The following is a 72,089-nucleotide window of genomic DNA, read 5'->3' as shown; positions in this document are numbered from 1 at the left end:
GTAGAAGTTTTAACAGTTGTGTGACTATAACACTCCAGGGGCTCATTGCCAGCTGGCCAACAGGTGGCCCAGTTCCTAAACCTTCATTTCAAAGCCCCCTTCCTATACTCCTGGTATCACAGACAGACGTGCCCATGAAGCACATAGTGAGACTCTGAGATTTTCATGAAGGAGGTTGAGTGAGGGGTACTCTCTGGAATAATGCCTGTGACCAGTGAGGAAAGCAGGGTTGGGCAGAGGGAGAATTTGAACTATGATGCAGTTGCAAAGGCCTCTGCCCATTAGGAGCTATGGAGCTGGAATGCCCCTGATGGTCTGTCCCTATTCAACAAGAGGATCAGGATTTTGTATCTCTCAGATTGACCAACACTGGATATGAGCTGCTCCCCGGGAGTGGGTGTAAACTTGGGTGAACCAGCCTTCAGCCAAGGGCATTCTGGCAGCAGGAGCCAGTTATAAGCCATCAGAGGCCAACACTTCTGGCATCTGAGTGCCTTGGTCCCAAGGGAGATCTAGTTGGGTAATACATCACAGCATCCTTAATAGGGGTTTTATTAAATATCACCCACTTGGTGTCCATGGAGAAAACATTACCACACACTAAAGACAGTAGAGCAAAAGATGGCTTGAACCTGAGTTGCCAAATCAATCCTTGGATAACTTCTTTCTAAACTTAATAAGATAACCTTTCCATTGAAGGGGCTTCCCAGGTGGCACTAGTGGTAAAGAATCTGCCTACCAATGCAGGAGACATAGAGACACAGGTTTGATCCCTGTCAGGAAGATCCCCTGGAGAAGGAAATAGCAACCCGTCTCCGGTATTCTTACCTCGAGAAATCCATGGACAGAGGAGCCTCCTGGGCTACAGTTCATGGGGTCGCAAAGAGTTGGTCACGACTGAGCAACTAACACTTTCATTTAAGACACTGTAATTTTTTAGTTGTTAACTTTTAATTTATAGAGGATTAATCTTTAGCTACACAGGCTCCTAATCTTTTCAGATCTGGGGATGCCATATGCCCCTTTCCAGTTTGATCACATAGATATATAGAGGATTATATAGAGGATTAATAAACAATGTTGTGAAAGTTTTTGGTGAAACACTGTATTAATTTTCTTGCAACCAAAAGTATTCTAACACATGCATGCATTGTGTTATTTCAGCTAACCCCCAGTTATTCTGAAGTTGATATCAATCCCATTTCAACATTATACAATTAAAGTTTAGGGTAACTTCCCCAAGGTCACACAGTTTAGAAATCAATGAAACTTAGTGTAAAATGTCACACCATCTAAATCCAAACTCCATCCTCTTTTCCATTTGGGAAACATCTATGTGATCAAACTGGGAAGAGGCATGTGGCATCCCCAGATCTGAAAAGAATAGGAGCCTGTGTAGCTAAAGATTCAATATGTACCAGAAGAACTGCTCTTAAGAAGCTCCCTGCTTCCTGAGTGGTGGCTCCCAAATCCTATGTCCACATCTAGTTGCCAGAACCTGTAGGTGTGACCTTATGTAGAAAAAAGGTCTTTTGTAGTGGGCATTAACTCCAGGTTTTGAGATAATGAGAGTCCCTTGGGCTGTCTCTGTGGGCCCTAAATCCAAAGACAAGAGTCCTCATAAGGGACACACAGTGGAGACTGGGCTTGGAGGGAACGCAGCCACAGCCAAGAGTCTCTGCAAGAGCAAGGACAATCCACTCTAGCACAATCCTGCCAATACCTGGATTTTGGACTTCTGGCCTGCAGAACAATAGGGGAATACATTTCTATTGTTATACACACCACCAAGTTTGTGTTACTTTGTTATGGCAGTCTCAGTAAACTAATACATCTGTGATCTTTCTTTCATTCTAAAGACACTTTTCCTTTCTCACATAAAGGTAATCAGTGTGCTTTTCTCTTATGTTTGGTTGAGTATATTCCTTAATGTAGGAAATTTCCAATGGAATCCTTTACACTTTGAAGATAGAGTATAAACAATTTCCTTAGCAGAAGTTGAACATCTGTAGAGATGTGAATGAATGATTTCCCTAGAAGAAGGTCCATAGCCATTGTATTTACAGTACAGTCTCCATAGGATCCAAAGAACTCTAAGGATTTCTGAGAAAGAGTTGGGCAAATGAAAGAATAAGAGGCACCCAACCTCTAGGAGAAGCAACAACAAAGACTATAATAAAGAGATGAAGTTTCCAGTGTTTGAAAAGTGTTTCTGGTTAGAAGACTGGACATCTATGTCTTTAGGAATAAGATTTGGTTTCCTCATGCGTGAGGATGAGGAAGCCAGAGTTACAGAAGTATTATAAAGGAGGATACAAAACACAAAGTCAGACAGCCCCAAGTCCTTTCTGAACAGAGGGTTAGGAGGGTAGAGGGAAATTCATATTTCTATAGTTGAATCTTGTAGGTGACTGAAAAAGGTATATTCTGTTTCAATGACAAACTGTTATCTCAAAAATTATTTCTATTATATTGTGGGGAGGAAAACTGTGAGAAAATCAGTTTACTAAGAGTAAAGAATGGTATGAACTTAAGTCTGACTGTATAAAGGGAGGGAATGGAATATTTTCTGAGCCTGTCTCTGAAAACCTAGCAGATGAGATTTAGAGGATTTGGAATAAGTCATAGCCAGAATCTTGGTTGCCAAAACCTCAAGCCCCACGTGACAGCTACTCCACTGAAGACCATGCAGACTGCCTCCCAGGTAGCAAACGGGCTAGAATCACCTGTTTTATTCCTGTATAGTACCTGACGGGTTGGGCTAAAAACAGGGAGATAAGAGGGAAAAGTGCTGTGAGAGAAGTCTGCTTCCCAGAAGATTGGAAGAGTCTATGTGACCTTCTATAACAAAAGCACAAAGTGTTTTGATACAAATTACCTCCCAGGTGTTTACAGTCCAGGCTGGCCTATTCCTCTGCCAGTGCCAAGAGGAGCAGGTGAAATAGGAAGCCTGGTTTTCAGCATACGGTTCGCAATTCCAACCACAAGGAAACACCTCTTGGGCTGCACCCTGTGACCCACAACCCTTGGAGTTGTGCAACCTGGAGACTGAAAGAGCCCAGAGACAGCAACAGAGACAATAACAGCTTATTGGGAATTCAGTTCAGTCCAGTTCAGTCGCTCAGTAGTGTCTGACTCTTTGCGACCCCATGAACCGCAGCACACCAGGCCTCCCTGTCCATCACCAACTTCTGGAGTTCACCCAAACCTATGTCCATTGAGTCGGTGATGCCATCCAACCATCTCATCCTCTGTCGTCCCCTTCCCCTCCTGCCCTCAATCTTTCCCAGCATCAGAGTCTTTTCAAATGAATCAGCTCTTCCCATCAGGTGGCCAAAGTATTGGAGTTTCAGCTTCAGCATCAGTCCTTCCAATGAACACCCAGGACTGATCTCCTTTAGAATGGACTGGTTGGATCTCTTTGCAGTCCAAGGGACCAAGAGTCTTTTCCAACATGACAGTTCAAAAGTATCAATACTTCGGTTCTCAGCTTTCTTTACGGTCCAACTCTCACATCCATACATGACTACTGGAAAAACCATGGCTTTGACTCAGTTCAGTTCAGTTCAGTTCAGTCGCTCAGTCGTGTCCGACTCTTTGCGACCCCATGAATCGCAGCACGCCAGGCCTCCCTGTCCATCACCAACTCCCGGAGTTTACTCAAACTCACATCCATTGAGTCGGTGATGACATCCAGCCATCTCATCCTCTGTCCCCTCTTCCTCCTGCCCCCAAACCCTCCCAGCATCAGAGTCTTCCAGTGAGTCAACTCTTTGCATGAGGTGGCCAAATTACTGGAGTTTCAGCTTTAGCATCATTCCTTCCAAAGAACACCCAGGACTGATCTCCTTTAGAATGGACTGATTGGATCTCCTTGCAGTCCAAGGGACTCTCAAGAGTCTTCTCCAACACCACAGTTCAAAAGCATCAATTGTTCAGCGCTCAGCTTTCTTCACAGTCCAACTCTCACATCCATACATGACCACTGGAAAAACCATAGCCTTGACTAGACGGACCTTTGTTGGCAAAGTAATGTCTCTGCTTTTGAATATGCTACCTAGGTTGGTCATAACTTTCCTTCCAAGGAGTAAGCGTCTTTTAATTTCATGGCTGCAATCACCATATGCAGTGATTTTGGAGCCCAGAAAAATAAAGTCTACCACTGTTTCCACTGTTTCCCCAACTATTTGCCATGAAGTGATGGGACCAGATGCCATGATCTTAGTTTTCTGAATGTTGAGCTTTAAGCCAAATTTTTCACTCTCCTCTTTCATTTTCATCAAGAGGCTCTTTAGTTCTTCACTTTCTGCCATAAGGGTGGTGTTATCTGCATATCTTAGGTTACTGATATTTTCTCCCGTCAATCTTCCTTCCAATTTGTGCTTCTTCCAGTCCCAACGTTTCTCATGATGTACTGTGCATATAAGTTTAAAAAGCAGGGTGACAATATACAGCCTTGACGTACTCTTTTACCTATTTGGAACCAGTCTGTTGTTCCATGTCCAGTTCTAACTGTTGCTTCCTGACCTGCATACAGGTTTCTCAAGAGGCAGGTCAGGTGGTCTTGTAATCCCATCTCTTTCAGAATTTTCCACAGTTTATTGTGATCCACACAGTCAAAGGCTTTGGCATAGTCAATAAAGCAGAAATAGATGTTTTTCTGGAACTCTCTTGCTTTTTCGATGATCCAGCAGATGTTGGCAATTTGATCTTGGGTTCTTCCGCCTTTTCTAAATGCAGCTTGAACATCTGCAAGTTCACAGTTGACATATTGCTGAAGCCTGGCTTGAAGAATTTTGAGCATTACTTTACTAGCGTGAGAGATAAGTGCAATTGTGCGGTAGTTTCAGCATTTTTTCACATTGCCTTTCTTTGGGATTGGAATGAAAACTGACCTTTTCCAGTTGTGGCCACTGTTGAGTTTTCCAAATTTGCTGACACATTGAGTGCAGCACTTTCACAGCATCATCTTTCCGAATTTGAAATAGCTCAACTGGAATTCCATCACCTCCACTAGCTTTGTTCCTAGTGATGCTTCATCAGGCTCACTTGACTTCACATTCCAGGATGTCTGGCTCTAGATGAGTGATCACACCATCGTGATTATCTGGGTCATGAAGATCTTTTTTGTTCAGTTCTTCTGTGTATTCTTGCCACCTCTTCTTAACATCTTCTGCTTCTGTTAGGTCCATACCATTTCTGTCCTTTATCGAGCCCATCTTTGCCTGAAATGTTCCCTTGGTATTTCTAATTTTCTTGAAGAGATCTCTAGTCTTCCCCATTCTGTTGTTTTCCTCTATTTCTTTGCATTGATCGCTGAGGAAGCCTTTCTTATCTCTCCTTGCTATTCTTTGGAACTCTGCATTCAGATGCTTATATCTTTCCTTTTCTCCTTTGCTTTTCACTTTTCTTTTCACAGCTATCTATAAGGTCTCCTCAGACAACCATTTGTCTTTTTGCATCTGTTTTTCTTGGGGATGGTCTTGAGCCCTGTCTCCTCTACAGTGTCATGCACCTCTGTCCATAGTTCATCAGGCACTCTGTCTATCAGATCTAGTCCCTTAAATCTATTTCTCACTTCCACTGTATAATCATAAGGGATTTGATTTAGATCATACCTGAATGGTCTAGTGGTTTTCCCCACTTTCTTCAATTTCAGTCTGAGTTTGGCAATAAGGAGTTCATGATATGTGCCACAGTTAGCTCCTGGTCTTGTTTTTGCTGACTGTATAGAGCTTCTCCATCTTTGGCTGCAAAGAATATAATCAGTGTGATTTCGGTGTTGGCCATCTGGTGCTGTCCATGTATAGAGTCTTCTCTTGTGTTGTTGGAATAAGGTGTTTGCTATGACTAGTGTGTTCTCTTGGCAAAACTCTATTAGCCTTTGCCCTGCTTCATTCTGTACTCCAAGGCCAAATTTGCCTGTTACTCCAGGTGTTTCTTGACTTCCTACTTTTGCATTCCAGACCCCTATAATGAAAAGGACATCTTTTTAGGGTGTTAGTTCTAAAAGGTCTTGTAGGTCTTCATAGAACCGTTCAGCTTCAGCTTCTTCAGCATTACTTGTCGGGGCATAGACTTGGATTACTGTGATATTGAATGGTTTGCCTTGGAAACGAACAGAGATCATTCTGTCATTTTTGAGATTACATCTAAGTACTGAATTTTGGAATCCTTTGTTGACTATGATGGCTACTCCATTTCTTCTAAGGGATTCCTGCCCACAGTAGTAGATATAATGGTCATCTGAATTAAATTCACCCATTCCAGTCCATCTTAGTTCACTGATTCCTAGAATGTTGATGTTCACTCTTGCCATCTCCTGTTTGACCACTTCCAATTTGCCTTGATTCATGGACCTAACATTCCAGGTTCCTGTGCAATATTGCTCTTTAGAGCATTGGACCTTGCTTCTATCACCCATCCACAACTGGGTATTGTTTTTGCTGTGACTCCATAGCTTCATTGTTTCTGAAGTTATTTCTCCACTATCTTCAGTAGCATATTGGGCACCTACTGACCTGGGGAGTTCATCTTTCAGTGTTTTATCTTTTTGCCTTTTCACACTGTTCTAAGGGTTCTCAAAGCAAGAATACTGAAGTGGTTTTCCATTCCCTCTCCAGTGGACCACATTCTGTCAGACCTCTCCACCATGACCTGTCTGTCGTGGGTGGCCCCACATGGCATGGCTTAGTTTCACTCAGTTAGACAAAGCTGTGGTCCATGTGATAAGATTGGCTAGTTGTCTATGATTGTGGTTTCAGTCTGTCCGCCCTCTGATGCCCTTTCTCAGCGCCTACCGTCTTACTTGGGTTTCTCTTACCTTGGACGTGGGGTATCTCTTCATGGCTGCTCCTTACCTTGTATGCGAGGTATCTCCTCTCAGCCGCTCCTGCACCGCACAGCCTGGTGGCTCAGATGGTAAGGCGTCTGCCTACAACGCAGGAGATCCGGGTTCAATCCCTGAGTCGGGAAGGTCCCCTAGAGAAGGAAATGGCAACCCACTCCAGTACTCTTGCCTGGAAAATCCCATGGATGGAGGAGCCCGGTGGGCTACAGTCCATGGGGTTGCAAAGAGTCAGACACAACTGAGCAACTTCACTTATTGGGGATAAGCACATCCAAAACAAAGGTCCTGGAGCCACACCCCTCTATGTCTGACAGATGGCAGGTAGGAAGGACATGGCAACCTTTGTTACTTGGGGGAGAAAGAGGCTATCATCTATAGGGAGTATTGATGTCAGGCTATCTCATCAGTTACCAGGGAAATCAACAGCTGGGGCAGGGGCAAGCATGTAGGCAGTTACTGATTAAGCCCTATGATTCAGAGGATTGGACAATGACGTGAGTGAAGTGGGGACTGGTCAAGCAGGGGATGAACAGAGAACAAGAAAACAGCCATCTTGAATGGCCTAACCATGCACTCCACTCCTCTATACCCTGCATGTCCCTTGCTGTGTTGGTTCACCCCTCTTCTGAGATATCCCTGAAGTGAGGTGTGTAGAGTACACTGCAACCCAGATACCACAAATGCAGTACAGACACCAGCAGCTGAAGAGTATCAAGAGTAAGCCAGGCATTGATGTCGGTTTTCCACGCAAGTCCAGAGGGCAACAGGAGCATCTCACTGTCGACCCAGCAATCAGACTCATTTTACAGTGTGGCCATCACTGTGCACAGATTCCCTCTGGTCAGACTAGGGATGAAGTGTGAGATGTTTAACAAACACAATAAAGGGAAGATCATGACCATTAAGCAGACTACAAGCAGTAACAGCTTTCTAGGTCATACCACCCCTGCCTATGGGCTTTGTCCTGACCAGCAGCACCATCCCGCCTGTCCACCCTCAGTGCCCACAGCCAGTGGCAAATCCAGGAGAGGTGGCGAAACAACAGACCACAGGGTTAGTATTGGGTTGGCCTAAGATATTTCAGGTTTTTCCATAACATCTTACAGAAAAACCCAAATGAACTCTTTGGCCAACCCAATACAATGGTGCTTGCCTCCAGTAGAGGCCCAGATTAGTCCTTAGGAGTCTTAAGTGGGGCCAGGTAGAAGACAAATGAAACCTGTATGTCCTTTTTTAATCCTGTTCCCCATGATGCAGAAAACCAAAGCACTGGGGACTCACCTGCCAGTCCCACAGCCTTTCTACAGTATGTTCCCCTCAGCATAGACCCTGTGGCCAGGGTAAAAGTGAGCTGTTGTCCTGACCCATAGTTGGCAGTGGTCCTATGGTGGTCAGCAGTTGAACTCAAATGGTGTGGGCTGGTTGCCTCTGGGTTAACATGGCGCAGGCACTGAGACAATTGTTCCTGGGTGTGTCCATGTGTTGGGAACCTCAACTATTGTTGAAGTAGCCCCTGTATTCTTCCCATTGGTTTGGCAGCAGTGGGGTGGTGAGGCAGGTGGAAACACCAGTATATGACTTCTCATCAGCCCAGCCCATGAATGAACTTCATGGCTGGCAAAGTGGGATCCTTGCTCACCATCAGTACCAAGGGGTGCCCTGTGCACAGCAGTCTCGACCCTCAAAAGTCATTCTTCTTGTGGCCTGATGACTCAGGTATGCCTGCTGTAATGTCTTCCACCTGTTGTAAGGCACTGTAGGCCACATATCATTGCTGTTCTATCACACTGCATCCTTCAGAGCTGGGGCCAGGAGTCCAAGGGCGCTCTATTATTTTGTCATTGCCACAGGCCCCAAACAAACCCTTCAAGGTAACTGGCCACATCCAATTCTCAAACCTGTCCCTGAGTTAATATCCCTAAAACCTGTGTCAATGGCTTATTTTTTAAGGATGGTAGGTTGGGAGTATGCTTATTTTACCTGATCAGGTAACACCCAAGTGTTTGATAGATAATCCAAGTCCTGGCATCTGTATTCACCGCCACCCCATGCAGTCAGATAAGCCATGAGCACAGGGCTATTTTTTAACTGGAAAGAGACTGAAGTTTACGGAGTATCATCAGTATAATGGAAGAGGAAGACAGGTCTCATGGTGGTCGAGTGCCACAGGCCCACATGCTAGTCACCGCAGGGTTACCTGCACAATTTTTCACTCCCTGGCCTTATTTCCTGGTATCACAGCACTCCTGGGAGTTTCCTTGGCCTCTTGGCTGGCTTGCCAATTGTTGGGCTGCACCCACAGGCCTGCAAGCCTTGTAGTTGCCCAGGCTCAAGACCGAAGATAGAGCCCAGAGAGTGTCAGAGACATCAATGGTTTGATGTCTTATACATACAAAACAAAGGATCCTGGAGCAACATTCCACCAAGTCTGGCAAATAACAGGCAGGACATGGCTGCAGTCTTCACTATTTAGGGAAGGAGGCTACACTTTACAGGGGGGATTGACATCAAGTTGGCTTATCAGTTACCAGGGAAACCAGCAGCTGGGGCAGGGGACAAGCACATAGGCAATTACTGATTAAGCCCTCTGATTCAGAGGACTGGATAGTCATGTGAGTTAAGCAGTCACATGGTTGAGCAGAAGCTGCACAGAGAACAAGAGAACAGCCATCTTGAATGGCTTGACCACACAAAACAGGAAATTGTTCCTTGAAATTTTCACAGACTACAGACTTTTCCTGCCACACACCTGGGATATAACCTCCAATAGTTCTTTTGCAATTCATTACAATAAATGCATATATGTATAAAGTAAACTACGATTTCTAAGAATTCTGCTCTTCTCTGAAACAAATATAGTGTTTCTAAGATTTATATGACCATTGAGTAAAATGGGACTAATTAAGCTTTTTTTCTTTTCTTTTCTTTCTTTTTAGGAAAAATCATGTTAGAATCTAAATTCCTCTTTGCACAGAATTATCAAATCAGCAGAGGAATAAAATGTACTAGCCATTTGTCCATGCAAGTTACATGATGTAAAAGCACATTTTGTAACAAGAGTAATCAATACATCACAAAACTTTCTATATCACAGTACTTCATCCTTCTTATCTCATGTTCTTCATTAAGCAGCAGCAGCTTGAGAATGACCTGCAGTACCTTCTAGAGTTTGCTGCTCTCAGACCTCCCATCTCTCATCTCACCCACAAAGTTCAATGATAACTTTCCATGTAGGTCTAAAAACAAATGAAAAGAAGGCAGAATTTTTCATTTAACAAACACATACAGGAATTTATGTGTCAGGTGTGAAAACTACCACGTGTTCAGTCACTCAGACATGTCCGACTGTGGTCTCATAGACTGTAGCTCAACAGGTTCCTTTGTCCATGAAATTTTCCAGGCAAGAATACTGGAGTGGGTTGCCATTTCCTCCTCCAGCGGATCTTCCCGACTCAGGAATCAAACTCTTGTCTCTTGCATCTCCTGCTTTGGCAGGTGGACTCTTTACCACTACCTCAGAAGCCCCCTTACTACCATAGTTCTTTACAGACATTAATTCATTTAATCCTCAAAAAAACCTATGAGGTAGGTTCTATATGTTCACCTCCATTTTACAGATGAGGAAACTTGTCACAGAGCTAGTAAGAGACAGAGTCAGGATTTAAACGAGATTCTGCAATCAAACATGGCACCTTAAGTAATAGTATTATAAAAGTGAATGCAGAATTGTCAAATAATACTAAGTACACATGGGTATGTATTTATAAAAAGGGAGACAAACAATTTAAATAAATGGAGATCTTTAATCATTGTTGTTCAGTTGCTCAGTCATGTCCACCTCTTTTCGACCCCATGGACTGCAGCACACTAGGCTTCCCTGTCCTTCACCATTTCCTGGAGATTGCTCAAACTCGTGTCCATTGAGTCGGTGATGCCATCCAACCATCTCATTCTCTATCATCCCCTTCTCCTCCTGCCTTCAATCTTTCCCAGCATCCAGGTCTTTTCCAATGAGTCAGCTCTTCTCATCAGGTGATTAAAGTATTGTAGCTTCAGCTTCAGCATCAGTTTTTCCAATGAATATTCAGGGTTGATTTCTTTAAGGATTGACTTGTTTGAACTCCTTGCTGTCCAAAGGACTCTCAAGAGTCTTCTCTAGCACCACAGTCTGACAGCATCAATTCTTCGGCACAGCTTTCTTTATGGTCCAGCTCTCACATCCATACATGACTACTGGAAAAACCATAGCTTTGACTAGACGGACCTTTGTTGGCAAAGTAATGTCTCTGCTTTTTAATATGCTGTCTAGTTTTGTCATAGGAGAAGGCAATGGCACCCCATTCCAGTACACTTGCCTGGAAAATCCCATGGGCGGAGGAGCCTGGTAGGCTCCAGTCCATGGGGTCGCTAAGAGTCAGGCATGACTGAGCGACTTCATTTTCACTTTTCACTTTCATGCATTGGAGAAGGAAATGGCAACCCACTCCAGTACTCTTGCCTGTAAGATCCCATGGGCAGAGGAGCTTGGTAGGCTGCAGTCCATGTCGGACACGACTGAGCGACTTCACTTTGAGTTTTCACTTTCATGCATTGGAGAAGGAAATGGCAACCCACTCCAGTGTTCTTGCCTGGAGAATCCCAGGGACGGGGGAGCCTGGTGGGCTGCCGTCTATGGGGTCGTGCAGAGTCGGACACGACTGAAGCGACTTAGCAGCAGCAGCAGTTTTGTCATAGCTTTTCTTCTAAGGAGCAAGCATCTTTTAATTTCATGGCTGCAGTCACCATCCACAGTGATTTTAGAGCCCAAGAAAATAAAGGCTGTCACTGTTTCCATTGTTTCCCCATCTGTTTGCCATGAAGTGATGGGAGTAGATGCCATGATCTTAGTTTTCTAAATGTTGAGTTTTAAGTCAGCTTTTTCACTCTACTCTTTCACCTTCATCAAAAGGCTCTTCAATTCCTTTTCACTTTTTGCCATTAGGGTGGTGTCATCTGCATATCTGAGTTTATTGATATTTCTCCTGGCAATCTTTATTCCAGCTTGTGCTTCATCCAGCCTGGTATTTTGTATGATGCATGTAAGTTAAATAAGCAGGGTGATAATATACCTGCATTTCATATGATATACTCTGCCTGTAAGTTAAATAAGCAGGATGACAATTTTGTAATGGAGGAAGGTTATCTAGGATGCTCATGTAAACAACTTTTAGTCATGGGTTTCTAAAATTCCAGTTTATGGAGTTTTATGGTATATGTACAACAGTAGTGTTAGTTTACTGATGTAAAGATTACCACCATTCAAATATGCATATATCTTTAAATCATCAATTATATTTATTTCTCTGATTATAAAAGTAATAAATGTTCATATCTGGAAGATTCAGAAAATCATAAGACAAAATACGAAAATCATTCATAATCCCACCATCCAGAATCATCACTGCTGATTTATTCATACATATAGTCTTTAGTCTTCTTTCTATATGTGTATTCAACCACCTGGGTAATGACTTACCATTTATTAATGTGACTCTTTGTGCCAAAGTGATGCATTATTCAAAGAAAAACAATTTACACTTTTTTTCAATGCCTCAATGTGTACTAAACATTCTTTAAGGACTGTAAAAGTCATAAAACAAATACATTAAAATTTCAAAAGTACTTTTAGAGTAGAAGTAAACTCCCAATAATACATATGCTAAAGCATATTTAAGAACTCAAGTGTTCAGTCTAATTGAAGTCACAATGGTGATATTTTTCAAAATATTACTTAATCATTATATTTTCTGCATTGCCAAGGAGCAAGTTTTAGCATCAGTAGGATGAAAGCAATGCTGGCTTCTTAAATTTGTTCACAAGATTAACTGTTATCACACCTCCATTGATTCATGATTATCTTCCTATTGAATGTATTCTAAAGCTCCTCTAAGATAGGAAGGCCCAAGACCACTAAAATGAAATACTGATTTATGACTATTCTAATACTACTCAGCATTTGTGAAGTAAACTGTATCCACAAAGCATGTTTTTAATTACTAATCCAAAAACACTTTGCTGAGCTAGGTATAGAAGAATTCTTTCATATAGGAGGAAAATGAACACTATAAATCAACATACTAGGTTGAAAATTTGCATGGCTATGCACTACGATTTCCAGCATCACAAGTGGCTTAAGGAATGCCTCAATGGAGCATGGACTCCCACTGGTGGCCACAATGTCACAGCCTTGAAGTCAGCTTCCTCTTGACTGTACCAGTAATTCTGCCATATGGATTGTCTAATGGTAACAAGACCTGTAGAAAAACCACAGGGCAACTTCAGAGACACTGAAGACAGATGAGGTAATTTTCCAGAAAATTAAAGAGTTTTTCAAAAATGTTTAATCATCAGGATATAAATGTTTCTCAGATGCATTACATATCCCTGCTTTTTAAACAGAGTGTAGTGAACACAATTTGGCCTTTGCTTGATGACTCTCTTTGAACATCAATCATTGTCCAATGCTATAATACTGTCATGCCCTCAGGAACATTTGAGGTCCTCAGGACTCTTAGCCTGATACTAACTGGCTCCAGACAGCTCTGCATTTGCAGTTCTTCTGTCCTCCACTCTATCATTAGTCACTTCTCTGCTGTCTTCTTTGTGTCCCCACTCCCTGCTTCTCATATGTTGCCCTCACTTTGTAGGCACTTGCTGAGTAAGGGCCCAAGAGTGACCAGCCATCCTCAAGGTGCAAACACAGACATAGGGACAGTTTGTTCACCCCTTTGGGTGCCTTTACACAGAGCCTGACCCAAAGGATCTCAGGCCTTCCTGCCTGCAGGTCTCCAGGGGAAGTTTTGAGTCTACTTCTTAGAGCAAAAGACACAGTGGCCTCGGTCTACCAGAACACCATCGAGCTAGGATCACTGCAGGCCTGGGGTATCAGGAGCCTTGGGAGACCCTCTTCCTTTTGTTGGGGTTCCTGAGCTAAGCACTGCTCTAGCCATGAGCCTGAGCCTTTCTCTGTTTGGGGCCCATTGGTTTCATTTTTGCTGAACATGTCCCTTTTCTTCCCTTTAGAAAGTAAGCTGTCAAAAAAGTCTTTACATCCAAATTAACAGTGGCATTCTGGGATTCTACATCCTCTCCATCCTCTGAAGTAAACAATGCTGCCTCTCCTTCCAGCTGAATGAACAGTGACTGTCCTCTGCAACTCGGGGCCCTATTTCAGCCACACCAGGCACCTCAGCATGACCTTACTTACCCAGCGCTGCTCCCCAGCCTCCCTCACAGCTGTCGTAGTACAGAGCGTGATGGAGCATAACGTACAGAACAGAAACAGGGTACCTGGCCAGACGGCTGTGACTGATAAGGCTCCTGGGGCAGCAGACCCAGAAGGTAGGACCTTCTGGACACCCTTCACTGACCTTTTTCCATCAAAAGATGATTCTCTGGCTGCGCAGCCATGGTAATAGAGGGTCCCTTCCTATCTCACTTCCCCAACAACACTAGAAGCAGCCAACAGAATGGTGTTTTTTTAGCACACTGGAAGCCCATGGGAAGATGGATCAGAGAAGTCCTGCCAGTATGAGAGTGATCCAAGTGGGGAGGGACAGTTCTGATCTCCCAGGACTGAGCACAGCAAGCTTATCTGTTGGGACTTCAGGCTGGTTAATGAGACACACTAACTTGGCTGAACCTTCTACCATGGCTAAAAGCAAGTCATGGTTAAGTGTTTTTTCTAAGGCCGGGTTTCCTTTTAAAAACTGAACTTCCTCGTCTTGCCTGCTGTAATTGCAGTTAGAAACACAAATATCTTTCATTTTGTGTGTGTTTATTGCATGCTATTCAAACTGACTATCTAAAAGTTAGGGATGATAGAAGAAAATAAAAATATAATCTTCTTCCTTTCTTCTGTGACCTTCTGTGGCACCTTTTGGAGAAGTGGATTTCAGGGCTGTTTCTTTGGGCATACTCTGTTCTTTCTTTGTCTTTTACTCTATGCAACTTTCAAGCCTCCTCTATAAGCTTTCATCCACTTCTAGGGCATTCCAGCCTCAGATATTGAAAGGCCAGCGTCTAAGTGGGCTCTAAACAGTTGCAACTATAAATATCCCAACAGCAACAGCTATTAAAAGTTGTGGCAGTTGTACCACCCCAAGTTTACAAAGAGGGTTAAAAAGTGGGCAAGGCAGGGGAAATGTGCTATAAATATTTTAAAAGTTCTCTTACCTCTTCCTTGTTGATCAGTCCCATTTTGGACATGTCTATGTTAAAGTAGTGAATGTTCGGCAGACTGATTTCCATATCTTCTATCTGGAATCCACAATAATACGTATCACGTTGGAAAACTGGGAATCTGTCTCTATCACTACTCACCCCCAACCTCCAACTAGCTCATTACTCAGATTCCACCTCTGTCTCCGGGCACCCTCTGGTGTTCCTCTACTGCTCGATGCTGTTCTCTCTCGCTAGTGCTATTATTAAATGATGGACTCGTTCCTCCCTCTGTGTATGAAATCCATTTCTCAGAAAAGTAAAATCTCCTGGGGTCAGACACCTGGGAGATATTCAGCATCCAGCTGGCCTCCAGGTGTCAGCCCGTCAACCTCCTCAGTTCCCGCTCAGTCAACACCCTCCTCTCCAGGCCTGTCCTCAACATTTGCAGGCCCTGGAGGGAGCATCTGGAGGTCCCCACACCAGATATTTTGCACTTCCTAGGTGGCGCTAGTGGTAAAGAACCCACAAGCCAATGCAGGAGATGCAGGGGACATGGGTTCAATCCCTGTTGGGAAGATCCCTTGGAGGAGGAAATGACAACACACTCCAGTATTCTTGCCTGGAGAATCCCATGGATAGAGGATCCTGGTGGGCTATGGTCCGTAAGGTTGTAAAGAGTTGGACACAACTGAAGTGACTTAGCACACACTCATACCACATGTTTAAAGATTTAAAGTTATGAATCAAGCTAATATACAGAGATAGAAGTATGTTCTATCTCTGTAACTTAACAGATCATCCTTCACAACTATCTGGAAGGCCAGGACCAAATTTTAAATCTTCTGACTCCTTGCAGCATTGGGCCAGGACCTGGTAGCATGAGAAGAGCCAGCCCCTAACACCTGGCCCACCCTATCCTCTCTCTTGGACTCATGTGGGTGGATATTCCAGCTTGCATGTGAAGTTGCCTGATGGCAAACATCCCAGAGAATAGTCTAGAAGGGGAAGCATGGGCTCCTGAAGTGTTCACTCCCTTGAAGTGCCTCTTCTAGTAGAGAGAAGCATAGCTAGAAGATGGCCTGAGGGGGCCTCAGGGCCATGGTGGGCGTCCCTCTTGCCCAGATCTAAGGACAGCACTATCCTCTCCATCCCATCATGGCCATGGTTCATGACCTCCTTTCCAGCTTTCTGCAACAACCTCCCAATAGGTCTCCTTGTCTATGGCCCATCATCCTTTTAATCTATCACACATCTTTCAGAGTGGTCTTTCTAGAGTGCAAAGCTGGTAGCATGGCACCTTGCTTAGACCCCTTGGTGGCTCCTAAGATTTTTTCAGGATGAAATATAGACTCTACAAAGACCACAAAGCCCTCCAGACCTGCTTCCCACCTCATCTCTAGGCACATGGAAGGGCTTTCACTCCTGGAGCTCCACGTGTGGCAGACCTTCAACAATAAATGCCTGTTCCATGCTGCCTCCCGTTGTCCATACCTACCCCTCCCTCACCCCTGAGTATGAACCCAGAAAACCCCTACTTGTCCCTTAAAGCTCAACTCAAATACCTCTCCTTCCAGAGAGCCTGACAGGCACTTCCCATATACTTGAGTTATGTGCCATCTTCTGAATTTCCATAACATTCTATTGTTTATTTAATTGTTAGCTTACTTATTTTCTTCTTTCACTGAATGATGAACTCATTGAGGGTAGAGTCTATGGGACTCCATGTCTAATTTATCCCTGATTTTCTCATGTGCTGATAGAGACATAGTAACATTCAATAATATCAAATGGACGGATGGATGCAATCTCTCTGCTTCTATCCTTCATTCTCTGGCTCTCCTGAAACATAGACCCTTGGGATAATTACCCCTCCTTCAGGCCATTCGAGTGTCCTAAATATGAGACTCAAATTGTAGCAGATTGAAGAGACTCAGAATCTTCAAGAAAACTAAAGAACTACAGCAGTGGCCTGTGTTTTCAGGTTGCACAGATTTTTCCACTTTTTTTCTCTTTTCTCACTTGCTATAACAAGCTTTTGAGCAACAACAGATGTCATTTTTCATGTGTCTTCCACTTTCTTATTTTAACTCTCAGCTCTTTCTCAGAGCTAACAGGAGACACAGAAAGTTCTCTCAGTCTTCAGAATGGCAAGTGACAAAACGTACCTCAGGAAGCTGGCTCAGGGAGAGCACCTGGATGTCATAGAGGGTCTTCTGGACTGAGGGCGAGTACTCGCCTTTGTCATAGGGTCCAGCGAACTTCTTCAGGACAATGCCCCTGACAGCCTCCCTAGAACACAGAAAGGAGAACTGAGAGCTCCCACAGGGTGGTCTTTGGGAATTCACTGCGAAACTAAGATGTGGAGACCTCTCTGTCCCCTCCTCCCAAAACAATTTTATTGCTGGCTTCAGAGAGGATTATAGGGACTTCCCAGGTGGGGCTAGTGGTAAAGAATGCTCCTGCCAATGCAAGAGACCTAAGAAATGCGGGTTCAATCCCTGGGTTGGGAAGATCCTCTGGAGGAAGGCATGGCAACCCACTCCAGTATTCTCACTTAGAAAATCCCATGGAGAGAGGAGCCAGGTGGACTACAGTCCACTGGAGCGCAAAAAGTCAAACACTACAGAGTGACTTAGCACAGCACAGGAATATATTATAATGCCAAAAAGAAAAAAAAGAAAAAAAAAACCCTAACTTCTAATTTCTTTACACACACACACACACACACACACACACACACACACACACACCAGTCAACAGACATATTGAGCATAACTAGGCTATCTTCATAATCTGGCACCAGGGCTCAGTGGGCATTCCAGGCTAAGTTTCCCTCCGTGCTTGAAGAATTCATGAAGAAGACTTCCTCATATTCTAACCTTTGTACTGCTTGGCTTGGCTGGTTGCTTGAATTGCTGCATTTCTCAGGGGTTTTACCATGCCAGGCTGTAGGCTAAGTGTTTCATGTGATTACTTCATTAAATTTTCTCAATGTACCTGAGGCAGTTCCTATTATTATTGTCCCCAATTTGGAAGGAATATGAGCTTAAAAATTAAATGATCTACTCTCAGTCCTTCTCCTCAGTGGGAGGCCCAACTGGTACCCTGACTATCTCAATTTCATACTCATTTCAACATAAATACATCAGACTGCTGCCCATGGGTAACACTTGAAAAAACAAGGAAAAAAAAAAAAGACTGAGGTGAGGTTCTCTTCAAGCATTTCCAACCTAGCATATAATAAAAGGAGCAGAGCAACACTCTGCCCGTGGGAGGAAGCTACCGGAGGCAGATTCTAGCTCATAACAGGGTACAAGTTTCTAACAATTAGAACTTTGACAAAGGAATGAGATACCTGGTCAAAAGCAAACTGGGAATTCAGAGGCCTAATCACTCCTTGTCTAGGATGTTAAAATAAAAGCCATACCTTTACAATGTTAAAGAACTTATCATTTAGAAAATGCTTCTGTAACTGTCATCTCGTTTTGAGTTTGGCCTATGGTGGCCAATTTGACTGGGACCAAGAGGTTTCCTAGGACATGGGACCTTCAGTGTTAAAATCAGGAAAGCCCTTGATAGACTGGGACGAGTTTGGTCAGCCTGGTTTAGCTCTCCCTGCACCTGCTATGAAGTGACAAGGCCACTATCCTCATTTGATCCAGCGATTCTGGAAGTGTGGCCTCTGCTCCAGCAGCATGGGCAACACCTGGGAGTTTGTTAGCAAATGCAAGTTCTCGGGCCCCATTCCAGGCCACAGAATCAGAACCTCTGGGGATGGGCTCAGTGAGCTACAGTGTAACAAACCCTCCAAGTGGTTCTCATACCCAATCATGTTTGTGTACTACTGATGTAGTCAGTTAGGAAAGAGAGCATCAGAGAAATCAGGCAGTCCACTTAAGGCTGTTATAGCTAAGAGCACCTAAGATTCAAGTGCAGGTTTACTAACTCAGAGTAAGACCAGTGTTCTTTCTGTTATCCATCAGAAGGGATTTCTTACACTGGGGAGGCTGAACTAAATGGCCTCCAAGTTTCTCTTTCAGATTGAAGACTCCTAGGCCCCTGGAAAAGAGGGTGGACACTACCTGTGCCAGTGCCAAACCCTAGCCCTTCTTCGTACCAGGTGGCCTCAAAGTCCACATCTCTGCCCTGGTGGTAGCGCCATTTGCAGTACACTTGGGTAGCAAAGCACCGGTCCTTCACCTCAGGGAGGGTGGTGAACTGATCCTTGAGGAATCCTTCAAATCCAGACTGCGTTGTTTTCAGGACCTTGAGGTCTTTGATTCCAGAATGAATGACTGGAGGTCCTGTTTTAAGTCAAAAGGTAAGAGGGGATGAAGTCATAAAGGAAACAGTGCCTTCTTGCTGCCTAGCCCTGAGGATTCTGGGGTCAGTAAAACATGGCACCCCGTGTCTGTACAGAGAGCAACACCACTCCCTGAGTGTTCTGTCTCTTGGTCCCCTCTGAAGTCCATGTGATGAAGATGGTGTGCCTTTGCCCCATCTGAATTCCACAACTCCCTGCCTTCCCATGCCCTAAGAGAACTGAAGGGCAGAGACTGAACCTCCATGCTGTGTTGCAGCCCACAGGAACCTTTTTCTTAGGTACTTGCAGGTGTGTCTTCTAGGCCAAATTACCTTCCACATTTTGAGCTCCATCTCCCTCAGCAGGCAGTCATGCTGGAAAGAGTTCATAAACTCCTCAAAAGCAGCTCTTCTGTCCAGCACCGTGATGCCTTCAATTGGGGGTGGTTCTCATATGGGTTCTCTGTACTGCCAAATGGCTCCAGACCCCTCAGACCCCACCAGACCCCTCAGTTCCCTGTGGTTATGAACTCAGCAAACCCAGAAAATTTTATGAATGGGTAGCAGCATGGGCCCGAATGAGCCTAAATGGAGACTGGGAAGATGAGACCAGTGATCCATAAGTTATAGATTGCATACATGGACACCCATAAAGGTTTTTAGCTTTTGGCTGAACTGAGAAGGGGCAAAGTTGGTTTGTGGGGACCTGGGGGAGAGAGGGCAGAGTTGAAAATATTGGAGGAGATGATATGTCTCTCTGGAAGTCCCTGACATCACCTCATGAGGTGCATTGGAAAGGTGGTAGGGAGAGAGGCAAAAATCTGAAAACCTCGTTTGCTTGTGCCGGGTAGTTCTAGCTCAGGGCCCAGGTGACAGGCAGGGTACTGAGTTGGTGAGGGGAAGAGTCTTTCTTTTTCCCTGTGGAATGCACTGAAGCTCCAGCAATTTGGTGTAGCCTGAAGAGCACATGGCACCAGCTAACACACTGGGAAGCCCAGGACACAGTGTCTGTGGAGAGCAGCTTTCTTCCCAAGGAGCAGTGGTAACTGGCACAGCAGACACTGGACAGAGCTGTGAGGCAGCAGCTGTCCTCAGTGGGTGCAGACTTCCCTCTGAGCCCCTGTGAGATAGCCCTCCCAGCTGGGAGAAGGTGGGAGAGTTGGGCTGGAGAGGAGCAACAGTTTGATAATAAGAGAACTACAAGACCAGGGAAATGCAGGAATTAACATCATCATGGCCTTATTTTGTATGTGCAGGCTGGTGAGGCCAGTATACTCAGGGAGCAATTGGATGCAAACTCCCAATAGCATAGTCAAAGCAGGATGACTAAGGTCAACCTCTTTTAGATCTTGGAATTAGTCCTGACTAATATCTATCCCTTTTGACCTATAATCTTAAGTCAAAAGCTGGAGGTATATTATCATGCATCACTATGTTGCACATGGCCCTGGCTGAAGAACAGGAATGTAATCCATGATGGTCAGTTAAAATCCTAAACAGCTCTTAATAATCCAGTGGTTTACATCATCCTATGTGATTTCAATTGCTGTGGTTAACTTGGGAACTGTGGAGTTTCACAAGTAGGTAAACAATGATATATTTTTGATATTTTCCCAACCACATGTGTGTACCTACCAGAGAGAGCAGGGGCCATGGTTAGTGGTAGATCTGCTGATTAAATATGTGCTGCTTAAATAAGCATTCTGGCCAGAGTAGTCTAGGATAATGTGGTAAGATAGAAAATGGTATTTGTTTAACATTCCCAAGTTCCCACTGGAAGCTTTATTTGAAGAAGGATCAAGAGAATACCTGGACTTAATACCTTAAGTTGGTTGACTTTATCAGATTCTCTTGATGAAAGTGAAAGAGGAGAGTGAAAAAGTTGGATTAAAGCTCAACATTCAGAAAACGAAGATCATGGCATCTGGTCCCATCATCTCACGGGAAATAGATGGGGAAACAGTGGAAACAGTGTCAGACTTTATTTTTCTGGGCTCCAAAATCACTGCAGATGGTGACTGCAGCCATGAAATTAAAAGACACTTACTCCTTGGAAGAAAAGTTATGACCAACCTAGATAGCATATTCAAAAGCAGAGACATTAATTTGTCAACAAAGGTCCATCTAGTCAAGGCTCTGTTTTTTCCAGTGGTCATGTATGGATGTGAGAGCTGGACTGTGAAGAAGGCTGAGCGCCGAAGAATTGATGCTTTTGAACTGTGGTGTTGGAGAAGACTCTTGAGAGTCCCTTGGACTGCAAGGAGATCCAACCAGTCCATTGTGAAGGAGATCAGCCCTGGGATTTCTTTGGAAGGAATGATGCTAAAGCTGAAACTCCAGTACTCTGGCCACCTCATGTGAAGAGTTGACTCATTGGAAAAGACTCTGATTCTGGGAGGGATTTGGGGGGCAGGAGGAGAAGGGGATGACAGAGGATGAGATGGCTGGATGACATCACTGACTCGATGGACGTGAGTCTGAGTGAACTCCGGGAGTTGGTGATGGACAAGGAGGCCTGGCGTGCTGCGATTCATGGGGTCATAAAGAGTCGGACATGACTGAGTGACTGAACTGAACTGAAGTGTATAAAGACACAATTCTGCAAAATCAGCATTTCAAAATGCAGTGTAGAGCTAATCCAAGTGAGTCTAGTCTCAGACCCAAGAGAATTGCAGAAGCAATCAATAAATATCCATTAAATGAATGAATGAATGAATGAATGCAATGCCATTGATTCACCTTAACAACTCAGCCTCATAACTTAGTGTCTTTTTCTTCTAGACAGTCCTCTTCTATCAGTCTCTAGCATTTCCCTTCCTGATCTGGTCCCTCTTCTCAGCTCTCAGACAGTACGGCAGGGGTAGAAGGGGAGGGCATCAGCACTGACTGAGAAGGTCCTGACTGCCAACATGCATCCTAGTCACATGGCTAGACACTAGCAGAGGTGGAATTTGAACTCACCACCCCATTATGAGATTTTGTGCTTTTCTTCCCCCCTTTTGTATCACTTCCCATCCTCAAAATGTTTCCTCCTTCTTTCAGTTCTCTCTTTCCATTTCTGTAATAAAAGAGGACTTTGCAAGAGACAAGAAAGTTGCCACCACCATTCCACAATGTGCTTTGAGGGCTTCAGTTGAAAAATACCATCCCCATTGGTTTGAAATGAAGCATCACTTTTAGAAATGATCCCTATGTGTTTTGAAAATATTTTATCATTCAAAAATTTCCTATTGAAATACCAAGACCCCTTAAAGGAGTGACTCCTTAATATTTTATAAACTGGTATCATAATTTACTTCTAATAGTAATCCCTCCTAGGAAAAAAATCCTCTAGAAATGAGACTTCAATTTGCAATCAGGAGTGGGGTTAGAACAAGTGGTGGGAACCCTGGAAGGTGGATAAAGAGAAGGCAAGAGAAACCAAAGGCAAACTCTATCCATTTCCACTTTTCCTATATAGATGGCCTTGATCACCAGTATCTCTGTGAGCCAACCAGACTTGGACCCCTCAGCTGTCCCAATCGTAAGAGGATTTCCAGATTCTGTGTTCCATACAGCTGAGTCCACAGTCTTGGGACTCTGATCCTTTGAATTCAATTCCAGTGCTCTTCATGCTTCTTCTCCCCTGTTTATGAGCAGTATTTCCCTGACAGAATTACTTAACCTCTCTCTATCTTGATTTTCTCATTTGCAGAAGATGATAATCATAACTATTTCCTAGAGGTGATCAATGTCTAATATGGTACACATAAAGGACTCAGTAAAATGGCTGCCCCATTGGAAATGCTCTACAGAAGTTACTAAGATGATTTTGCCCTAACTGACTTCAAACCCCTGCAAATACTGCCCATGTTTCACAAAGGATCACTGGGTTCTGAAAACTCCTGACATGCCTTTCCTATCCACCTCTGGCCCTGGGGTGATATTTGTTCATCTTTGGGGATGTCAGTTTGCTAGGAAACTTTGAAATGATCTACTTTCTCGCTAGAATCTGAAAATGGAGAAAGCAGTTGTATTGTCTAATGTATTCTGGCTTCAGCTTCATGCAGTATAAAACATCTTACAGTCTCCTAGACAGTTCACTACCGCCATGGTTTAAGCAGAACGCAAACCGTCTACGCTGGTATGCTCATCATTCTCTGAACAACAACAACAAAAACTTATTCTCTTTGAATGTGAAAAATAAATTCTCTTGGCACACATCAGACACCCTCGATGAAATCTGGGAGCTTATTTTATCTTTTCTGCTGGCAGTGCCTCAGCTTACTGAATGCTAGTAGGAACCTGAGCCTTTCAAATTCATGGGCCCATCAACTAAAAATATGATACTTCACACACTCTAAAAAAGATTCCAATTTAGAAGACAAGAAATAATTCAACCCCAAAGACTGTCCTTTTCTAGGTTACTTCCCATGAAACCACTTAATCAGCTCTTTTTTGCCTTTCTGCCATGTTTATGGAGTAACACAAAAGGAAGATTTCCACATTTTCCTTTGCTAGAACATAATCTTTTCCAGCTTTTAGTGTCCTCCTACACACTTAACAGATTGTGGTTTATCTGTCAGAGAAGCATACATCTTACCCCTTCAGGTCTCTAAAGGAAAGAAACTCACTGCAAATTAATAGAAAATAAGCCCGATTCCTTACCTACGCATCAGGTGTCACAAAGCACAAAGCTTTACTGAGCCAAGAAAAAAAAAAAAAAAAATCCTGTCATGAAAAGGATAATTGCTTCCACGTTTAACACCTCCAAAAAGGACACAAATAGCTAAACGGGGGCTATTTTAAAACTATATTAAGTAATTCTAGTAGAAAACCTCAAACCTGTAAAGTGCTAGAACAAGTGAAGATCAATTAAATATCATTTGCCTCTGAGAGTCCATTTAGCTCATGGAAGGAAGGTGAAAGCTCTCTGTGTGCAATTCTGGATGAGGAGAGATGACGTCACCCCATGGAAGGACATTAACTGGGCTTTCGTACAGCAAAGTGATCCTCAAGACGATTTGTAAAAGATACTGTGCTTGCCAAGAAATTTTCATTTGAAATAACTGATGAGTGCCTTAGTCTTGACATCAGAATGACACAAGCAAACTTCTTGGCAGTGGCCCTCTCTGTCTTGAGTCTCCTATTTTCCTCTCTTCTCGTCCATCTGTCCTGCTTGACACCTCTTAAATCTCTTCTTCTGGACTTCAGTTTCATCTCCCCACTTCCTTAAAACCACCTTCCTACCCCCGCTAGTCCCCATGTCAATAGATTTTTTTCACCACTAGAAGATAGTATCTCTTATTTGAAATATCTTCTTTATATTTCATTCCTTGATTTGGTTACGCTTTAGCTGCATTTTTATAATTAGTGTCAGATTGGGAGAAATTTGATGCTTAAAGAATTATGTATTACAATTCGAATAGCGTGTGTGTGTGTGTGTATGTTGGCAGGGTGTTCTGCTTATTTCAACTAGCTTAAATTAGTGACTTAACCATCCTAGTGACTTCAAGGCTTGTCTAAGCTTGCAGTTCACAGAGACTCATTAGAGAAAGAGTTCGGAAGATTGAGGCTCCATATAAAGCCTACACCACAGCCTGCGCCACACATGTAGAGCCTCGCTCTCCTCTCAGAGCTGAGGAAGTCATAAACATAGCACCCACCCTCATCCCTTTGGTGAAAAAATTTCTCTCTCTTCCAGAGTCCCCCATGGAACTAGCAGACTCTGAAACAGCTAGAAGTACACTTCATGATGTAACTTTAAAAGGTACGGTAGGAAACGATAGAGTGGTCGGAGTTTTACAGCAATTCTCAGGGCCTAAAATGGGTTCCTCAGATTCAGTGTGCTTTCTCTAAATGTTTGTTCAATCAATAAAAATGAATCCACTCCACTAGGAGAAACCCAGTTACATATCCTGCTGGGGAAAGTTGTAGGTTGAATGTGTGATTAAGTATATGTGTTCGAGAGGGCAGAATTCTCACGACTCTAGCCAGCCCCCCACTGAAAGTCTTATTTAGAGGGTTGTAACTTTCATGTATTGGAGAAGGAAATGGCAATCCACTCCAGTGTTCTTGCCTGGAGAATCCCAGGGATGGGGGAGCCTGGTGGGCTGCAGTCCATGGGGTCGCACAGAGTTGGACACGACTGAAGCGACTTAGCAGCAGCAGCAGCAACAATAGCCTTTGGGTTTCCCTGCTGGTGCAGTGACAAAGAATCTGCCTGTCATTGACAGTGCCTGTCATTCTGTATTACAGAAAATGTGAGTTTGATCCCTGGGTTGGGAAGATCCCTGGAGAAGGAAATGGCAACCCATTCCAGTATTCTTGCCTGGAAAATCCCACGGACAGAGAAGCCTGGCAGGCTATAGTCTATAGGGTCACAAAAGATTCAGACATGACTTAGCAACTAAATAACAAAAAACAGTAAATAAATAAATTCCTGGAGTGGCCTTTAGCATGTGAACTGGAATGTGTGTGTGTGTCAGATAATAATTATTTTCTTCAGTTAAGCCTATGTAAGGGCATGTCTTATGACAATGATTGTACACTGAATCACCTCATGATATCTGTGGGTTTAGCTCTTGGAAAATAAGCAAATTAAGAATTAAACTTTGCTACCAAAAATCCAAAGAGGGACAGAGTACAAATATCATCTTCAAATAGACAATGCAGGAAGATACGCACATTCAGGGACTTGTGCACACACATACTGCACACACTCAGGCAGCAGATGCCTCCTCCCTTCAGATCCCTGCCAGCCCCACATGCTATGGGCGGGGGCGCAGGGTTTACTGGGCTCTAGACAGTCAAGCTGGAGCTCTGGGAACATCGCCACAGTGATCGCAACACCCTGAAGTTTTCTGCAGAAAGAAAAAGCATTGGGCCTGATTCTGTTGATAAGTTTTCCCACCCTGCAGCAGCCAGGTGACTAGCATGCAAGCTGATGATAGCTCCTGGTAATTCCTGGAAAGAACAGGGTGTGAAACCTGTCTTCTTTCTTTGATCAGCTGAGCCCTATATTTGGCCACTCCACTTCCACCTCCAGGGCTCTGCTAAATATTCTTGCAGAGGGAGGTCACCAATGTCTAAGTGCCAAACTGCACAATCTCTTCAGCCTCCTTTCAAGCCAAATTTTTTAACCTTCCTGCAGCAGAGATCATGGGCAGCTTCTCTCCTTCCTGGGTCCTTGGCTAGACTACATTCCCCAGCCTTCAGGTGTGGTTGTGTAATTGGGTTCTCTTCGTGTGATGTGCTCTGTGCGACTTTCAGGCTTGGTGCTATGCTTGAGTGGTTTTGTCCCTCCGTTTCCTTCTCCAAGCTCTTTGCTTCCACTTGTCTGGTATGGGATCCACTCTCAAGGTGACCCAGAAAGGAAAGGATTAAAATGTCTGGTTGCATCAACCTGGGTTCCTGAATAAATTCCTGGAGCAGAGCATCCTCCCAACACACTCACATACACAGTGAACTTGACTTTTACACATAGCAGTAAACTTTGTGTAGGAAGCCCCTGCATATAAGCTTACTTGTTATGCATTCTGCTACCCCAATAACTATCCCTCATTTCTTGAAATGTCCTTTTCCTTTTGCTTCCATAATACCGTTGTCTCCAAGTTTCCTCCTGTCTCTCTGACCATTCTTCTGTCTCAGTCTTTAAGCTTTTAACTCTTGAACTGGGGAATTTCCCATGGCCTGTTCATCTTTCCTCTTCTCACTTTATATGTTTTTCTGGATTAGTCCTTCTTCCCATGGCTTCACCAACTATCAGTCTCCACATCTTTTCCTTATTTCCAAACGCACCAGCTTCCTCTGGAAACTTCCTCATTATATGTATTATTCTTAGTCAACACTCCCGGGCTCCTGACTTTAGGGTAACTTTAACCCCTCCTTTTCTCTACCCTTGCATCCCTATGCAATTACACAGACCTATTAAGCACACTTCAAAAATGCCTCACATAATGTCCCTCCCCAGCTTATGCAGTCCCTCCGTCTCTGCCTCTACTGCCCGAGGTCAGCCTACATCATTACTTCATCTCTGCAGCAAGTCTCCAAATGTTTCCCTGTGGCCTATTTCTCTAGCCAGTTCACCATAATCTTGGTCAGAATTACCCAAATGTACACATACATACAAAAAGACCTTCCCTGGATCTCTATAATCATTCAAAATAATAATAATAACAGCTTTCTTTCAAGGAGTGCTTCTTATATGTTAGGGACTATGCTAAATGCTTTCAATTAACATTTATTTCCTTTAATTATCTGGATAATTGCTAAGGTAGACATTTATCCTCATCTTACAAATTAAAAAACACTGAAGTAGTGTATTTAATGTGCTAACAGTCACGAAGTTATTAAGTGGTGGTGGTTTAGTCACTAAGTCGTGTCTGACTTTTGTGACTGCCTGCTAGGTTCCTTTGTCCATGGGATTTCCCAAGCAAGAATACTGGAGTGGGTTGCCAATTCCCTTCTCCAGGGGATCTTGGCAACCCAGGGACTGAAACCAGGTCTCCTGCATTGCAGGCAGATTTATCATCTGAACCACCAGGGAAGCCCATTAAGTAGTGGAGCTCAAGTTCAAAAACACTTCAGTTTTCATAGAATAAAAGTAGGAAATCTAGTAGGGAGAAAAAAATACAAAAGTAATAAATGCTAGTAGGGAGATTAAAAGACAAAAGTAATGAATTAATTCATATCCACAATAAGAAGTTAAGGGATACACAAAATATTTAGATTAGAAAATAATATCAAAAACAGTAATCATGAGGGGAGGAGAATACAAATGCAAAGTATCTATCTATCTATATAGATAGATAGATTGCTATGCAAAAACCTCATGGTAACCACAAAACAAAAATCTATAATAGATATTCACACAGAAAAAGAAAAAGAAATCCAAACTTAATACTAAAGATAGTCATCAAATCACAAAAGAAGAGAACAAAAGAAGTAAAGGGGAAAAACACCTACAAAACAAACCCAAAACAATTGATAAAATGACAATAGGAACAAGCTACTGCTGCTATTGTTTAGTCGCTCAGTCGTGTCTGACTCTTTGTGACCCCATGGACGGTAGCCCACTAGGCTCCGCTGTCTATGGGATATTCCAGGCAAGAATACTGGAGTGGGTTGTCATTTCCTTCCCCAGGAGATCTTCCTGACCCAGAGATCAAACCCACATCTCCTGCTTGGCAGATAAATTCTTTACCACTGAGCCACCTGGGAAACCAATGGGAACATATATACCAATAATTGCTTAAACATAAATGGACTAAATGATCCAACCAAAGGATATAGACTGGCTGAATGGGTAAAGAAACAGCTTCCATATGTGCTGCCTACAAAAGACTCACTTCATATCTAGAGATATACACAGACTGAAAGCGAGGGGATTAGTAAACTGTATTTCATGAAAATGGAAATCAAAAGAAAGCTAGAGGGAATTCCTTGGTGGTCCAGTGGTTAAGAATCCTCCTGACAGCACAGGGGATATGGGTTCAATCCCTGGTCTGGAAAGATGCCACATGCCTTAGTGGGAAAACTAAGCCCATGCACAACTGCCAAGCCAGTGCTCCAGAGCCAGTGTGCCACAACTACTGAAGCACGTGTACCCAGAGCCCGTGCTCTTAAACAAGAGAAACTATCACAATGAGAACTCACTCACTGCACGCACTAAATGAACTCACACACTACAAGAGTGGCCCCCACTCACCACAACTAGAGAAATCCTGTGTATAGTGATGAAGACCCAGCACAGCCAATAAATAAATACAATTTTTAAAAGAGAAAGCTGGAGTAGCCATACTTATATCAGACAAAATAGACTTTAAAATAAAGGCTGTGAGAAAAGATAAGAATTTACAATGGAGAAAAGATAGTCTCTTCAATAAGTGGTGCTGGGAAAACAGGACAGCTATATGTAAATGATTGAAGATAGAACATTCTCTAATATCATATACAAAAAAATAGTCTCAAAATGGATTAAAGACCTAAATGTAAGACCAGATACTATAAAACTCCTAGAGGAAAACATTGGCAGAACACTGAAATAAACTGCAGGAAAATTTTTTTTATATTTATCCCCTGCTGCTGCTGCTAAGTCACTTCAGTTGTGTCCGACTCTGTGCAACCCCAGAGACGGCAGCCCACCAGGCTCCCCCATCCCTGGGATTCTCCAGGCAAGAACACTGGAGTGGGTTGCCATTTCCTTCTCCAATGCATGAAAATGAAAAGTCAAAGTGAAGTTGCTCAGTCGTGTCCAACCCTCAGCGACCCCATGGACACCCCAGGAGCCCACTAGGCTCCTCCATCCATGGGATTTTCCAGGCAAGAGTACATCTCCTAGAGTAATACAAATAGAAAAATAAACAAATAGGGCCAAATTAAACTTAAAAACTTTTGCACAGCAAATAAACCCATAAAAAAAGTGAATAGACAACCTATGGACTGGGAGACGTCAAGGGATTAATTTCCAAAATATATAAATAACTCATACAGCTTAATATAAAAAAGCAAACAATGCAATCAGGAAATGGTCAGAAGACCTAAAGAGAAATTTCTCAGAAAAAGACATACAGACGGCCAATAGGCACATGAAAAATGCACAATATTGCTAATTTGGGGCTTCCCTGGTGGCTCAGACAGTAAAGAATCTGCCTGCAAAGCAGGAGACCCGGTTTCAATCCCTGGGTTGTGAAGATCCCCTGGAGAAGGGAATGGCAACCCATTCCAGTTTTTTTGCCTGGAGAATTCCATAGACAGAGGAGCCTGGCAGGCTACAATTCATGGGGTTGCACAGACTTGGACATGACTGTTCATGCACATATACACACATTGCTAATTTTAGAAAAATACAAAACTACAATGAAGTATCACTCTCAGATCAGAATGGCCATTATTTAAAAAGTCTACTGATAATAAATGCCAGAGAGACTGTGGAGAGAAAGGAATTAATCATATGATCCTGCTATCCCACTCCTGGGCATATATCCAAAGGAAATTCTAATTTGAAAAGATACAGGCATTCCAACATTTATAGCAGCACTGTTTACAATAGTCAAGACATGGAACGGTTTCCCTGGTGGCTCAGTGGTTAAAAAAAAATCCTGCCAGTGCAGAAGATTCAGATTCACTCTCTGGGTCAGGAAGATCCCCTGAGAAGGAAAAAGGAGACCTGCGAATCCCGTGTACAGAGGAGCCTAGTGGGCTGTAGTCCATGGGGTCACAAATGAGTTGGACACGACTTAGCGACCAAACAACAACAACAACAAAAATAGCAACAAGACATAGAAGCAACCTAAATACCCATAGGCAGATGAATGGATAAAGAATATTTATTACTCAGTTATAATAAAGAATGAAATAATGCCATTTGCAGCAACATGGATGAATCTAGAGATTATCATATTGAGTGAAGTAAATCAGACAAAGACAAATATATGATATCACTTACAAGTGGAATCTAAAAAAAAGATACAAATGAATTTATTTACAAAGCAGAAATAGACTCACAGACATAGAACCTGACCTTATGGTTACCAAAAGGGATAGCAGCTATGGGAAGAAGATAAACTGGGAATTTGGGATTAATATATACACATTACTACATATAAAATAGATAAACAAGGACCTAATATATAGCACAAGGAACTGTATTCAATATCTTGCATTTAAATAATCTCTAATGGAAAAGAAGCTGAAAAAGAATATATATATACACATAAATGTATATGTGTGTGTATAACTGAATCATTTTGCTGTGCATCTGAAACTAACACAACACTGTAAGTTAAACTATAATGTAAAAAATGGTTTACATTTAAAAAATTAAAATAGGAAAGCAATAAAGGAAGCAAAATATCTTAGTCTGCAAGAACTGTAGACTTAGCTACCATGCAAAAACTTCCTCATTGCACCAGGGTTTTGTTTTGTTTTCTTTTGTTTTTGGCCATGCTGCTCAGCTTGTAGGATCTTAGCTCCTGAACCAGAGATACAACCAAGGCCCTCAATGGTGAAAGTGTGGTGTCCTAACCACTTGACCACCAGGAATTCCCTAGTTACACCAGTCTTGCTAGTACAGTAGATTAAGGTCCAAACCAACCTCTTCACATTTGGAGGATTTAAAAACTCACTATCTTCTCAACTTATCAACTAGTTATTCAGTCTTCTTTATATAATAATAATTTCATAACTGTTAATCAAACACTGAGAAGGCTCTGGCTGTGCCTAGAATTTAATACAGATAGGGAAAACATTAAATGATTAAAATGTTAAATGACTAGGACGTTCTAAGGGAAGGCAGCACCCAGTAGAACTCAGAATAAGAAGCATTTGTATTTTACTAATCTTTTAAAAGATATTTATGATGTTTACCAGATACCACCTTAAATTCTTAGTGAAGAGAGCTAGAAATGAAAGAAAGATAAAGTAAAAGAAATGAAATGAAAGAAACACGTGGGAAAGAGAAGGAGAGGAGACAAAAGAAAAGAGAGATGAAAAAAGAAAAAATTCAGAGTCCTCACTTTCAGTTTATAATGATCACTAAAGTTTATTTTTCATTAGGATAGGGACATTTCTACCATGGTGGCTTCACAGTTCTTAAAGTTCATCTAGTCCAACTCTTAACCAATTATTGAGCTCTATTCTGACAACCTCAACAAATCAATGGAAGATATACTTTGCTAAGTTTAGTCATCAGTACCAAGAAGGTCTAAATTATAATTATGTTCCACAGTTAATGTTTAGATTTCTTATTAAACAGAAAGAACTATATAATTGTCACTGCTATTTTAAATGAAGCTTATTTTATTATAATTATAATAATATCAATGGTTTTATTATTAGGACAAAATAAGGAAACATGATTGTTATTTTCTAGGTATTTCCTATAAAGTTATTATAATCATAGTTTGGTATAGTACAAAAAGCACTGGTCAGAAATTTCAGAGATTTGAGACTTTTGTCAGCCTGAGTCTTTTTTTCCTCTCACCTCAAGATCATGCAATAAAAATGATTGACCCCACTCAACCCCCAGATTTGTTGCAAAGAGTATTATTTCATCTTTATACTTTTAAGATAAAAAGCAGATAGTTCTTTAATGTAATCCAAGGTCACAACTTTCATTCCCATCTCAGATTTAAAAAAGTTCAAAATTCTCTACAGTTCTCCTTGGTGCTGATAAACAGAGTTGTTTAGAAGAAAAAAAAAAAAACTAAAATTGCTATTACAGAATCAAACATGAAAGACATTTTCTCACCACTCCTCAACTGTTCAACCTCACAGAAATGCGTTCCAGTGGGAGTATAAATAAATGCATGGACGTGCTTAACTCCATTCTGAAAATTAGGAAAAAAAAAAAGATTGTTTCCAGTAAAATTTCAGCATATGTCATAAAGCCAATGTCTTTAATTAAACTGAGAACACAAATAAGTGAGGCAACCTTTTCAAAACGCTTCCAAGGGACTTCTTCCACGTAGACTTGAACTCGAATGACGTGGTTAAAAGAAGAAAGGAAATGCTCACAGATATTCATAGCAAAAGTTTCTATGCTTTTGATCTATAAAGAGAAACAAATGTGAATGAGCAGCAATACTTGCCCCAATTGAAAGTCATTTTTAAATATCCACGGGACTCTCTTTCCTGATCAAGTGTTTTTTGGAATCAGAGAAATGAAGACTTAGAAAGAATCTTAGAGATGATTTTATCTTTTTATCCCAATTTTTCACATGGGCCCCTAAGTGTAGTTAATGGATCACCATCACCAGGTGAGACCACCCTGTTTTTAAAAGAAAACTGTGTGCTGGAGAGGATGTGTCTGTCCATCAGTGGATGAGCAAAAAGGAACTGAATATTTAGATTCTCCTCGAGATGAGCTCAGTCATCACCCATGCCAGCAAAAGTATTGCAGGATACTCCAAAACACTCTGCTCTCTTTATGAGGCTGGCAAACAGACCTCCCAGTTTCCCCAGGAAAAATGTTAAGGAAGGGTCACTTCAGCTTTCTTTCCTTGCAAACATGCCTTCTATAGACCATCTCCAACTCTCCACCCCCATAAAGCAGCTCCCTACTTCCACCCAAATTCTTCATATTAATCTCTATTTTATGGTACTAGCTCAGTCTACAGATTATTTATGGTTTTGAGTATAATTAAGGTAGACTATACAGGTTTCCAGGATAGTTTTGTTTCGTATCTGAGGTTTATAAGCATTCTATTGAACTCTCAAAAGTATCTTGGTTTGGATAAGAAATTATGGTCGCTACATACAATGAATGAATTTTTTTTTAAACATCCAGGTCCATTCCTTCACTTTTCTGTATCTCTCACATAGTACAGGAAATATAAGAATTTTTGGTACCCAACCATCTTCTTAAACACAGTACTAGAAGCTTATTTTCAATTTATTTTTAAAGAAAGCAATGCCTTTTTCCAGAGCACTGTCTATGCTTGCTGGGCCGTTATGATTAGCAAGAGAAAGGTTCACGGTGGAGACAGGCCTTGCAGAAATAATCTTTCAATTAGTTTGTTCATTTCATGCATTATAGGTGTGGATTTCATGCAAAATCATGGAAAAAGAAACTTTCTAGTCTACATTTCTTGTCTTTTTAAACTTCTTGGTAAATAAAAAATCATCCTGAATTGCCCAGAAATCTGGTGGTCACCCAGCACAATTTCACTCACACTTTTTAGAGAAATCTGAGGTAAAGTGCTAAAAAAAAAAAAATCAGATTCTCTTAGTTCCAAGACCCTTTTTAAAAGTACAGTTACCATCAAATATGGACACTAAGTGGTCATAGAGTTGAGAAAATTAGGAAGGCATTAAAAGTTGGACAAATAGATTTCAAACTGTATCTTATACTGAATTTTCTTCTTTAGTAATACCAAGAAGAGAAATGGTACTTTCTTCTATGAATACACACCATTCTTAAAGAAAGAAACAAAACAATAGGACTCAAATAAATGCATGGCAACAATGGGTAAAATTCTAATCTGAAATTGTCTCAGAGCCTTGATTTGCCAATGATCCTAAATAAGTGATAACATGTAAATTTGTCAAATAGGATTCTCTGCCTTCTAAAAGATGTTGTACTGAGTTGAAAACCAAGGAAACAGAACAAAGAGGGAACAGAAAAAGAAAAGCAAATAAAGTGGTAAGTTTTTTTAAAAAGGGAAATTGGGGAACACATATATACCTGTGGCAGATTCATTTTGGTATTTGGCAAAACTAATACAATTTGTAAAGTTTAAAAATAAAATTAAAAAAAAAAAAAGAATTTTAGAATAGAAAAGGGATCTTTTTTCCAATGGCTTAAATGTACAAATAAAGTTAAAACGTACAGGGAACTTGAAATAAGCAAGTACTATCCTCACAGTATTGTGCAGTGAATTCGCCATCCAGATAGGTAGCATCTAAGAAGAAGAATAACACATACGCCTTTGAACTTGGCCAGGACGTGAACTGTGTTCTTGATGGTGTCTGTCGGGATGATGTCTGAATTGTCTCCATGCAGGTACTCTCTTCTGGAGTTCAGAGTAAGTTGCACTGAAGTTGCCACTTCCTTAATGCTGTGATATTTTCCATCCCGCTGAATATGAAGAACTTTTACCATATCCTTACCATAACCAGTTCGGACAAACTCCACTTCATCATTCTGCAATGAAAATAGTCATCTTATTGAAGAAGGCTAGATGAAAACCAGAAGTCAACCGCAATTTCTTTTATTTTTAATTGGAGGATAATTGCTTTACAATATTGTGTTGGTCTCTGCCATACATCAACATGAATCAGCTATAGGTAAAAATATGTCCCCTCTCTCTTGAATGCAATTTCTTTTAGCCTTAATTTTATCATATAATTGCAAATGGTGAGAGTCAAATTAGTCATGAAACCAAGATCATGCCTTACCTTTGAAGAATGAGAACTTGTATGGAGAAAAGAGAATTGCAAGAAATAGACTAAAATATATCAGGTTGGCCTTAAGAGAGACAGGTAGATGACTTTCTTGATAATACTAACCAATGATAATAAAAACAGTACCTTATAAGGCTAACTATTTACTCTGTCTTAATTAATCTCTACTAACTTAATCCTTGGAGAAGGCAATGGCACCCGACTCCAGTGCTCTTGCCTGGAGGATCCCACGGACGGAGGAGCCTGGTAGGCTGCAGTCCATGGGGTTGCTAAGAGTTGGACACGACTGAGCGACTTCACTTTCACTTTTCACTTTCATGCATTGGAGGAGGAAATGGCAACCCACTCCAGTATTCTTGCCTGGAGAATCCCAGGGACGGGGGAGCCTGGTGGGCTGCCGTCTATGGGGTCGCACAGAGTCGGACACGACTGAAGCAACTTAGCAGCAGCAGCAGCAGCAGCAACTTAATCCTTGTATCAGCTCCATGAAGTAATATTATTTCCATTTTCCAGAGAGAAAAACTGAGGTTCAAAGAATTTAAGTGACTTGCCCTATTTAGTAAAGGATAGAGCCAAGAATTCACCCTCAGGGCTGTTGACTCCAAATTGTGTACTTCTAACCCCTGTATAAACTGCCTTCCTCTATAAAAGTGTTTTGACAATGTTATCTGGAAATAATCATACCCTTCTTTTTATAGAGAGTAGTATTCTAGAGAAACAGCCCTATGATCAAAAAAACAACTGGAAAATTGCTTCTTCTACTTGCTACCAGGAAGAAGAGCAATTAGTGACAGGGTCTTGATGACCTTCAGCAGCACAGAGCCAGGGCCATCTGGCTGTAGGGAGAGCTATGCTTTTAGAGAAGAGACACTTAATAAAAGCCAGTGATTGATTCCTTAGTATCCCTGTCTGAAGCTGGAGCCCTCACTGGCGATTACGCCTGTCTCCACTGCTAGGCCCTTTAAGACTTGTGCCTAGGCTTTCTTGGTATTTGAGAAAAGAGGCAGGAGGGGGCAGAGGAACAGGAAAACTTATTTTATTTAGCATGAATATTGTCATAGAAATGGTAATAAGAACAGGTGACAAAAATAAAAGTAAATCAAAAACAACATGCAGTGAGAATCTGGGGAGGTCACAAAGAAGAAACCTCACCTGCTAATCACAAATATGTGATATGCTCAGACAGGTCAGGAACTGCCTGAATACCTACCTACATTTAAAAAAATCAACACACCCCCTAGGAGGAATTTTAAAATACTAAAATTAGAAATTATTGTCATATCCTTTATCAAATTGAGGTAGGGGAGGCTGTCTTAAATCTCGGGGATACAGTCTAGTAGGGCTTGCTGCTATTGTTACTGCACATATCCTGAGGGTCAGAGGTGTTTGCATTCAGTGCTTCCCCTGTAGGAGTGACATGCGGAAGGGACACTCTGAGAGAGTCTCCTCAGAAGCCTCTGACCCAATCTTTGGGGGACTCATCTTCAAGAAAAACATCAATAAGAAAATCTGAAGACAAGACTTAAAGGATCCTAATAAGAACTCTCTCTGGAGAAGGAAATGGCAACCCACTCCAGTACTCTTGCCTGGAAAATCCCATGGGAGGAGGAGCCTGGTAGGCTACAGTCTATGGGGTCTCAAACAGTCGGACACGACTGAACGACTTCACTTTCTATAAGAACTCTAATGCTGACTGGGAAAGAGGCATAGTTGTGTGATTGTTCAGTTCAGTTCAGTTCAGTCGCTCAGTCATGTCTGACTCTTTGCGACCCCATGAATCGCAGCATGCCAGGCCTCCCTGTCCATCACCAACTCCCAGAGTTCACCCAGACTCACATCCATCAAGTCAGTGATGCCATTCAGCCATCTCATCCTCTGTTGTCCCCTTCTCCTCCTGCCTCCAATCCCTCCCAGTATCAGAGTTTTTTCCAATGAGTCAACTCTTCACATGAGGTGGCCAAAGTACTGGAGTTTCAGCTTCAGCATCATTCCCTCCAAAGAAATCCCAGGGCTGATCTCCTTCAGAATGGACTGGTTGGATCTCCTTGCAGTCCAAGGGACTCTCAAGAGTCTTCTCCAACACCACAGTTCAAAGGCATCAATTCTTCGTCGCTCAGCCTTCTTCACAGTCCAACTCTCACATCCATACATGACCACAGGAAAAACCATAGCCTTGACTAGACGAACCTTTGTTGGCAAAGTAATGTCTCTGCTTTTGAATATGCTATCTGGGTTGGTCATAACTTTCCTTCCAAGGAGGAAGCGTCTTTTAATTTCATGGCTGCAGTCACCATCTGCAGTGATTTTGGAGCCCCAAAAAATAAAGTCTGACACTGTTTCCACTGTTTCCCCCATCTATTTGCCACGAAGTGATGGGACCGGATGCCATGATCTTCGTTTTCTGAATGTTGAGCTTTAAGTGGCTTTGAAATCAGACCAGGTCCAAATTCTGCCCTGCCATTTATAGCTCTGTGGCTTGTGACAAATAATTTGATGTCTGTAAGCCCAAGTTTCCCCCTTGTTTGTAAAAATGGAGATAACTACCTCAACAAATGCTGGTGAATGTGAAGGGCTGGGCTCCATCCCTGGTACCCACTGATGCAGTGAGGTCCCCTGTAGCAAGAGAGGCCATGTCAGGTCTGGCTGTGGATGCAGCAGCAGCAGCAGAGACAGCAGAAGGAACCCTGAGCAAGGGCACTAGTTTCTGGAGTGGGAAGCCCTGCTGGTAGCAGCAGAAGGAAGACTCTGGTGTTTTCTAGAACCACTATGAATTCTACCCAGAAGAGGGAGGCGCTTGGCTGGCTTGGGGTCCCTGGGTGATATGGCCTGGGGTCCAGGACCAGAGGTCTCTGAGACCTTCCAGCAACCCGGCACACAGCAAGACTCCATAAATATTACTCCTCAGTCCCATTCCCTGCCACTAAGTACCCATGCTGGTTAGTCTGTTGAAAGCAAGTTCAGTTCAGTTCAGTCGCTCAGTCGTGTCCACCTCTTTGCAACCCCATGAATCGCAGTATGCCAGGCGTCCCTGTCCATCACCAACTCCCGGAGTCTACCCAAACCAATGTCCATCGAGTCGGTGATGCCATCCAGCCATCTCATCCTCTGTCGTCCCCTTCTCCTCCTACCCCCAATCCCTCCCAGCATTAGGGTCTTTTCCAATGAGTCAACTCTTCGCATCAGCTGGCCAAAGTTTTGGAGTTTCAGCTGCAGCATCAGTCCTTCCAATGAACACCCAGGACTGATCTCCTTTAGGATGGACTGGTTGGATCTCCTTGCAGTCCAAGGGACTCTCAAGAGTCTTCTCCAACACCACAGTTTAAAATCATCAATTATTTGGCACTCAGCTTTCTTCACAGTCCAACTCTCACATCCATACACGACCACTGGGAAAACCATAGCCTTGACTAGACGGACCTTTGTCGGCAAAGTAATGTCTCTGCTTTTGAATATGCTATCTAGGTTTGTCATAACTTTCCTTCCAAGGAGGAAGCGTCTTTTAATTTCATGGCTGCAGTCACCATCTGCAGTGATTTTGGAGCCCAGAAAAATAAAGTCTGACACAGTTTCCACTGTTTCCCCATCTATTTGCCATGAAGTGATGGGACCAGATGCCATGATCTTCGTTTTCTGAATGTTGAGCTTTAAACCAACTTTTTCACTCTCCTCTTTCTCTTTCATCAAGAGGCTTTTTAGTTCCTCTTCACTTTCAGCCATAAGGGTGGTGTCATCTGCATATCTGAGGTTATTGATATTTCTCCCGGCAATCTTGATTCCAGCTTGTGCTTCTTCCAGCCCAGCATTTCTCATGATGTACTCTGCATATAAGTTAAACAAGCAGGGTGACAATATACAGCCTTGATGTACTCCTTATCCTATTTGGAACCAGTTTGTTGTTCCATGTCCAGTTCTAACAGTTGCTTCCTGACCTGCATATAGGTTTCTCAAGAGGCAGGTCAGATGGTCTGGTATTCCCATCTCTTTCAGAATTTTCACAGTTTATTGTGATCCACACAGTCAAAGGCTTTGGCATAGTCAACAAAGCAGAAATAGATGTTTTTTCTGGAACTCTCTTGCTTCTTTGATGATCCAGCAGATGTTGGCAATTTGATCTCTGGTTCCTCTGCCCTTTTTAAAATCAGCTTGAACATCTGGAAGTTCACAGTTCATGTATTGCTGAAGCCTGGCTTGGAGAATTTTGAGCTTTACTTTACTAGCATGTGCTGCTGCTGCTGCTGCTGCTAAGTCACTTCAGTCATGTCCGACTTACTAGTGTGTGGGATGAGGCAATTGTGCAGAAGTTGGAGCATTCTTTGGCATTGCCTTTCTCTGGGATTGAAATGAAAACTGACCTTTTCCAGTCCTGTGGCCACTGCTGAGTTTTCCAAATATGCTGGCATATTGAGTGCAGCACTTTCACATCATCATCTCTCAGGATTTGAAATAGCTCAACTGGAATTCCATCACCTCCACTAGTTTTGTTCATAGTGATGCTGTCTAAGGCCCACTTGACTTCACATTCCAGGATGTCTGGCTCTAGATGAGTGATCACACCATGGTGATTCTGGGTCATGAAGATAATTGAGCCAGAGATTATTGAGCCCATCTTTGCATGAAATGTTCCCTTGGTATCTCTAATTTTCTTGAAAAGATCTCTACTCTTTCGCATTCTGTTGTTTTTCTGTATTTCTTTGCACTGATCGCTGAGAAAGGCTTTTTTTAATCTCTCCTTGCTATTCTTTAGAACTCTGCATTCAGATGGCAATATCTTTCCTTTTCTCCTTTGCTTTTCACTTCTCTTCTTTTCACAGCTATTTGTAAGGCCTCCTCAGACAGCCATTTTGCTTTTTTGCATTTCTTTTTCTTGGGGGTGGTCTTGATCCCTGTCTCCTGTACAATGTCAGGAACCTCCGTCCATAGTTCATCAGGCACTCTGTCTATCAGATCTAGTCCCTTAAATCTATTTCTCATTTCCACTGTATAATCATAAAGGATTTGATTTAGGTCATACCCGAATGGTCCAGTGGTTTTCCCTACTTTCTTCAATTTAAGTCTGAATTTGACAATAAGGAGTTCATGATCTGAGCCACAGTCAGCTCCCGGTCTTGTTTTTGCTGACTGTATAGAGCTTCTCCATCCTTGCCTGCAAAGAATATAATCAATCTGATTTCGGTGTTGACCATCTGGTGATGTCTATGTGTAGAGTCTTCTCTTGTGTTGTCAGAATAGGGTGTTTGCTATGACCAGTGCATTCTCTTGGCAAAACTCTATTAGCCTTTGCCCAGAAAGCAAGTAGTTACCATGAGATACCAAGAAAGATGGAATGGAAGCTACCCTTCATATCCCCACTCCTGCTCACCAATCCAGCTTTATATTCTACCACATTCTACTTCAAACTGCACTTTGGCTATCCTGAGCTAATTGTGGTCACCCTGGCTCTGCTTGCTTTTTGCTCTGCCATAGGCCTTTGAATTTACTATTACTTATTTCTTGAACATTCTTCTCTTCCTTGCTATCTGACTACCAATCTCTTCACCTGACTAACTTCTGACTCAGCTTCTTTAAATCTCAGATGTCACTTCCACCGGGTAATCTACCCCAGCCCTTTAAGTCTGAAGTAGGTGCCCGTTCTGTGTGATCTAAAAATGCTCTGTTATTGCCTTATCAAAGACTTTATCAAGTAGAACTATAACTGCCTCTTCATGTGTGTGATTTGTTCAAAAACAGTAAGCCTTGAAAGCAGAAACAATTTCCATCTTGGTCGCCATAGCAACCCCCATGCTCAGCAGAGTTTTGGGAACATAAATAGGTGCCTAATAAATGTATCAGGAATGACTGACTGCTGCCCCATCACCTGCACCTCTTGTGTAATGACACGGACTCACTCGTTCATGAAAATGCCCCTAAGATTTCAATACAGGAAGAGCTGCTTCAGCTCAGAACCCCCATCAGGAAGTTCCTTTTCCTAGAAAAGAGGGGAAGGCAACTTCTGCTCTCTGATCACCATAGCACGGAGATCACAGGAACAGCTGGCTGGAGAATAAGGTCAGGAAGGGCAGAGTTGAGGGTAGACAGAGTCAGTGACACAGCACAAAGCGTTCACAATGCTGACAAGACAGAGCGCTCCAGCACCACACAGCCACCCGGGGTTCGTGGGTGACACATGCAGGAGAGGTCAGCAACCTTAGAAAGCCCCTGCCTACGCCTTGGCGCTCCAGCAAAAGCTGAGTAATTATGTTTACTGAGCAAATGAGTCAGAATAAAGAGGACATAACCATCTGAGGCTGGAGCAAGAAGGAACAGGAACAGTGTGGGACACTCAAGAGTCCCTCAGCAGGACCTGACAGAACAGATAACGGCCCAGGCCAGACTGAGGCTGTTCTCAGTGAAGCCTCCCCAGTTCTGTAGTCTGAGAACCAGAAGTAGGTGCCAGAATCCTATTGTGTACACTGCACAGTGTGGGGCAGAGATCCACATCCAAGATAACCAGATAGGAAAATACCAAGGCTGCTCTCATCTGCAGGGTGGGTGGGGAGCTGAGAGGATGGAATCCGATGGGCCAAGTGTGAGTTCCTGTTCTGCCACCTATTAACTCTCTGAATGGAAGTAAATTTCTTCATTTGTAAAATCAATAATACTAGAACCAATCTATCAGGATTGCTGTGAGGATTATATGACCAAAAAAAAAACCAACATAAAACACTTGGAAAAGTACCTGGCAAATAATAAATGTTCAACAAACATTAGCTATGATTACCATTAATGAACAATGATTGTATGTCGTATTTTGCATCAAAGGGTTCTTCCAGTTACCATTAGAGAGAACTACTCAGGCTGCACGTCAATCCAGAACTAGGGTGGCTAAACTCAAAGACTGCTGCTATGATCCAGCCTGCTTCTGCCTTCATACTTTGATTGTCCTTCCTCAGGCTTATGTGGCTTGGGGGAACACAGTTATAAAAAACTTAATTTCCTAGAGCAGAACTCTCGACAAAGTATCAGTAGGAGTAAATCTATACTTGGCACTGCATGAGAAAAGTTCCCTTTTCTTAGACAAGTCTTGAAATATAAAGGAATAGAGAATCATTGATTGCCTCTAAGTAATGTTGGAGAGAACTCTCAGAGATTTTAAATGACTCGTGCATTTTCACTTCTGCAGTGAGATACTGAGTGTTCTGTTTTTCCCAGGTCACACTGAAAGTGATGTAGATCGTCACTACGGGTCTAGGATTTGCTAGCCTGGGGTCTGTTAAGGTCTATAAGGTCCCGTGGATGGATCTGAGGTCGAAAATATTAGGAAAGACAAGGGAAATTTTTATAAATTTAAATTTTAGAATGACTAGAATTTTCTCTCAAGTATTAGAGGAGCTCTTGTAAGCATATCTCTACCCACCATAATAGAGGGAAATACAGAAGTGCGAGCTATTTTGGACTCATCACTCATGTATAAATACCAATTCAGTTGCAGCGTGCAGTGATAGATGGAAGAACTCGGCCAGGAAACATGCCTCCCTCCTTGTCTTTGGAATGTGTTAGAGAAGTCCTTCCAATTCTCTGCCTGGGTTCTTCCTTTGCCTGGGTATTTTCTTGGGCATTTGTGAACAAGAAGACTTCCAAGAAAAATGCTGAACTAATATGAGAAAAAAAAGAGCATTCATATGAACCATCTTAATATCATTTTGGTGGATCTTAATAATATATAATGATAAAAACAATAATGATAAATAATAACCCTAGAGGCAACTTTTTTTTTTTTTTTGGCTGCTTAGGATCTACTAAATGTCAGATGGAAAAATATTGATATCTCATAGAAAATGTCATGTTGCTTTAGGTTGTATAGTGGCTCATTTTTACTATCAAGGGGGGATATGCCTCAAGTTATGTTCAAAGTGTTTTGACTAACACTAAGGGATTTGTCGAGCAGAGGTTTCAAGAACAATGTAAAAATTCATAAGCATAATTATTGTAGAAAAGGCGACCTGTCACCTAATGAAGACTCCATTTATAAGTGCTCTGTTATTTTCATACTTCTGCCTGTTACAAAGGAAGAGAGACTCATTACTAAATGCAAAGGGAAATGCTAATTTTCTTCTTGCCAGCCTCTCCAAGGTAGCAACAGCCTTAGCTGGAACAGACCTCTGGAGCCTCTAGAATTAGGGGCAAGAAATCTCACAACAAAGAATTGATGGAGGGACTTCCCTGGTGGTCCAGTGGTTAAGACTCTGCTCTCCCAGTGCAGGGGGCCCAGGTTCATTCCCTCGTCAGGGAACTAGATCCTACATGCTGCAACTAAAAATCCCTCTTGCCACAGCTATGACTCAACACAGTCGTATAAATAAATAAATATATATTTTTTAAACTTTGTAAAAAAATAAAATAAAAAGAATTGATGGAGATTTCCAAACATGCAGTTGGAAGGAAATTCTACTGAAATGCATACACTGAAAGATTTCTCTTTCCTAATGTGTAAGACTTACAAGTAAAAATAAGAGTAGCAACCATTTAGTGAGGGTTTGATACATGTTGGGAAATTTGCATGCATGATTTCCTCTAACCCTTTACCAGAACACTGTGAAGCATATATCCTTAATCAAGTTTCACAAAGGAAGACTTTAAGGTTAAGTACTTGTCAAGGTCACACAGTTATTGGGTGACAGAGGCAGGAGGAAAACCCAGCCCATTTGCCCTAAAATGATATGTTCTATCTTACTACATCAAAGTCCCTACACTCATTAGGGAGAGAAAGGAAGTACTCTGATCCCAACAGAGGGAGGGAAGTGGACATGCTATTGTAGAAACTTGCACTTCTATATATTTAAAAATTTTCCATCCATTAAAGACCTACACTATCTAATCTATTCCTCACAAAAACCCTGTGATTTGGTGGGAAGAACATTTATTTTAAAATAAGCCACATCAGTGATGTTAAGCAAGTTTCCCGAAGTCACATAGCTGACAGGCAGATTGTCTGGTCCTCTTCTGATTATTCTCCTTATCTTTTTTTTAAATCACATTTTCATCAACAATTCTTTATGTTACAAATACCTGGGCCATTTTGCTTGTCTCAGCCCATTTCATCAAAATAACAATGCAACAAGCATATCAACTTTTTCTTTCAGTTTGTCACATTCTAGATTTTACTCTGTATATTAATAGTTTTTTTAACAGTTTGAACAAAATTAAAGTTGGACTTAAAATGTTGTAGTATATAGGTGAAAGTAGCACAGTTGTGTCCAACTGTTTGCGACCCTATGGACTGTAGCCTGTCACACTCCTTTGTCCACGGAATTCTCCAGTCAAGTGTACTGGAGTGGGTTGCCATGCCCTTTTCCAGGGGATCTTATCCACTCAGGGATCGAACCCACCTCTCCCACATTGTGGGCAGATTCTTTACCGTCTGAGCCACCAGGGAAGCCATGCCTCAAAGAGTTATTGAGGCTAAAGAAACAAAGCCAGCAGTCTAATACCCAGGAGTCTTTGCAAGATGAATGCACTGTGCTGAAGCCAACATAGACCATGTTGGCTTCATGGACAAACCCAACTGTATCTCATCCTCACATTCTCACATATAAAGCTTTAAGGAACATGAACTCATAATGAAAAATCAAAAGCATACATAGTAACAAGGTATCTTGAGAGAGAGTCACAGAAATAACAGGTAGCAAAGTCTGAGCTGCAAAGAGTTCAGATACTGGAATTATCAGACACAAAATGTAAAATCATGTATTTAATATTTTTACAGAAATAAAAGAGAAAATTAAGATAGCTTGTCTTGAAAAAGAAATTAAAAAACCATAAAAAAAGACCAAGAAAATTTGAAAAAGAATCCAACAGAGCTTCTAGAAATGCACTAATAAGTGGATTAAGAAACAGACTGAAACAGAAAGAATTAGTTATTTGTAAGAGATAGATTAAGTAATGATTTAATCTTGCCAAAGAGATTGATCTGGGAGACTGACCCAAATAAAGAATCAAAGATTGAAGCAGATACACAGGAGATCGAACATATGAAAGAAACATAAAATGTATTTACAAAACAGAAACAGACTCACAAACATAAGAGTTTATTGTTATTTGTTTATCCCCTTATTGTTACCAAAGGGGAAAGGTTGGAGGAAGAGATAAATTAGGAATTTATGAGTAACATATACACTCTACTATATATAAAATAGATAACTAACAAGGACCTACTGTATAGCACAGAGACTCTATACTCAATATTTTGTATCTTAGTCACTTTGTTGTACAACTGAAACTAACAAAACATTGTAAATCAACTATACTTCGATGAAAAAAAATTTTTTTTTAGAAAAAGAATAGTATAAAAATGTACTAGAAAGATATGATAGAGATAATGTGAAAGGGGCAAAATTTGGAGAGATTAAGACTGAGCTTTTTGCAACTAGAGATTATCTTACTAAGTAAGTTAGAAAGAGAAAGGCAAATATCGTATGATATCACTTATATGTGGAATCTAAAATATGACACAAACGAACCTGTCTATGAAACAGAATCAAAGACATGGAGAACAGACATGGGGAGGAGGTGAGCGGAGGGATGGAATAGGAGGTGGGGTTAGCAAATGTAAGCTTTTATACATAGAACAGATAAACAACTAGACTCTACTGTATAGCACAGAGAATTATATTCAATATCCTATGATAAATTATAATGGAAAAGAGTATTTAAAAAAGAATATGTATATACAACAATCATTTTACTGTATGGCAATAATTACCATTGTAAATCAACTACACTCCAATTAAAGAAAGACAGATTTTCTAGAATCACTGGATGAATTAATGCAAACTTTCAACCGTAAAATAAGAAGCCCAATGCCAAGTGAAGAACTCATCTGTGTTCACTATACTTGGCCAAGTTACAATGAAGGGGTTTTCTACTATTCCTTCGATAAAGATTTAATCATTATGACGGAGACGTGGTATTTTCATAATATTGTATTTCTTGGGTTTCAAAAGTGGGTAATGTGAAAAACATTCTGCCCAGTTTGTTTTGTCTATCCATTAAATTCATTGTGCTTCCTCCCATGACATTACTTTGCTGTTTTTAGTAAAAACCCAGGACACACTGGAATTTAGGCTTTAGGGTAATGTTGAAATCCCCGGATCCCCTCAGTGTCTGGGGTGCACTGTTTGACACTTAGTGATTGCATAATGAAGGCTCTTGACGGACAACCAGCATGATCAGGTCAGAAACAAGAGATAAGAAAGCCTATTAAAAATGACATCTCCAAGAAAAGAACCTACCTGTTTTTCTAGACCTTGAAATAAAATTAGCTTTAGCAAAACCATCCTAATACAGGTATCCTAAAGCCCAGTCACAGGAAAGGCTCAGGTTGAAGTAAAAATAAATTTTTTAAAATTTATTTTTAATGATAACTATTTATTTTTAATGATAGCTATTCTTAGCTATCATTTACAGATCACTTACTATTTGCCATGCACTGTGCTAAGTGTGTGGGATGCCCAGGTGGAACAGTTGGTAAAGAATCCGCCTGCTAATGCAGGATAATGCAAGAGATGCAGGTTTGATTCCTGGGTCAGGAAGATCCCCTGGAGGAGGAAATGGCAACCCACTCCAGGATTCTTGCTTGAAAAATGCCAAGGACAGAGGAGCCTGGCGGGCTACATACAGTTCACCATATTGCAAAGAATCAGACACGACTGAGTGACTAAGTATGCATGCATGGGCTAAGTGTGTAATGAGGAGAAAAAATGAATTATTTTATATCTTATTCAACGAAAGTTCTTTAGCTTACGTAACTGAAAACAAGTTCTTTATATTTTCTATGAATTAATGAATCTTAAGTCTAGTGTATTCATCTATTATCATAATACGAAAAGGTATCACAAGATAAATATGAGTAAAATTAAATTTATTTCACTTTAACTTAGAAAAGTAAACTTCATGCTATGAAATTTTTTAAAAATTGATGAAAAGCTTGGGTTTGCTGAGATCATTTTAATCTGAGTGCAGTAAAAACATACATTAAATAATATGATACCCATGGAGAAATAGTCAGAAAAAGGCTTCTCAGTTTACCAATTTGGTAACCAGATACAGCACAGCCTTGATCTCAGGCCAGCGATTCTCAAAGTTTAAAGTACAGCAGATCACCAAAAACATGGTAATTAAGGTAGATTCCTGACCCAACTGGAAGGATTTTTATTTATCAGGTTTGGATCAAGGCCCACAGTTCTGTTCTTCTTGCAGGCACCTCAGGAAAATATGGGCGGGTGGTCCAGAACATTTCACACAAAATTCTGTTATAGGAGAACTACCCCTCTCTTTCCTACGAACTCCTGAGAATCCTGAATAACTCCAGTTCAACCACAAAAGTGATCCAGTTTGCAAGGGTCCAGTTTAGTCTGAATCCTTAAATAACTCTGATCTGGATCTATAATCAAAGAGACAGATCAGAGCCATAATTATTTTCAGGTATAAAGTAAACTTCTATTTATTATGACAGCATCTTTAATAATTGATTAAAAATCAGCAGGCACTTAAAGAATTTTTCACATGCCCATCTACTTCTTCCCTCCTCTAAAAAGAGAATGGGCTCACCTTTTGATAGTCATTATGGTAATGAGCCATTTTCCCTTCGTTTTCAACTTCAGATTCAGTTTCAAGAGAAAGAATAATTTGGGCAAAACCAATGCTTGCAACATTTTTCATTTGATCTGAAGCAAGAGTTGTCAATTTGTTTATCTGATTGCATTGTAACCTATTGGACAGCAAAGCCTCTTTGAAGTAAAGCACCATGCTGAGTGGCTGAAACTAGGAGGTGGAGAGGATATGTAAACATCTTTGCTAAAAGCGATTCTGAATTTGCCCTTTCTCTGAAGCAAGCCTTTGAAGTACTCTTTAGGAAATATTTCCTTAAGATAGAGAGTATCACAAGTGATAGATCCTAAGTATTATTAAGACATAAGATTTTGTCATTTCTGTTTAATGGGTGAACCACAAACATTTACTCTCACTCATAGAGAAACTCACAGAGGACTTCCCTGGTGGCTCAGATGGTAAAGCATCTGCCTACAATGTGGGAGACCTGGGTTCAATCCCTGTGTTGGGAAGATCTCCTGGAGAAGGAAATGGCAACCCACTCCAGTATTCTTGCCTGGAAAATCCCATGGGCAGAGGAGCCTGGTAGGCTACAGCCCATGGTATTGCAAAGAGTCGGACATGATTGAGTGACTTTACTTTACTTTCTTTTCTTTTCATAGAGAAACAATCATAAGGGGAAAACACATGAAATAGATTTAATTCAACATCTGTTTATCAATACAGAGTTCTCCTGTCCGCTGAACTTCCTATCACATGATGTTCACTCCAAAGAGTTACCTGTACATCCCTTTTTTCTCTCAGGACTTTTTGATGACTTTGCAAACCAGTCAACAATTCAGCACAAAGGCATGAGGAATCACGCTGGCATGTTGTGACTGAATCACACAATTACATAGGATGCGTCCCAATCTGAAAATGCCCAGACAGCAAATGACAGAGGTAAATGGAACCAAACGTCAGAGCCAGAACAGTTTGAGGGAGACTTGAAACTCAGACTCCACCGTCCAGGGGGAAGGTTTCCTGCTGTGCCATGGACTAAACGTGACAGAAGATGACAGCAAGACTTCTAGGAACACTGCTGACTGTGCTCTTCCTTGGTCTCTTTGGAATCCTGGAGGCAACAAAAATATCATGCAGAAATGAAGAAGGTGAAGCTGTGGATTGGTAAGTAAATGAAATGTAAGGCTTGGTGCCTGCCAGTGGAAAGCCAAACTACTGGTGGTTACCTGGGTCACTGTGTGTTCTGAAGGAGATCTCTGCTCCACCTCTCCCCATAAAAGGAAAGGAAGTGAAAGTGTGTAAATGGGCCACGTATCCAGGTAGGGATAGGCTCTGAATGAGGGAGTTTTCCCTTGAGAAGGAGCTGAGCAGTGCCTTGTGGGCCTGATTCATGCTCTTAGCAGGGCAAAGCTGGTGGCCACAGAGGTGTGGGAGAGCTGACAGCTTCTCTCATTTGGCAAGTTCCTTCAATTGCTTTGTGGTTTTCCTAACAGAACACTCCCAGCATCCTTTTAAGTTGACAAAGGAGAGAAGATAGATGACTTTTTCCTGATAGTGGAGCATATACTTATGTGAAGGAGAAAGAGGGCTTGATGGTACACAGCACTGTTTGGTTAACCTTGTTTGTTGGGCAGGACAGGCAGTTGTTAAGGGTGGGTGGGAGGCCACTGGTCTCCTGAAGTGTCAAAGGGGTGAAACACAGCTTTGCATTACAGTCGTGGATTCTCCAAAAGCTCTGATCACTTCCTCACTCTTTAATTAGGGTATTTAGGTTTGCCTTTATGGTTGGCATCAAGCTTTGTGTAAAGTTGAGGCTGAAGGACACAGATGCACTCAATCACTCTCTCACCAAACAGTTACTGAGCACACACCAGTCCTGTGCTAAGTTTTGAAAATATAAATATGAATAAAGTATAGTTCTTACCCTTAAGGAGCTCATAGTTGTGTGGTAAGGGTATAGATGGGGCATTAGAGAGGATGGAGCCCAAAAGACTTCTCTAGGAGACATTTGGAGAATAACTTTGAGTTGGTTAGAAAGACAAGGGAGATGTCAAGGCATCTCAGGCCAATGGAGAAGCATTGAGGAGGTCCAGAGGCAATAAACAATGGGGAGAGTCTGGAAGCAGTTGAGTAATGTTTGTGCTTCAGGAGAACATGGGGAAATGGCAAGAGGGGAGCTTAGAGAGATAAGTGAGGGCCAGGTCATGAAGGGCTTTATGGGTTAAACTGCTGAATCTGAACTTGACCTTGAAAGGGAACTACTGAGGGACATCAAGTAGGGACTTGAAAAAGTCAAATTTGCATTTTAGAAAGCCCACTGGCAGTACTGTGAAGGCCAATTGGCCAGGAACCAGTGCAGAGTCATGGAGACCAGCGAGACTTCTGCAGCATAATAGGTGAGAAAAGTATCCAGACAATGTCTGGATACTCAAAGAAGTAGAAGTAAAGCAGAAGAGCAGCTGAGAAGACTTGGTAATGGATGGGCAGAGGGTAGAAGGAGAGAGAAAGATGTTAAGAAAGACTTGCAGGTTGCTAGCTTCTGTGACTGTGTGAATGTATCCCCTAAGAGTAGGGAATGAATAGATTTGTTGCACAATATCATGAACTTGGTTTCAAAAACATGGAGTTGGTCTCTGAACCATCTTTGCATTTGGGTTTATCTACACCTCAGCAAGGCTACGGTTTTTCCAGTAGTCATGTATGGATGTGAGAGTTGGACTGTGAAGAAAGCTGAGCGCTGAAGAACTGACGCTTTTGAACTGTGGTGTTGGAGAAGACTCTTGAGAGTCCCTTGGACTGCAAGAGATCTGGAGATCCAACCAGTCCATTCTAAAGGAGATCAGTCCTGGGTGTTTTTTGGAAGGAATGATGCTAAAGCTGAAACTCCAGTACTTTGGCCACCTCATGTGAAGAGTTGACTCATTGGAAAAGACTCTGATGCTGGGAGGGATTGGGGGCAGGAGGAGAAGGGGACAACAGAGGATGAGATGGCTGTATGGCATCACCGACTTGATGGACATGAGTTTGAGTGAACTCCGGGAGTTGGTGATGGACAGGGAGGCCTGGCGTGCTGCAATTCATGGAGTCACAAAGAGTCGGACACGACTGAGTGACTGAACTGAATTGAGACCTCAGCACAGAGATTTGGGCTAGAAATAGATTCAAGAATCTCCAGATTATAACTGGAGATGGTCACCCAGGAATATTGTTTATAAAAGCACTAGTCTTTAACTGGTGTGCCATGATAGTTCACAAACCTTTCATGGGTGGGCCATCAAATTGTGATCAACACAAAAATTTTATTTTTGCCACAACTGAATGGACATATTATTTAGCAGTATCTGTCAGAGAGAATGCTGAACTGAGCACACAGGGAGGCACAGTCTTGAGTCTACAACTTACTGCGAGAGTTAAAGGCCAGAGGAACATGAGGTCAGCATCAAAGAATAATTTCATGTTTCCTGCCACATGTGAGGACCTGGCCCTGAGAGGCAGAAAGCCTGGACAGGGCAGGAAAGAGCATAAATAGAAGCATAAGACTGATGAGAACCCAGTGAAAAGTGAAGATTTTCTGGGTAAAGTGAGATGCAGCTATGTGGTAATAGTGAATGCATTACAATGTTTGGTTCAGTGTGAGTATTTGAGGGTTAAATGTGTGTTCGTGCTATTAAAGGGTATTTGACTAGACAAAGTCAATTTCACCTTTCAGGTACTTTCGACAATGTCTGTAGACATTTTTGATTGGCACGACTCAGGGAATATGTACTACTGACAGGTAGAAGCCAGGGATATTATAATTCATAGGACAGCCCCCCAGAACAAAGAACAATGAGCCCCAAAATGTGAATAGAGCACACTGAGAAACCCTGGGCCAGATGATTCAAGAATGTCTGAATACCATGCAGGTCCAACCACCTCTCCATCATGTGAGACAACCAAAGGAAACATACAAACAGGAGACAATAGTAAAGAAAGCAAGGCACTTACTTAATTGGTTGGTCTTAGCCCTCAATCCTCAATGCAGAGTATGCCGATAAACTGAGCTGAAGAACATAGCTCAGGCCAGAGGCTCAAAACAGCCTCCACTGACTCTGATGCCCAAACCCAAATCTCAGATTCAGCCAGCCAGCTGCAAAGAGATGTGCATGCCAAGCCCTTCAGGCAGCAGAGACACATCTAAGACTTCTCTAGTTCAGGCCCGGGCCTTGGCATTCTTACCAACCGTGGAAAGAATAGCAGAGCCATGTTCAATGTATATGGACTTTCACCACAGGGATCTCACACACCAGGCCAGTAAATGTTTTTAGAACATGCACAGTCAGATTTGTATTTCCTTCTCTGGGAAGGAGCAACAGTAAGGGTGGAATATAAGAGGCAGAAAGCTTGAGCAAATCCCTCTCCTTAAACTTCAAGACCTTCTGTGAGATATAGGTGAAATGATATAGTTAAGTGCTTGACAGTGGCTACCATCAAGAAAATAGTCCAGCCCTCAGAATGGGAGAAAATAACTGCAAACAAAGCAACTGACAAGGAAATTAATCTCCAAAATACATAAGCAGCTCATACACCTCAATATCAGAAAAACAAATAACCCAATCAAAAAAATGGGCAAAATACTTGGACATTTCTCCAAATAAGACATAAACATATGAAAAAGATGCTCAACATCACTCATTATTAGAGAAGTGAAAATCAAAACTACTATGAGATATCACCTTACCCTAATCAGAATGGCCATCAAAAAATCTACAAACAACAAATGCTGAAAAGGCTATGGAAAAAAGGGAACCCTCCTGCACTATTGGTGGGAATGTAAACTGATACAGCCATTATGGAGAACAGTATGGAGAGTCCTTAAAAAGCTAGGAATAAATCTAGGAATAAATCTACCATATGATCCCACAGTCCCACTACTGGGCATATACCCTGAGAAAACCACAATTCAAAAAGACACATTTACCCCAATGTTCATTGCAGCACTATTTACAACAGCCAGGACATGGAAGCAATAGATGTCCATTGACAGATAAATGGATAAAGAAGATGTGGTACGTATATGCGATGGAATATTTCTCAATCATAAAAAGGAACAAACTTGAGTCATTTGTAGTGAGGTGGATGAACCTACAGCCTGTTATGCAGAGTGAAGTAAGTCAAAAAAAGAAAAATGTATCAAGGTACATATGTGGAATCTAGGAAAATGGTACTGAGGAACCTATTTGCAGGGAAGGAATGGAGACACAGACAGAGAGAACAGACTTGTGCACACACCAGGGGAAGGAGAGGGTGGGATGGATTGAGAAAGTAGCACTGACATATATACACTACCAGTGTAAAATAGATAGCTACTGGGAAACAGCTATATAACACAGGGAGCCCAGCCTGGCACTCTGTAATGACCTAGAGGGATGAGATAGCAGAAGGGGAGGGGAGCTCAAGAGGAAGGTGTGATGAATGTATGTGTGTGTACACACACACTCATGCCTGATTCACATTGTTGTATGGCAGAAATCAATGCAACATTGTAAAGCAATTTTCCTCCAAATAAATAAATAATTTAAAAAAATGTAACACTCAGTAAATGTTAGTAATTCATAATTATTTCCTTTGTTAGGTTTACCTTTTATAAGTTGCCCAAAAAACAAAACGAGGAAAGCAGAGAGACTGGGTTAGAGTACCTGTACCTAGACTCTACAACCAGAAGCTGGAGTAGGAGTAAGCAACTGATGAATGCCACCAAGAGTGTTTTGGGAAGGACATTACAACAACTGTATGAAGCATCTGCCTCTGAGGTATGTTATAGTTAATCATTCATTTGAATCACATAAAATGCATTATACAGACTCCAAAGCTTCCAAAAAGTTATAACTGCTCACCCCCCAATCCTAGCAGCTGGAAGTAAGTTAGCTCAGAATCTGAATCAACCCAACCAAGACCTTAGGGGATATGTCAACAGACTCTACAGCAATGCCAAATTGTTGATACATTTAGCATTATGTCCAATGGCATCACTGAACTAATTACATATTGAAATCTTCTGGCTGCCAAACTCTGCCAATTTTCTCAGTACTGGCTATCTTAGCCCTTTAAAGGGAACTAGAGAGAAGAGCACTTTCCTATTACAATGCAATATAGATCTATGGTCAATATGCCATGAGTTATGGGTTGTTCATGCCATAGCGTGATGAGTTTGATGGGAAAAGTAAGGGTTCCACTTGGTCTTCCTTTTAATTAATCATCTTCAAAATAGTAGGTTAAGAGCTAGGACTGGGTTAGAGTATCTGTACCTAGGTTACTAGGTTAAGAACTAGTTCAAGGCCCTGGAACTAACTTGCCTGTATGGAGATTAAATCTGCTATCTGGACTTCATCGGGCTTTCCCGATGGCTCAGTGGTAAAGAATCAGCCTGCGAATGCAGGAGATGCAGGAGATGTGGGTTTGAACCCTGGATTGGGAAGATCCCCTGGAGGAGGAAATGGCAACCCACTCCAGTATGCTTGCCTGAAAAATTCCATGGACAGAGGAGTCTGGCAGGTTACAGTCCAAAGTGTCACAAAGAGTAAGACATGACTGAGCGACTGAGCACATACACTGGACTTCATCAGGCAATGAACTAACCAGCCAAAGAGACACGGGTAAATAGGCCTAGTGCCTCAGTGTGCGCAGTCTCCCAACATCCAGGCAACATCTGCTATTCAGTGACAAGATACTGTTTTTCAACCAGAGATGACAAGTAAATCAAACAATAATTAATATCCAGTTACACTCATCTATGGGCTTTCCCTGGGGCTCAGCTGGTTAAGAATCCACCGGCAATCCAGGAGACCTGGGTTCGATCCCTGGTTTGGGAAAATCCCTGGAAAAGGGAAAGGCTACCCACTCCAGTATTCTGGCCTAGAGAATTTCATGGACTTTATAGCTCATGGGGTCAAAAAGAGTCAGACATGGCTGAGCAACTTTCACTTCACTTCACTTCATTTTCATCTATGCATTTCCTAACAATTTGTTGAGAAGTAAAAATGTAAAATAACTCAACACTTAACAATGTGCTGGGCCTTTACATATGTCAACTAATTTAATTCCCACAAGAATTCTGAGTTAGACCGTAGCACTACTGAAAGTGTTAGTCACATAGTCATGTCCAGCTCTTTGCGAACCCATGGACTGTAGCCCACCAGGCTCTTCTGTCCATGGGATTATCCAGGCAAGCATACAAGAGTGGGTTGCCATTCCCTTCACAAGGGGATCTTCCCGACCCAGGGATCAAACCTGAGTCTCCTGCACTGCAGGCAGATTCTTTACCATCTGAGACACCGTAGTGCACAGGTCTATTTGAACATTTACTTGAAATGTGTGGAGAGCTGTCTCTGTGTGTGCAAATATTTCACTGTATTCACCTGTCATTAACACCAGCCTTCAGAGCCAAGTTACCAAGTCAAAACTTATTTGTAAACTATTTGAATACATGTGATGTTCCAAACACTGTCCTAGAGGCTTTTAGAAATTCTTCAGTCTCAGCAACAAGCCTGTTTTGAATTAATAAATTATTACGTAAAATCAAAACTACCTGTAGCTGCTTCTGCTTTCCAAGGTTGGCAATGGGAAAACCTGGAGTATAACCCATCAATGAAAAAATAAACACATTCTTCCCCTCCCCACTTCACACTGCCCAAGAAGAGAAAGGAAAGAGTAACACTGCAAAGCCTCTGTCATTTATCTTGGTTGGGGAGGGTGGGTCTTAGTTTGACAAACTATAATAATGATCTTTGGAAGTGCAAAAGTAGTCCCAGAGCCTAGGAGGGCAGGAGAGCTAAACTGCTCTGCAAAAAAAAAAAAAAATGTAGATGGAAGCTAGGAATTTAAAAGTAGATAAAACATGGAGGGAGACTGAGGCAGGTCAGCTTGGTAATGTAAAAACCATTCAGTGTTTCATAGCTTCAGTAAACCCTGCTCACACACAATGCCATGAGTGGTGGATTCTGGAAGAAAATGACAGTAGAGGGGCTGATTGCCATGTTTGATTGGCTAGAGCCAAAAAAAGAATAACAACAATAGGGGGTGATATTCAGGTAAAACTGAATGTTCTTTGGAAGTTGAACATACGTGCCAGAAGTGACCATGAAGATACAATTTTCCCGTCTTCTGACCCAGAATTGAACTTCTAACAGAAAGCAGAAAGCAAGATCAGACTAACTGGTTTTAAATCTCAAATGTCAAGTTAAGATAATATCTGGGGTTATGTTGGGAAATACTTTCCTTCTTCTACTGTTGTGTCAATAAATGAGAACCTTCCATATACCTTGACAATAACACTTAGACCATATCACAGTTGCCTATATTTGCCTGACTACATTCCCAGCTAGACTGGGGACCGTAACCTTCTTGTTCAACATCCAGTAGTCCAATAAGTCAAATCCAACTAGGAGTTAAAGAAATAAAGATGTCCAAAGGCACAGGCCTCTTTCTGCCTATTCCTTTTTTGTTATTTTTGTTTTATATTGGAGCACAGTTGATTAGCAATGTTGCTTTGGTTTTAGGTGCACGGTAAAGTGACTCAGTTATATATACACATGTATCTATTCTTTTCCACACTATTTTCCCATTTAGTTTATTACAGAATACTGAGCAGAATTCCCTGTGCTAAACAGCAGGTCTTTGTTGGTTATCTATTTTAAATATAGCAGTGTGTACATGTCAATCCCAAACTCCTAATCTATCCCTCCTCCCCACCTTTCCCCCCCACCACGGTACCATAAATTTATTCTCGAAGTCTGTGAGTCTGTTTTGTAAAAAACCTCATTTGCATCATTTTTTTTAAGATTCTGCATATAAATGATATCATATGATATTTGTCTTTCTGTCTGATTTACTTCACTTAGTATGATAATCTCCAGGCCCTATTGTTAGTTCATGATTTTTCCCCTTTGTAAAAGGGCCTCTCTTCACTAGAGTTACATCCCATTTAATCTTAGCTGATTGTTACACTCCTAGTTAGAATGATAAACTTCATCTATTAGGAGAATTGTGTTCCTCACCAAATCTTCCCAGAGGCCCTCCACATTGTACCCTAAAGGCGCACAATGGCCTTGTTAGCACATTCGACACAGGCTCATAGAACAATTGTGAGAGCTCTCCAGTGGAGAACGCGAATACCAACCGTAGCTGTGGTCAATTACGGAAAATGCAGGTAAGAAAACAATTGATTTCCCCGAATATTCCTAAACATAGTAGCCAAAAATGCTATACAGACTACCTTATGCCTTTAAAAAAAAAAAAGTTTTAGATGAAATCAAATAATGAAGCAACTGTAGGAGACTCTTATTTTTTTCTCAGAGAAAAACAAAGACCTTTTTTACAGAGATGGGCTGTCCTTTCCTGCTTTTAATTATTAATATATTACTGAGACTTTGTACTATTGACAGTATTGGCTTCATTAAGAGTCACTGCATCATGATACAGTTGAAATGGAATGACACTGAACAAATACAAGCAAGTTTCCAAAACATGACAAAAAGACACTATCAAAGTAATAGCTTCATTTTGACTCAGAGATTTGGCAAACTGTTTGGAGAATTTACTAGCATTTTGCCTTACCAGAGGAAATCCAATATCACACATTCAATTACACCACTTTTTTTTAAGCAGGGAAATGTCAAGTTGGAAAGGTGAAGTGACACAGGGAAATAGATTGAAGAAAAAATCCTCCACTAACAAAGAGGTAGTAGAAGCAGAGAATGAGGAATTCTGATTAAACAGGAAGCTATGACCAAGTGGTAAAGCACAAAATAGGCAGAGGAAATCAAACCCTGACAGCCATTTCTGCGCTGTGCCTATAATATCAATGGAAAAAGCCCAGATGTACTCCTTGGCTGATTGTTCCTACTTCATTTCCTGAACAAATATTTAAGGACTCCTCTATTATACACTAGTTGCTTCATCAGAAACATGAGTCCAAAACAACTGGGAGAAACAGGAATATTGCCCTCACACACACATACAGAGCACAGGGCTGTCACACATGTTGTGAAGTTGAGGATGGACTTCTTGTCTCCTGCCTCGCATGTCACAGAATTCAAACTGATGGGAAATCTGCCCATTAGGGGAATGGATGATTTCTCATGTGTATTAATGAAAGTTCTGTATCGTAGGCTGGATAGCTGGTAGAAATGTTGTGAGCAAAAAATGTTTATGAGTAAAGGACTTATGCCATTATAACCTTAAAATATTCCTGCAGAGTAACAGCACAGCCTATCTAATATACAATGATGGAGTCCCTAAATCCGTGAATTACAGCAGAAAGTATGGACACACCAAAGGTATGACAAAGGCTCTTATTTCTCTTTCCTACTGGAAGTCAGCATTTTCTTAAAACAACCTATCTTTGGTAGGTTTATATTCCACACTAAAAAGATAGCTTTTCTTTTTAATGGTCTGAGTTATCAAGATGAGTGATTCCTGTATCACAGTTTATAATGATGTAATTTGACTTTGAAATATCCTTCACACAAATACCATTTTATTTCTCAACATTTTTAAAATATACTTTAAAGCAGAAATACAAGCATTTGACTACTGGAAATACTAGCCAGACTGTGTGTGTGTGTGTGTGTACACACATTTTAGTCAAACTTATAGAAGTATAATTTACATAGAGTAAAATTCACCCTTCTTAGTCCCATTTAAAAGACAGTAAACATTTTTGAAAAAGTATTTAAAAATAATTTTCATATTATAGTAAGTTTGTTAATAATTATATATTATAATGATTTTTATTATAGGGATTTTTTAATATTTTTCTATTTGTAAACTATGTATATAAGTATGTGTGTTGTTGAAGAAGTCAAAATGATAGTAAACAAAAAATCTGTAATCCTAATATTCATTAGCTAATTACACCTGATCTTGTTGTTTAGTCACTAAGTCATGTTTAACTCTTTTGTGACTCTATGGACTGTATCCTACCAGGCTCCTGGAAAATGGGATTTTCCAGGCAAGAATACTGGAGTGGGTTGCCATTTTCTCCTCCAGGTGATCTTCCTGACCCAACGATCAAACCTGCTTCTCCTGCATTGCAGGCAGATTCTTTACCTCTGAGCCACCTGGGAAGCCCCAGTTGCATCTAATATTTTTTTACTTTTTCTATAATATGTATTTTGAAACATTTTTATAAAACTTTTTTAGTGATTACTTCAAACTTTTTTCAACTTAATATACCATGAATAACTTCCCGTGGCAATAAGTGTTTTTCAGAAGGTTCCCAAAGCAAATACCTTCAGGGTCAGGAAAATGATGTCAGCAAGCTAACGGGGCTGAATCAGCAGGTAACTAGAGAACTGGAGAGTATACTCATGGTCTAAAGAAGCAATTACCACTCAGCTTGCCTTATGGGAATGTAATTTTTTCCAGAGAAAATGAGGAGTTTGTGGAAAATCCCAGTTTTTAAGTGCTGGCAATGAATTCGAAGTTTTAAAAATAATCTGCAAGCATAATAACATGTATCTGTAGGTTAGACTTGGCCTGTGGGCTGCCAGTTTGCAACCTCTAATTAAGAATTTAATTTGTAATGGCTGTCAAATGCCACGAGCAACTTAGCTTTTGATTTAGCTAAGTTGCCCTCCTGATGGTCCTATTTGCCACATTCTGCAAACTCTTCTTTACCAAGCTCCCACCACCATTGTCACTCCACTCTGTTAGTTGATACAAGGGCTCAGAAAGAAGATTGGAAATGGAGTGGAACCTGATGTCATATGGGAGAGTTCCCAGCCAACAGGTGCTCCAACATCCTGTGGCACTTGTTCCAGGAAGTTAGGATTTCAGACAAACAGCATACTCATCTGGGCAGAAGAGAGACCCTGAGGTCATCCAGCTCTGTGAGGCAGCTGAACTTTGAACATTTTCCATCTCGACGCAGGTATTGATTCCACAGTCACTGAGACAGCAACAGTGTGCTTTCTTAAAGTATGTTCTTTGAAAAAGAAATAACTGGCAGGCATTTGGTTGCTACTCTAACACTAAGGCAAGCATGACTTTTATGTCTGCATGGTCATGTGCAAACCAGAAAGCCAAGTTAGCATACCCAAATTATCCTGATATATTTACAAACACAGAAATAGTCATAGGTGCCTGTTGGACGGGGTTCTTTGTGCCATGTCACAAGATGTTGAAAATCTTTCAGTTTTCTTCCTTTCTGGCTTTCATACTGTCTGCTCCAGAGATTTTACAGAGGAGCCTGGTAGGCTGCAGTCCATGGGGTCATGAAGAGTGGAACAGGACTGAGCGACTTCACTTTCACTTTTCACTTTCATGCATTGGAGAAGGAAATGGCAACCCACTCCAGGGTTCTTGCCTGGAGAATCCAAGGGACGGGGGAGCCTGGTGGGCTGCTGTCTATGGGGTCACACAGAGTTGGACACTACTGAAGCTATTTAGCAGCAGCAGGATGCTTTAGGACATGGCTTCCTTCATCCCCACCCCCACCCCTTTTCTGCTTCCTTTTTTTCAAACTTGTGAAATTGGGTGACTTCTGCACATAAATGAGCATCAGTTTCTCACAACAAATTACTGCAAATACACTTTTTCATTTGATATTTTCTCTTTCAACTATGTTTTTCAGCTGGGTTTTGAAAATAGCTTAGCTGCTTAGCAGTAAAAACATTATCTGAAGCTTGCCAGGTGACTATATAGTCTATCGAGGTCAAACTCCAATTTAGCAAATTTGCATTCTGCCAAAACAAATTTTCCTTGTAGTTTCAACATGAAATGCCTCTTAACTCTTCACAGGGTGTCTGCGCTAGCTCCCTCTTGTGTTGGGTTACCATCAGTAATGGGGCAATGTAATGTGTACCTGAACTGGTTTTTAAATCTTTGAAAAAGAACATGATCTTTGTCATTATTAGCCTAAGGAAACATTAGCCTGAAGTTTAAAAGGCTTAAATGTTGTAGCTTTGAACTCTGTTTTTAAAGGAGGCTTGTTTTTCTAATTTATCTGTATTAACTGTATCTTTGGTAGGTGTACTTCTGTGGAACAGAGTCCAGGGGTTCTGGTTGATTCATTCCATTCCCCATTTTCCTCCAGTTCCTGAAGAAGGCTATGATTATCCACCCACAGGGAGACGAAATGGACAAGCTGGCATGTGCATAACTTTCAAGTACAACCAGTATGAAGCAATAGGTAACATTAGAGTGTTTTTAAAAAGACATAATATTTAAGAAGGGATTTGGAAATTATGAATAAATGTATCACTTCATTTGCTTCTCTATTCATAAACCCTGATACCTAGATTCCAATATTGGTTTTGCCATGATGAGATCTTGGGCAGGCTCACTTACTGAACCTTTGTTTCCTGGTCCAAGGAAGTCTTTGAACTTGATCAGAAGTGGTAGTTTCAAATGTCTAAAGGGGCCAGGCAGGTGACAAAACTGGGTGACACCAGTGAACATCGCATGGGCAGTGGGGAATTTGACAAAGTGGGGTGTTGACTCTCCACTAGCTTTCCTCAAAAGCTGCCACTCCATTATGTTGCAGCTCCATGAGAAAGAAGACCTACATCTCCATATTTTTCAGAGGAAGCAGAAATCTAGGGGAAGATATAAAGTAGAAAAGAGAGAGAGAAAGAGAAATTGAGAGAGAAAGAGATCTTCTGATTTTCTAATATGATCTCCACCTTATTTTTTAAATTGTGCAGACCTCATGTTGCTTACAGGCCAACAACATGATACTTCTGAGCCTAAACCAGATGACTTTCCCTTAAGATCTGAAGCTCAAGTGGCCAAAAATACTTGGACTTGAAAAATGCAAAGTACAAATGAGGAGGAGAAGTAGTGATGGTATTTTATCAATCATTTTTTACTGAGGGAGCTGCTAAATAGTAAAGAGTGATTTGTTCTAATACAGGAGGTTTCAAATATGATTTTTTTAATCAAATTTCCATCTGATGGAAAGGATCACTGAGCCTCTTACCCAAATTAAGCCCTAGTCTAGCTAGCTGAGCTCCTGCAAAGATTATAGAGCTTAATGGCATAGAGACTGGGTGTTCATGGTGATGAATTGGTCATTCTTGAAGCTGGATGATCAGTATATGGGCGTCTTCTACTTTTGTATGGTTACACATAGGATAAAAAACACATGGTCTCCAAGGCCAGCCTGCCTGGGCTTGACTATCAACTCCTTCAGTTATAAGTTTTATACCTTTGGGCATAAATTCTCCATTAATTTATCTATAAAATGAGGACTGTGATAAAATAACTTACCCAATAATAAGGTAATATTCTTATGATTAAATTAGTAAACCCATGTAATAAAAAGTAGGGAGTGCTCAATAGGTGTCAACTATTTTAATTAAAAGTTTGAAGGCTTAAAGAAGGAAATACTTTCATTTTTGTTTTTTTGTTCTGTTCAGTTTTTTAATTCACAACAAGATCTAAAATACCAACAAGCATTTCCATTTGTGTCTTAAATCTCAACTTTTCTTTACTGTTTGGTTCAGACTCTCAGCTCTTGGTCTACAACCCGAACATTTACAGCTGCTCCATCCCTGCAGCCTTTCGCATGGAGCTCATCCACATTCCCCAGCTGTGTGCTGGATCCAGCTCCTCAGAGATCCCAGGCCGGCACCTGGCCACACTTCAGTCAGCCCAGGGTCAAAAATTTCTCCATTTTGCCAAGTCTGATTCTTTTCTTGACGGTAAGAAAGACCATCATCAAAACAATATGTTGTAACAGTGCTGTTGGACTCACTTTGGATTGCAAAGAGCAAATATACTGATTATTTAGGGGTGTAGAAATAGAAAAGGAGGAAAGACAAAAAAAGGAAAGGGAAAGGGGACATCAACGATCAATTCAAACAATAGCCACTTGAATAGAAGGACTGCTGATCCATCCAAAAAAAAGTAACTCACAACCATCTAGCTAGAGGCCAGTAAAAACTCAGTCTCCAGCCTCAGTTGGGCACAGAATCAAGCTTTCTTCCTTTTCTTTCACTCCCTAAGCAATTATTTTAAGTCTTCCTTACCCTCAAGTCCTTTACTTTTCCCTGTCTCTTCACTCGTCTTCAGTTTTTCCTTCACAGAGCGAATAGAGGGAGAAACCACTTCAAGTGCACACTCCACCCTCAACAATCATTTCTGCTTTCATTCCTTTTCACCAGATTCCTCCCTTCCCAACAGAAGCAGTGCCCCCTGTGCCCTAGAAACTATCCTGGCTCAGAATACATGGATTCTTACACTCAATCTCTTCTCCCTCTTGTACTTTAGCCTATCTACTCTACGAGCCCCAAACATTCCTAAAAAAAAAATCCTCCCTCAATTCTAGATTCCCTATATCTCTGTTTTTTTCTTTTCTTCTAAATTTATTTTGAGAAAATTCTTCAGGGTCTTTACTTGCTCACTGCTCCTTGACTACAGTCTTGCTTCTCTGTATTCTATCCCCAGTCACCCATGACAGCCCTAATTGACCTCAGTCTTCCTTCCTTGCTTCCTTCCTTTAATAGTGAATAAATTTTATTGAATGCCTACTACTTGTCAAGCCCTGTGGTAGGCATGAGAGATCCCCAAAGTAATAGGACAGAAATAGCTTCTGCAGAATTTGGCACAGTTGGAACAGTTTCCTTTCTGAAACTTTCCCCTCCCTGAGTCCTGGCAGTGTACAGTCTTTTGGTCTTCCTCCTGCTTTTAAGTCTCTTCTGCCATGTCCTCTTCCTCTGCATACTCCTTATGTGACTAGGTTGCCCTATGGTCTTCTACTCATCCTTATCTCATCTACAATGCATTTGAGGCAATTCCAGCTAGCCCTTGAGAGACTCCCAAATCTAGATCTTCATCCAAGGCCTGTGTTCTGACAGATGTATTCAACAGTGAGTGGCAGAGCCACATAAAATTCAATATGTCAAACTCATCTCATCATTATCCCTCACATATCTTACCCCTTTTCTCATATTCTGCATACTCACCTGGAAACTCTCAATCCTTCTGTTTTCTCACTGCCCCCCCCCCATATCAAATCATCAAATACAATCAGTTCCAGGTCCTTGCTGCTGCTGCTACTGCTAAGTTGCTTCAGTCGTGTCTGACTCTGTGCGACCCCATAGACAGCAGCCCACCAGGCTCTGTCATCCCTGGGATTCTCCAGGCAAGAACATTGGAGTGGGCTGACATCTCCTTCTACATTGCGTGAAAGTGAAAAGTGAAAGTGAAGTCGCTCAGTCGCGGCTGACTCATAGCGACCCCATGGACTGCAGCCTACCAGGCTCCTCCATCCATGGGATTTTCTAGGCAAGAGTACTGGAGTGGCTTGCCATTGCCTTCTCCGTCCAGGTCCTTAATAACTCTCAATTTATTTCTTTGTCATGGCCATAGTCTACACTTGTGCTTGTTATCACAGTTATTATGAAAACCTCATGTTTTTCCTCTCTCCAATCTAATGTAGTCTTCTCAATTCATCCTGCACATTGTTTATTTATGATCATAAATCAGTTTCTATCAATTCCCCCAATCAGTTCAGTTCAGTTGCTCAGTCGTGTCCAACTATTTGGGACTCCATGAACTGCAGCACACCAGGCCTCCCTGTCCATCATCAACTCCCGGAGTTCGCCCACACCCATGTCCATTGTGTCGGTGATGCCATCCAACCATCTCATCCTCTGTTGTCCCCTTCTCCTCCTGCCCTCAATCTTTCCCAGCATCAGGGACTTCTCCAATGAGTCAGCTCTTTGCATCAGGTGGCCAAAGTATTGGAGCTTCAGCTTCAACATCAGTCCCTCCAATGAACATGCAGGACTGATCTCCTTTAGGATGGACTGGTTGGATCTCCTTGCAGTCCAAGGGACTCTCAAGAGTCTTCTCCAACACCACAGTTCAAAAGCATCAATTCTTCTGTGCTCAGCTTTCTTCACAGTCCAACTCTCACATCCATACATGACTACTGGAAAAATCATAGCCTTGACTAGACAGAACTTTGTTGACAAAGTAATGTCTCTGCTTTTTAATATGCTGTCTAGGTTGGTCATAACTTTCCTTCCGAGGAGCAAGCGTCTTTTAATTTCATGGCTGCAATCACCATCTCCAGTGATTTTGGAGCCCATAAAAATAAAGTCAGCTACTGTTTCCACTGTTTTCCCATCTATTTGCCATGAAGTGATGGGACCAGATGCCATGATCTTCGTTTTCTGAATGTTGAGCTTTAAACCAACTTTTTCACTTTCTTCTTTCACTTTCATCAAGAGGCTCTTTAGTTCTTCTTCACTTTCTGTCATAAAGGTGGTGTCATCTGCATATTTGAGGTTATTGATATTTCTCCTGGCAATCTTGATTCCAGCTTGTGCTTCTTCCAGCCCAGCGTTTCTCATGATGTACTCTGCATATAAGTTAAATAAGCAGGGTGACAATATACAGCCTTGACATACTTCTTTTCCTATTTGGAACCAGTCTGTTGTTCCATGTCCAGTTCTAACTGTTGCTTCCTAACCTGTATACAGGTTTCTCAAGAGGCAGGTCAGGTGATCTGGTATTCCCATCTCTTTCAGAATTTTCCACAGTTTATTGTGACCCCCCACTAACACTCTTTAAAAAATTCTCTGTTGAGGACTTCCCTGGTGGTACAGTGGATAAGAATCTGCCTGCCAATGCAAGGGACACGGGTTCAGTCAGTCCCGGGCCTAGGAAGATTCTACCTGCCCCAGAGCAACTAAGCCCCTGCACCACAACTACTGAGCCCTCACTCCACAGGCCATGAGCCACAACTACTGAAGCCTGCATGCCCACGAGCCAGCAAGCAGCGACTACTGAGCCATGTGCTGCAACTACCGAAGCCCATGAGCCTAGAGCCTGTGCTCCACAACAAAAGGCACTGCAGTGAGAAGCCCGGTGCACTGCAGCTAGAGAGCAACCCCTGTTCTCCACAGTTAGAGAAAGCCCCACGCAGCAATGAAGATCCAGAGCAACAAAAATAAAATTAACTAATTTACAATGAATAAATAAAATACAGTATTAAAAAGTTTCACATTGATTTCAGGAAAATTCATATACTCTGGCATGGTTTATAAAGATTTCTAGATGCTGGCCTCTGATTACTTCTCTAGCCTTAGTCTTTCCAAAGGTCTTTTCAGGACAAAAACATATACTGCTCCCTTGTTTGTGCAGAACAGAAGACATTTTCAGCTCCAATATCATCCTAGTAATAAAGATAATTACTTTTATTTTCACATCACTTTAGCATTTACAAAATGTTCTCCCATCCACTCTTTCAGTCATGCTGTTTTTATTACGCTTGTGACATCCACATATCAGGCATGAGTGATGATTCTCTTCCTGAGGATATTTTTAGGATTTATCTAAGAATAAATATTAACCTCACTATTTTTCTCTTTATAAACTCTAGACATCTTTGCAGCCTGGATGGCTCAACAGTTGAAGACACACTTGCTAACAGAAACCTGGCAGCGGAAGAGACAAGAGCTTCCTTCAAACTGCTCCCTTCCTCACCATGTCTACAATATCAAAGCAATTAAGATATCTAGACACTCTTATTTCAGCTCTTATCAGGATCATGCCAAATGGTGTATTTCCCGCAAGGGCACCAAAAATCGCTGGACATGTATTGGAGACCTAAATCGGAGTCCATACCAAGCTTCCAGAAGTGGTGGATTCATCTGTACCCAGAATCAGCACATTTACCGGGCATTTCAAGGACTAGTTTTATATTATGAGAACTGTAACTAAACTTGGTGAAAGGACGTATGTGTTATCATTTTCACCACTGATAAGGGGTCTTCTACTAGATTCATTCTTTATATATCAAAAGCCTGTGAATTTACTTATTGTCCACCATCATCTTAGTCACTCAGTCATGTCCAGCTCTTTGAGACCCCATGGACTGTAGCCCACCAGGCTCATCTGTCCATGGGATTTTTCAGGCAAGAATACTGGAATGGGTTGCCATTTTCTTCCCCGGTACTTATGGTCCACATATCATCAAATAAAATGTTTTTCTCCCATGCCTACCATGTTATCTTCCAAATAGTGTCAATTTATCTACTTTCATTTATATGCCATAAACATGCATATATATATAATTAATAAAATATGTATTTATTTTATATATATTTAAATATATATTTAAAATGAAAGGAGTGAAAGGAAAAAGTTTTGTTCCAGATTAGTCAGCTCTCAATTGTCCATGGAGTGACTGGCCATCTCCGAGAGTAATTTCATCTTTACAAAGAATTCCCTGACTCTCCTCCTCACCCCTTTTTGAAGAAGAGACATTTCTATCTCTCTGTACATCAAACTACTTAGTCATTTTCCTCCTAAAGTTCTTTTCAGTGGTTTATGGTTAAGTCTAATTGGTCATTCTTGAACTAGTATGTGTGAGTTGCTCAGTCATGTCAACTCTTTGTGACCCCTTCCAGTCTCCTCAGTCCATGGAATTCTCCAGGCAAGAATACCAGAGTAGGTTGTCATTCTCTTCTCTAGGGGATCTTCCCAACCCAGGGATTGAACCCAGGTCTCCTGCATTACAGGCAGATTCTATACCATCTGAGCCACCAGGGAAGCCCATTAATTGTATGATCTTGGGCCATTCCATTGAACTCTCTAAGCCTTGGTTTTCTTCTTTATGAAATGGAGATAATATTTAGGTATGCTCAAGTACCTAGCACAGAGCCTGGAGCAGCTAACACTTAAAAATACAGGTAGAATTTGAATGTGAATCACTCTGCAGTGAGAAAAGACAAAAGGAAGTTTAGAAATGATTACTAAAAAAAAAAAAGAAAAGAAATGATTACTATTTTTCAAAAAGAAAAAATTGTCAGATTAAGAGGAAGAAATAAAACAACCCACCAACTTGGGGGAAATAAAGAAGTGGAACATAAACTAGAATTAAATCTAGTAATCTTAATTCCAGTGTGTTTCATTTTCTGGAATTCTTATTACTAAATATAACTGTTATATAAATGAATAATAGATAATATATTTGTATTAGGTATTCACTGTTTAATATTTGGAACATGGTTCCTAATTTCAAGAAGCTTACAATCTAACAAAAGTAATCATAAGAATAACTAAAGCTAGCATTTATTTCAGAGAAGGCGATGGCATCCCACTCCAGTACTCTTGCCTGGAAAATCCCATGGACGGAGAAGCCTGGTGGGCTGCAGTCCATGGGGTCGCTGGCAGTCGGACACGACTGAGCGACTTCACTTTCACTTTTCACTTTCCTGCATTGGAGAAGGAAACGGCAACCCACTCCAGTGTTCTTGCCTGGAGAATCCCGGGGACAGGGGAGCCTGGTGGGCTACTGTCTATGGGGTCACACAGAGTCAGACATGACTGAAGCGACTTAGCAGCAGCAGCAGCACTTATTGAGCATTTTGTTGTTGTTATTCAGCCACTCAGTCATGTCTGACTCTTTGCAACCCCATGGACTGCAGCATGCTAGGCTTCCCTGTCCTTCACTATCTCCCAGAGTTTGCTCAAACCCATATTCATTGAGTCGTTGATGCCATCCAGCCATCTTGTCCTCTGTCATCCCCTTCTTCTCCTTCCCTCTGTCTTTCCCAGCATCAGGGTCTTTTCCAATGAGTCAGATCTTCACATCAAGTGGCCAAAGTACTGGAGGTTTAGCTTCAGCATTAGTCCTTCCAATGAATATTCAGGGTTGATTTCCTTTAGGATTGACTGGTTGGATCTCCTTACTGTTGCAGGGACTGCATCTACTATGCAGTAAACAGCAAACCCACTTTTTCTTACTTGATCTTTATAACTATGCTATGCTTTAGGAACTATTATAATCCTTATTTTAATGACAAGGAAAGTGAGTCCTACAGAGTTTTAGTAACTTTTCCAGTATCACAGAGGTCCAGCTGACCTTTAAGACTATTATGGTGTTAACTTCTATTTCAAGAGATGAGTTTTAAACAATGATGTGATATAGGATAATACATATCTTGATGTCTTAATTAACCAACATTTATGGGACATAATGGTACTAGTTCAGTGGAATGCAGAGGGAAAAATGAAGTTTGTCTTCCTGTTAGAAGTAAGCATAAGTTATGGGAATTTTGAATACTTGCTAGCTAACTTACATACTTAAAAATATAAGACTTGAAATATATATTTTGGCTTTGCAGAGAGCATCTGAACATAAATAATTCCAACAAAATCAGATTAGAAGAGGAATTTTAAAGTACAAAATCTTAACTTAAAAAAGAAGAGGGTGAAAATGTTACTGAGCCCCAGCTTGGTAATAAATTTTGGTAAAGTCAGCCAGGATCATTGCTGCTTGAAGCCAGCTGACCCCAGTTAGAGAATTTTCATGTAAGGCCCTAGCAGCTTCCAGGACCACTTGTCCTGAGGACCTTCTCTTCAAAATTCCCTGAAGTGGCACCAGCTAACCCAAAACGTGGCAGTTGGAGCAAGAAACACAATTTGGGAGCCACCTTTCCTTTGAGCTGAAGCAGTTACTTCAGGAAGCTGAGGAGTTTATCCTGGGGCAACCCACCACTGTGTATGTCTCTCACCATGTCCTTTCTTTACTGGAACAAAAAGGGAGCTATTGGCTGACTTCTGGGAAAATGGGAAAGCACCAAGAAATTCTTTTGGACAATCCCAATGTAGGGCTTCAGGTCACTTCAGTCATAAATCCAGCCCCACTGTCTCAGTTAATGCTGCACAATCCCCAGAGCATGACTGCCTACGTGTCATTCAGCTAGTATATTCCAAAAGACCACACTTATCAGACCTTTTCACCAATGGAAACAGCTTAATGGATCAAGGTAGGCAGTGCACCGGGTATGTGGTGGTAATCTTTAAAAAGACTGTTGGGGCAAAAGCCCTGTGCCGGGAGCTCAGCTCAGAAGGCAGAAGTCATTCCTCTGACAAGAGCCCTACTACTCACTGAAGGCAAGCAAGTAAATACACACACAGACTCCCTCTGTGCCTTCTCTGTGGTGCATGCTCACAGAGCAATCTGGAAAGAAATCCTCATTTCAAACAATGAAGACTTAAAACATGCTTCTGAAATCCTGTCACTCTTTGATGCAGTCCATAAACCCCCACAAGTGGCCATAATGCACTTCCCGGGCCACCAAAAGGGCAAGGCTCATTTAATAAAAGGCAACTTGTTATCTGACCAAGCTATAAAGAAAGTAGCCAAGGTGGGGACGGTCAAGCCATGACTTCTCCCACAGACTGACCTGTCAAAATAGCAGCCTGTGTATCCAGAAAAGGGAAGGAGAGGGTCAAAGAGTGGAGATTCACTCTTCTTCACATCTCTCCTGGTTGGGACTGTCATGCACACAGGAATGTTTTGCTTCCCCAGGCCCTCTTGGACACTGTGCTGCAGCACATTCCTAATGGTACCCTTTCTAGGAGAGATGTCACCTTAGATGACATCTAAGAGAGATGTGGACACAAAAGTATGTACTGGGGCCTAACCTACAAAGGACCATCCAACACGTCACTCAAAATTATAGAATTTGTGCTAAAAATAACCCAAAGACTGCTGTCAGACCTCCCCAGATGGGGACCCAACACAGAGGAGCCTGTGCACCAAGGACTGGCATACAGACTTCACTGAAATGCCTCGAGCCACAGGAAACTTCAGATACCCGCTAGCATTTGTGGACATGTTTTCAGGATAGGTAGAAGCGCATCCCACCAGGTCAGGAAAAGCTTCCGAAGGTGTTAAAGTCCTCCTTAAGGAAATTATCCCCCAATTTGGACTGCCTAACTCCCATCAAAGAGGTGATGGGCCTGTGTTTGTTTCTAGAATAACCCAACAAGTGTCTAAAGTACTGCAAATTAATAGAAAGCTACATTCATCCTGGAGACCACAATTAACAGGAAAAACTGAGAAAATGAATTATACATTAAAAAGGAGCATTGCTAAAATATGTCAAGAGAGGAATTTAACTTGGGATAAGGCCTTGCCAGTTGCCTTGCTATGGATCAGTGTGGCTCCCAGAAGCAGGCTTAAATTAAGCTCCTTTGAAATATTGTATGGTAGGCCATTCCAGGTGTCTGCCTTGGGGGGAGAATATATAAATGCTCTGAACAATCTAACAGTTGCCAATTATGTTAAACTCTGGACACTATACTAACCTCTGTTTGTGAGTTTGTTTCCAGTAGGTCTGCTTATCCAACTGAGTTAGTCTTATATTCTTTCTGGTCTGGAGACTGAATCCTCCTTAAAACCTGTTGAAAACAAGGGCCTGAACACCAGCTGACTGCAAGGTGGGTAGGACCACACGTGGTATTACTCATCACACATTCACCCATCAAGCTAGCTAGAGTAAAGCCATGGATTCATCACACTTGGGTTAAAGTAGCCCCACTGACATCAGAAAATGACCCAACTCCTGAGAGGCCTAGAGAGCAATAGATTTGTGAATTCTTAGAAGGGTTAAGATTTCTCTTCAAAAAGAGTAAAATTTCAACACAGAGGAGATGTGATGAGATTCAGATTTCATCACAGAAGGAATTTCATTAGGTTCAAATAGTTGTAAATAAAGACAGAGAAGTGTACTGCTTACTAAAAATTTTAGGAATATTCCAGACCACAAGCCAATCACTTCCATTTCATGATCACACCCTCATCACCTCTGTTCAGTGGGAAGTAACCAGAAAGATCATCACCCATTTTCCTACAAGACTGTGGAATGAACATTGACGGTGGGGAATTATAATAGGGGTGGGGTAGGCACTACCTCTAGCAGCCCCTCTTGGCCATTGGTCAGCACCACAGTGGGCCCCTCCCCCTATCCTGTATAAAGGGATCCTGGAATTTGGCTGAGAAAAGATGGGGCTCTTTTATTTATTTATTTGAGATGCTAATCTGCCATCATCTCAGTCTGCTAGCTTTCCGATTAAAGTCACTATTCTTTGCCCCAACAACTTGTCTCCCGATTTATTGGCCTGTCATGCGGTGAGCAGAGAGAGCTTGGACTTGGTAAGAAAAACTTGATCCAACAGTATGAATGAATAAAATGAGTAGTGAATAAAGAATAATGAATAAAAGGAAAAAGAGACAGCAAAGGTGAAGAAATTCAAATGAACTAAACATGCACAATAAGTATATTTACTCTCAAAAGTAAATCCAGACCTTCTAGAAAAGTGGTTTCATACCAATTTCAACAGAACAATCTATTGGAGAAGAGAATCAAAATCAGAATTCATAGAATGAAAAGTATAGGAATGTGACAGAGAGAAGAAATAGAAGATGCTGGTTCACTGGAAATGCAGAGAAAGGATGTGTTTCTCATTGAAGTAG

General features: G+C 41.5%; 2 protein-coding genes across 2 annotated transcripts; one reads left to right on the top strand and one right to left on the bottom strand.

The window, feature by feature from the left end:
• Positions 1–13,068: 13,068 nt before the first annotated feature.
• Positions 13,069–48,022, bottom strand: LOC102267915 (uricase). Its single transcript, XM_005887418.2, has 8 exons — positions 47,825–48,022; positions 34,761–34,979; positions 32,769–32,885; positions 32,586–32,664; positions 19,170–19,356; positions 17,218–17,341; positions 15,065–15,148; positions 13,069–13,143 (listed from the first exon to the last, which is right to left on the bottom strand). Exons 1-8 carry the CDS (start codon positions 48,020–48,022, stop codon positions 13,069–13,071), a joined length of 1,083 nt encoding a protein of 360 aa, XP_005887480.2.
• An 856-nt stretch (positions 48,023–48,878) lies between these two features.
• DNASE2B (deoxyribonuclease 2 beta) lies at positions 48,879–66,541 on the top strand. The gene is made up of 6 exons (XM_005887417.2): positions 48,879–48,991; positions 53,442–53,619; positions 58,062–58,143; positions 60,903–60,998; positions 62,314–62,511; positions 66,201–66,541. The coding sequence occupies exons 1-6, from the start codon at positions 48,879–48,881 to the stop codon at positions 66,539–66,541; spliced, it is 1,008 nt and encodes a 335-aa protein (XP_005887479.2).
• Positions 66,542–72,089: the final 5,548 nt, after the last annotated feature.

This window comes from Bos mutus, chromosome 3, assembly GCF_027580195.1.
Source record: "Bos mutus isolate GX-2022 chromosome 3, NWIPB_WYAK_1.1, whole genome shotgun sequence".
Lineage (NCBI taxonomy): Eukaryota > Metazoa > Chordata > Mammalia > Artiodactyla > Bovidae > Bos > Bos mutus.
Note: the sequence above shows the minus strand (reverse complement) of the source record. Positions and strands in the feature narration are given on the sequence as shown.

Bases quoted from the DNA above. Each gene is read 5' to 3' on its own strand.
- LOC102267915 (XM_005887418.2), bottom strand. From the start codon at position 48,022: ATGGTGCTTTACTTCAAAGAGGCTTTGCTGTCCAATAGGTTACAATGC. The intron at 34,980-47,824 runs GTGAGCCCATTC...TTTTCATTGCAG, and splicing joins ACCATAATGACTATCAAAAG to AATGATGAAGTGGAGTTTGT. The intron at 17,342-19,169 runs GTACGAAGAAGG...TCTGTGTTCTAG, and splicing joins GTGGACTTTGAGGCCACCTG to GGAGGCTGTCAGGGGCATTG.
- DNASE2B (XM_005887417.2), top strand. From the start codon at position 48,879: ATGACAGCAAGACTTCTAGGAACACTGCTGACTGTGCTCTTCCTTGGT. The intron at 58,144-60,902 runs GTATGACAAAGG...ATTTTCCTCCAG, and splicing joins AAAGTATGGACACACCAAAG to TTCCTGAAGAAGGCTATGAT. The intron at 62,512-66,200 runs GTAAGAAAGACC...TATAAACTCTAG, and splicing joins GTCTGATTCTTTTCTTGACG to ACATCTTTGCAGCCTGGATG.